This window comes from Leucopleurus acutus, assembly GCF_964270905.1.
Source record: "Leucopleurus acutus genome assembly, chromosome: 19".
Taxonomy (NCBI): Eukaryota; Metazoa; Chordata; class Mammalia; order Artiodactyla; family Delphinidae; genus Leucopleurus; species Leucopleurus acutus.
Genome location: NC_139161.1, coordinates 33047438 through 33119526, shown reverse-complemented (window position 1 = coordinate 33119526; position 72089 = coordinate 33047438). Strand labels below are relative to the sequence as shown.

The window sequence follows — 72089 nt, the reverse complement described above, 5'->3', positions numbered from 1 at the left end:
TCTTGGCCAAGACTATTTTATTCATGATGAAATTCATAAATAAAAGGTTTTATTTGATGCCTGTCATGTCATTGATGAATCATAGCTAACCTTTGATTAGAATCTTCTGAAGAATTTTAAAGTTCTTTGAAACTGTTTCCTAAGCTTCGGTCACTGTGATCAAACACAAGAGGCATATAGTTGAAAATGGCAAGTGGAAATTCATGCCTATCTTATATTTCTTGAACACTGCTGATTTTTGATCAAAACATAGCTCCAACTATGGGAATCTGCCCTTGGGTTTTCCCTTCTCCTTTGCCATTGTCTCTCTGTGCAACCTCACTCATGCTTAGGGCTTTAACTGCCAACTCTATTCTGAGGACTTCTAAATCTTTAATTACAGTTCAGTCTCTTTCCTGAGTTCCAACCCACTTATATCCAGTTACTCATCAGGTAGGTGTCTCCTCCTGGGTGTTCCTAAGGGACCTCAAACGCAATATATCCCAAACTGAACCCATAACATTTTGTCCCAAACAAGCATCACCTCTTCTAGTTTCCATCTACGCAGACAGCTGTGGCAGAAACCTGCAGTTCACAGAATTCTCCCACTCCCTCTCTCTCTCTTGCTGTTATCCTATTGGTGGCCAAGTCCTGTAGAGGGGAGATTCTCGGAGTGAGGTCTCCAGATCACCAGCGGCAACAGCATCTGGAAAGTAGTTAGAAATAAAGATGCTTAGGGGCTTCCCTAGGGACTTCCTTAGGGGCTTCCCTGGTGGCGCAGTGGTTGAGAGTCCGCCTACCGATGCAGGGGACACGGGTTCGTGCCCTGGTCCGGGAAGATCCCACAAGCCGCGGAGCGGCTGGGCCCATGAGCCATGGCCGCTGAGCCTGCACGTCCGGAGCCTATGCTCCGCGGCGGGAGGAGCCACGGCAGTGAGAGGCCCGCGTACCGCAAAAAAAAAAACCTAATAATAATAATAAAAATAAATAAATAAATGAATATGCTTGGACTCCATCCTCATTCAGAACCAGCATCTTTGGGGCTGGGACGCAGCAATCTGTGGTGTAACCAGCCCTCCAGGTGATTCTGATGATGCTCTAAATTGGCCTTCCTTATTATCTCTCTAATTTCTCCATTCCTAAAGCTCCTAAGTCAGGCCCTCCTCTTCTCACAGCTGAACTATTGCAATCATTTCCTAACCGTGTACCTTTCTCCAGCCTTAGATCTCTCCACGCTTCCTCTCCTTTCCTGCCAGAATGTTCCCTCCAAACGCAAATCTGATCATGTCTCTACCCTACATAAAATTCTTCAATGTTCCCCCAGTGCCTAAGTGGCACCGTCCCCAAGGAAATATAATGCAGGCTCATATGTAATCGTTTTATGTGGCTACTAGAAAATTTTTTAATTAAAAAAAAAGAAATTCCTTTCTCTCCTTTCTTCTTTTATTTTTTTGGCCATGCGGCATGAGGGATCTTAGTTCCCCGACAAGGGATCGAACCCGTGCTCCCTGCAGTGAAAGCATGGAGTCTTAACCACTGCACTGGATGGCCAGGGAAGTCTCCAAAAGAAATTAATTTAAATAATATATTATTAAATCAAATATATCAAAAATATTTCATCATCTAAACAATATGAGGGTCATTAATGAGGTACTTTACATTCTTTTTTTCATGCCAAATCATTGAAATCTGGTATATATTTTTATGCTTACAGGTGTATCTCAATTCAGATGTTAAATTTTCATTGAAAATACTCAATTTATATTTAGATTTCATAAAATGTACAGGTGAGTTGAAAGAGTAGTTGTACTTATCCAAGTTGCTCCAAACATACTTAAGCATTTTTCAATAATTGAATTAACACCTTTAAAATTTAAATGAATTAAAATTAAAAATTAACTTCTCAGTCATGCTACCACATTTCAAATGTTCTATAGTCACGTGTGGTTGTGCTACCGTGTCGGTCAGCATGGCTTAAAGGACAAAATCCTAACCCTCAGCCCTCCCTCCAGGACGTGGCTTCTTCCCCTGGTCTCCAGTCTCATCCCCGTCGCATCCCTGCTGCACAGAGTGATTCATTACAGGGAAGCACATTTCCTGAGATATTTCTTGTCATTTCCTGCCTCAGGACCTTCCCCCACAAAACCTCCTCTCCCTCCACTGCCCTGTCCCTCATCTCCTTCTTCACGTGGCAAAACCCACTCATTTTTTAGAGTCAGCCCAAGAGGCACCTCCTCTATTAAGCCTCCTACCTCTCCTCCCCAGGAATGACCAATCATTGAATTTTATTTGAATATAAAATTTATTTGAATTTTATTGAATTTTATTTATTTGTTCACGTGTCTCTTTTTTTGAGATTTTTAAAAAAATTATTTTATATTGGAGTAGAGTTGAGTAACAATATTGTGTTAGTTTCAGGTGCACAGCAAAGTGATTCAGTTATATACATACATGTGTATGTGTCCCTTGTTACTAGGGAGTGAACTCCTAAAATCTTGTTATTCATCTTTTTTATCCCTAGCACCTAGAACACCATCACTAATAGACATTAATAAATGTTGTTGAATGAACACATGATTAATACCCAAATTTGCACCCTTTTGTTATCACATACTCCCCTCCATGGACCTGAAGGGCAGCAGTTCACTGTCACTGAAGAAGTAGTGCTCTTGTAATTGTCACATCATGGCAATTTCCCCAAAGCTGAAGGAAAGAGATAGGCTTTTCACTTTTTTTTTTTTTAACATCTTTACTGGAGTATAATTGTTTTACAATGTTGTGTTATTTTCTGCTGTATAACAAAGTGAATCAGCTATACGTATACATATATCCCCATATCTCCTCCCTCTTGCGTCTCCCTCCCATGCCTCTAGGTGGTCACAAAGCACCAAGCTGATCAGTTGCTTCCCACTAGCTGTCTATTTTACATTTGGTAGTGTATATATGTCAATGCCACTCTCTCACTTCGTCCCAGCTTACCCTTCCCCCAGCCCGTGTCCTCAAGTCCATTCTCTACACCTGGCCTTTATCCTGTCCTGCCCCTAGGTTCTTCAGAATGTTTTTTTTTAGATTCCATTTACATGTGTTAGCATACGGTATTTGTTTTTCTCTTTCTGACTTACTTCACTCTGTATGACAGACTCTAGGTCCATCCACCTCACTACAAATAACTCAATTTCATTTCTTTTTATGGCTGAGTAATATTCCATTGTACATATGTGTCACATCTTTTCTATCCATTCATCTGTTGATGGACATTTAGGTTGCTTCCATGTCCTGGCTATTGTAAATAGAGCTGCAATGAACATTTTGGTAAATGACTCTTTTTGAATTATGGTTTTCTCAGGGTATATGCCCAGTAGTGGGATTGCTGGGTCGTATGGTAGTTCTACTTTTAGTTTTTTAAGGAACCTCCATGCTGTTCTCCGTAGTGGCTGTATCAATTTACATTCCCACCAACAGTGCAAGAGGGTTCCCTTTTCTCCACACCCTCTCTAGCATTTATTGTTTGTACATTTTTTGACGATGGCCATTCTGACTGGTGTGAGGTGACACCTCATTGTAGTTTTGATTTGCATTTCTCTAATGATTAGTGATGTTGAGCATCCTTCCATGTGTTTGTTGGCAACCTGTATGTCTTCTTTGGAGAAATGTCTATTTAGGTCTTCTGCCCATTTTTGGATTGAGTTGTTTGTTTTTTTGATATTGAGCTGCATGAGCTGCTTGTATATTTTGGAGATTAATCCTTTGTCAGTTTCCTCGTTTGCCAATATTTTCTCCCATTCTGAGGGTTGTCTCTTTGTCTTGTTTATGGTTTCCTTTGCTGTGCAAAACATTTTAAGTTTCATTAGGTCCCATTTGTTTATTTTTATTTCCATTTCTCTAGGAGGTGGGTCAAAAAGGATCTTGTTGTGATTTATGTCATAGAATGTTCTGCCTATGTTTTCCTCTAAGAGTTTTATAGTGTCTGGCCTTACATTTAGGTCTTAAAAATATGGAACGCTTCACGAATTCGGGTGTCTTCCCAGCGCAGGGGCCATGCTAATCTTCTCTGTATTGTTCCAATTTTAGTATATGTGCTGTCAAAGCAAGCACTGGGCTTTTCACTTTGCCATTTGTTCTTACTGCAAGGTGATGGGGCACTCCTATGAGTGCACCCTTCACAAAGGATTTAGAAACAGAAGACTGTAAGCCCTGATGATTGTTATCTTTCTCTGGTTTGCCCAGACCAAATCCCTTAACCTCTCTGAACCTTGGTGCCCTTTTCCGTAAAATGGGGATGTGATAACCTAATGAACTAAAGGTTGTAAAATGCTTGGTAGACTATGCCAAGTAAAGCACACCTATGGTTCTATTGTCATTTAACCTCAGAAGGTCACCAACACAAACAAGAAGAGAGGAAACACCTCCTTTATGCAGGAGTCTACACAGCCTGGGGAGGCAGGTGAGGAGTGAAGTGTGTGTATGAAGCGTGGATGAAGACATGGGCTGCCTCGTCCTGTTTCTTCATCACATTATGTTCCTAGAGGGAGAAGATGCCACTTTGCACTCTCATTGGTGTTGGGTGTTACCCAGCTGCTACATATGGCCTTTCCCCCTCCAAACCTTCTTTTACCATCTTGAGATCTTTCTGTACACAGGCCGCTACATAAAATGTCTCTGGAGTTCAAGGTGGGACTAAAAAGCAAGAACAACATTGTCAAATTATTGGGTGTTAAGATCACCGTCGTAATCCAGGTGTAAGCTGTAGTGATTTAGCTCAGAATACTTGCTGAGCTGGGTTCCACCTGCCCATCTCCATCTCCCAAGGGGAAGAACGTTAGAAGGTTGGAAGGAAAACAAGAAAGCAGATGGTGAGTGTACCTGAGAAGGGACCGCCCCCCCTCCCCAGAGTCAGCTTCAAGGGGGGTGAGATGAATGTCCCCAGGTGAGTGTGAATATCCAGGAGGAGGGGAGCCCTGCCCTGGGCCTGGGACCCAGCATGCAGGTGTTCCTTATACCCCTGTGGCGTGAGAGCAGTAGGTAGAGATTATTATGCCAGAGGCTGAGAGTAGAGAGAGTCCAAAGCAGCCACACACAGTTTCCTAGGCTCACAGGAGCATGGGAGAATTCTAAATTGCCCTGTGTGTCCAAGAAGGATTGTGAGAGACAGCCACCTGGTAGACCCTGATGGTGTCTGTGTCACAATGAAGCAGATGGTCAGGAAACCACACCTGGGGATCAGGTGGAGGCCAGCACAATAGTGACAAGTGCCACCCAGGCATCTGATGTCCCCCCAACCTCTAATGCCCACTCAGCACATGATGCTTAGAACTCAGACACAGTCCTAGGAAGTGCTAGGAAGGAAAAGTAGAAAACACGGGATTGACTGGGACAGCCTGGAATTGGCTTGACTAGGAATTCAGTCAGAAGTGAGTGAGGCGGGGGATGGAGACTTTTATAGAGATGAAGTCAAGTTACAGAAAATAACAAAGTAGGGATGTGTTTCTGGCATCCATGAGATATATCACATCCTCTGTGGACAGTTGTTTGTGTGCCTGGATCCCTGCTAGACTGTAAACTCCTTCATGGTATGTTTTGTGTCTCGTGCATCCCTGCTCTCCCCAAGCCCAGGGTCTGCACATCATAGGTCCAACTGATAAGTTTGCTCTGAAATGAGACGAGGTGGAGGTATGTTTGCCTGGCACACCTGGGCTGTGTCGTGTCTTTTCCATTTGCTCACCTGTTGTCACAGCTCAGGAAGTGTGTGTGCATTCTTTCATTTGCTCACTCATTCATTCACTCAGAAAATATTTATCGAGTTCTTGAACTGTGAAGCTTTACAGAGTGAGTTAGGAGGGGAAAGGAGATTTAAAATGTATTTGCATGGTTTGTTTTTAATTTTCTAGAGTCCTTTCCTACCTACTGTCTCACTTTTGCTTCACAGCCATAGTAGAGGTAAAGTGGAGAGGAGTGTGTTAACTTCACTGTACAGGTGAAGAAAAAAGAGAGACAAGTTGAGATTTGACCAAAACAACACAGAAACTTGTGGTAGAGATGGAGTGGGGATGGGGTGGGGGGAACATCTGTCCCCCCTTTGCTTCATTGTTCTTAGGTAAAAAGACATCAGAATGTATATTCGGCCAATGGAAAGAGTTCCGGACGGCCAAAGCCAGAACAATCCGAACAATTAAAATAAAGTAGTATTGGATTATATCCATGACTCTATAGTGATAGAAATAAAGGATTGAATAAATAAATGGGAAGAATAGCTAACTTTCCCTGCAGAATTCCAGATAATTGATGTAGATATTCTGTCCTCAAGGACAGGGAGCAAACTCCCTGCTCCTTAGTGTGGCTGTGCGTGGTGACTTCCTTCCCAAGAGCACAGTGTGGAAAGATAGGAAAAAGGGTAACTTGACAGTGGAGAAAGCTGACAGGCACTGCCTCAGCCAGGTGACCCAGGCCAGCATCAGCAGTTGTAGGTCGTGTGGATAGTAGGCACCCCAGGTATGACGTGATGAGAACAGCACTTCACCTCCGTCGATCTCCCTCTCAAAACCCATAACCCCTGGGCTTCCCTGGTGGCGCAGTGGTTGAGAGTCCGCCTGCCGATGCAGGGGACACGGGTTTGAGCCCCGGTCCGGGAAGATCCCACATGCCTCGGAGCGGCTAGGCCCGTAAGCCATGGCCACTGAGCCTGCGCGTCCGGAGCCTGTGCTCCGCAACGGGAGAGGCCACAGCGGTGAGAGGCCCGCGTACCACAAAAAAAAAAAAAAAAAAAAAAAAAAAAAAAAAAAAAGTTTATGGGAAATGAAATGAATTTTTTGTTGTTGTTAAAAATAAATGACTATAAATGACTTTAATCCCAATCTCCCAATTCATCCCACCACCACCACCCTCGCCACTTTCCCCCCTTGGTGTCCATACATTTGCTCTCTACATCTGTGTCTCTATTGTTGCCCTGCAAACCGGTTCATCTGTACCATTTTTCTAGGTTCCACATATATGCGTTAATATACGATATTTGTTTTTCTCTTTCTGACTTACTTCACTCTGTATGACAGTCTCTAGATCCATCCACGTCTCTACAGAAAAAAAAGAAAGAAAAAAAAAGGAACGAAATTGGGTCATTTGTAGAAATGAATTTTTTAAAAAGATTAATTGGGACTTCCCTGGCAGTCCAGTGGTTAAGACCCCATGCTTCCACCGCGGGGGGCATGGGTTCGATCCACATGTTGCACGGTATGGCCAAAAAAAAAAAAAGATGAATTGCACAATGAAAAAAAGTGCTGTAAACTTATTGCTGGCATTATTAGGGTGGTGGTGGGAGGCAGCTGCTGTATAAGCCTTTATCCTACTTTCCCATGAGTCAAGAGGGATTCAGTCAGCTTTGGTTGAAGTAACACAGAAAAGAGCTCTTGTGTTCCTATCACAAACATGTGGTCCCTTCCATGCCTGGCTGATTCTGGATAAACACATTTTCCACACCATCATCTCCAGAATCTTTGCTCTCCAAGGTCAATAAGGCTATGAACATCTCTTTGGTTGTTCCTGGAGCCTGAATATATACTTCATGAACCAGCTTATTTTCAGAATCCAGAAAAGAGTGGGAAACTGGGAGTCAGAGTACCTTTGAGTATCACCTGATTGCCATGCTCCTTGACTTGACCTTTCTCATTCCTTACTTCTTTATCCATAAACTGACGATAATGATGGCCCCTGGGGTAGTACAAGGTGAAAGGGTAGAAGGTATATGAAAGCTTTCTGTGACCTAGAAAGGGCTGCGACGTTTTATTTTGGAACGTCTTTGGCTTTGGGAGACTAGGGCTTCCTGTGTGTCATCCCTTTTTAAGCAGCGCTCCGGCTTATTCACTCCGTTCATCTCCACAGACATTTGTCAAGTATCATTACTATGTCAGGCACGTGAAGAAGTGCCTTACCTGGGTAATGGCATCCCTGGAAAAGTAAGAAGTGGAGAAACTCAGGTTTGTCAGAACCTTCATGGCTTTGAAGAGCTGCACATGGCTGGATGGATAAGCTGCTTGTATGGGGATTATAACCCACAAGAGGCATTCATTAGTCATGATGACTTTGGCTGTTGGACATTGAAAACCCAAATCAAAATGTCCTGGACAAGCTGTTGGCTCACCTAACTAGGATGTCCAGAGTTAGGTGGGCTTCAGGGTTCAGTGATACATTGGCTTAACCACAGCACCAAGGATACAATGTTTCCTTTTTCTGTTATCTATAGTGATGGTGTTATCCTATAACTAGCACCTTTTAGGGTATGGGATGGCTGCCAGCAGCTAGTGGAGCTCTTAGCTTCCTTGTTCATGATGAGGCAGGGTGGGGAGGGCACTTACAAAACTAAAGCCACAACTCATGACCTTGGCCATCCTATATTAATTAGCTGCCCCTACCTCCAGTCTCTTGCTCCAGTCTCTCTGCATTATCTCTTACACAGTTTGAACTATTATTTATCTTTTACTTTGCTTATTATTTATTTGTATGTTTACTCATTTATAGTCAGCTCCCTTTCTGGAATATGAGCTTCATGAGGTCATGGATTTCATCTTGTTCACCATTGGTCCCTAAACCACCTTCTAAGCAGATTGGGGTCCGTCCTCAACACACAGGAGAGAGGCTGAGTGTGCAAAAGGGATCTTCTTTCCCTGCCATCCTTTCCAAGCCCACGATGCTTGCTGCCTGGGTCGTGACTACTGGAAGGAGGTACTGCCAATCAGAATATTACTGGAATATGAGGATCACAGGTGCCACTTGGAAGAGATCTTTCTAATTTTTTCTTTTTTTTTTTTGGCCGTGCCACACAGCATGTGGGATCTTAGTTCCCTAACCGGGGATCAAACCCATGCCCCCTGTAGTGGAAGCACGGAGTCTTAACTACTGGACCACCAGGGAAGTCCCAGAAGAGGTCTTTCTAAACAAAGGCAATCTGAGTTGGTCTAGTCTGGGTGGAAAAACAGAATTGCGGACAAGAGAAACCTAGGTAAAGTTGGGAAGACAAGACTGATGGACAAATTATCCTTGAAGTGAGAAGGAAAAGTAGTAGTGGGCAGCAAGGCTGGTAGTCAAATGGGTGAAAAGCAAAATGGCACGAGATGACCAGTTCAGGACCAAGTCCAAACAGAGGGCGGGCATGACAGACAGAGCTCCTGTCCCACAAACCTCTGTCTACGTTCCTGAGCACATTAACTACACTTTTGCATACACCTTGGCAATGTTCCAAGGGCCCTGTGAAAGATACATAATAGCTCTTTGCAGTTTAAGATCATTTCGTAACTTACAAAACATATTCCCAGACATTATCTCATTTCATTGTCATAGCCATTCTGTGGGGTCGGCTTTATTACTCCTATTTTGCAAGTGAAGAAACCAAGCCTCAGAGTGACTTTCCAAAAGCCATGCAGTTCAGAAGAGGAAAAGCTGGGTGCAGACATTTTCCTTCAAACCTTGAGTTCATGCTGCCTCAGTGTAGTTGAAGAAAAATGGGCTAATGATTTCCTGAGATGAAAATACATACTTAGGCCTAGGTTTTTTATTTTGCATTATTTGTCTTTCTGTTTAGAGTTGAGTTGCTGTGTACTTTTGTATACATATGTAATTTTCCATAATGAAAAATTTAAAACATTGAAAGGATAGGGCTGAGTGGCTTGGGCAGCCCTCAGCAGAGAGAATCAAGGGAAGGTCAGGCCCCAAGAAAGTCAGGTGCTGAAGGGTTTGGGCTTCAGTGATTTAAGATTTCACTTATTAAAAAAAAAAAAAAAGAACATTTGGGAATAAGAAATAAGAAAAAATCATATGTGTGCTCAAGCAGCTAAAAAAAAAGGCACAGAGGAATGAGTTGCTCCCTCCGGGTTTTATATTCTCTTGCCAGATCCTTTAATTATGCTTCTATTCTTTTTTCCCAAATTTAATTTTCCCCCAGACTTAAATAAAGAGCAGCTGATGCTTCATAGAAGGCTTGGTGAAGCAGACTTTCAGAAGGTATTTTTGCCCAGGTGCAGGTCCTGGCTTGATGTCCGTTTCACCGTGTGATCTTGGGTTATTATTTCCCTCCTAAGAGGTTCACTTTCTTCAACTGTAGCACAGGAGTTACGTTATTTGCCACCAAATGGCCTCCCAAGAAAATTGAAAAAGAAAGCGGGGTGATAGCCATGAAGGCTCTTGGAAAATTTCCAAAGTAGAATGTCTTAAGCTGGGAGACGTTATTATTAGAACTTTGCTTGAAGTTGTGGGTTACTAGAGTCCAGGGCACTGGCAGCCTCTGCTGCCCTGGAATTAAATCTGAAAGGACCTTAGTGATTGACCTGCCTGGAATGGAACCTCAGAGCTTTGGAAGCTGGATGCCTCCTAGTTGATTTGGTTGATTGGACACAGCTTTCACCCCATAAGGTGTTATGAATTTGCACTGATGCTTCAGGAAGCAGTGTCCTGAGAAAGAGATGTGGTCTGTCCTTGATTATCCATGCTAAGGGGCAGATCAAAATCTCAAAGGGCAGATCTTCTCAAGGAATGGGATCATTTTAATTCAACATTGCAATACTACTATTTTTTTTTTATTTTTGTGGTACGCGGCCTCTCACTGTTGTGGCCTCTCCCGTTGCGGAGCACAGGCCCCGGACGCGCAGGCCCAGCCGCTTTGCGGCACGTGGGATCCTCCCGGACTGGGGCACGAAACCGCATTCCCTGCCTCGGCAGGCAGACTCTCAACCACTGCGCCACAAGGGAAGCCCCCCCCCCTTTTTTACCTCCTTAAATTTGTTTGCTCAGGCTTAGCTTTGCAAAACAGAAGAGAGAGGTGACCCAGATAGATACTGGGTGTGGGGAGGAAGGTCATCTGGGATTAAGCCTGGCTCAAGACTTGTCTCTCTTTGCTTTCACTTTCAAAGACATCAGTACACGTGCTGATGGCTCATCTGACAGCCTGGTCTCCCAGCTTCTTGTCTTCTCAGTGTTATGGATGTTCTCTCAACAAATGCTCTCTTCAGTGCCACTGACCATCAAGTCTTCATTTAATCGTTCATTCATTTGCTTATTCAATGTATGTTCCAAGTAGCTCCTATGTGTTGAGAACTTCTTAAGGATCAGGTGTACAAAGATTAGAAACCTTCCTTTACCTTGAGGTCTGTTGTGGGAGACAGGTGAGCACCATATGGTGGGATGAATAACTATCATAGGGGAATGCCTTTGGTGACTGTGAAGGAGGAGCACTTTCTAAGCCCAGTGGAGTCAGAAAAGACTTTCAGGAGGAGGTAACACTTGAACTTGAAGCCTAAGTAGGAATTTATCATGTGGATGGATGAAGGTGAAGGTGGGGGGAGGGAGGGCATTCTAAGAAGAGGGCACAGCATGTGCAAAGCCATGAAGGCATGATATAGCAGTGGCATAGTTGAGGAGCAGCAGGCATTCTGAGTGGCTGGAGGGTACCTGTGGAATGGCAGGAGAGATGAGTAAGTAGGTAACTAGGTGCCAGACCCAGCACTAACTAGGCTTATCCTGCAGGACATGGGGAACTACTCTGGGGAATTGAGTCAGATTCTCAGTTTAGAAAGAATGCTCTGGCAGAAATGTGGAGATTAGAATAGAGACGTGTGAGATTGAAGGAGTGGGGTGGGTGGCAGAGAAACCTGTTGGGAGCATTCACCATGAAGCAGCTGAAAGTGGATAAGGGCCTCCACTAAGCCAGTGCTGGTGGGGGAGGGGAGGGTTGGAGAGAGAGATCTGAGCGGAGGGTATGAGACTCGGGAACTGACAGAATGTGGCGGACAGATGTGAGGGAAGGAAAGTCTAGAGTGGCTCCCAGATTCCTGGTGACACCGAGCAGGGCCCTGTGGGGCTCCTGGGCACAAAGCCTTCCTGTGTCCCCACTTCTTTGATTACCTTCATTCAGCCTCCATGACCTTCCCTGTGTTCCAATGGGCAGATTCAAGCAGTTGTTCATTAGGGAAGGGAGGGGATGTGAGACCAGGGAGACACAAACAGTCAAGAGAAGCAATAGTGCAGCCTTGGGGCAAGGTACTGGTTCCCCATCAACAGATACACACAGCAATATCTTTGAGCTGTTTTGCAGATACGGAAAGCCTTTACAGGTGGGAGAAGTTAACGATTAACGATGGTATGCTGCCCACAAACATGTAGACCCCAGGCCAGCTGGAACCTGAAGGTTGATGATGCTGAGTGCTACTTAACTCCCCACCAACCCATCAGAAGAATGTCCACGAGTTGATCACACCCTCTTTGAACCATTACTATAAAACTTCTCACTATCCTCTCCAAGTTGGGACACATAGTTTTTTGAGGCAGGAGCCTGCTGTGTCCCCCCTTTGCTTGGCAAAGTAATAAAGCTATCCTTTCCTACTTCACCCAAAACTCTCTCCGAGATTTGATTCAGCACTGGTGTACAGAGATGCTGAGCTTTCAGTGTCACTGGCTTAGGTGACTGTAGATGATCAGACTGCTGGCACATAGGACACACAGGAGGAGAATCAGCTTTGGGAGAAAGATGATTTATTTAGCTTTGAAAAGATTGAGGTGAGTATGGGACATCTATGTGGAAATAGCCAGTATGCAAATAGGTTTGAGGATTTGGAACACAAGAGTGTTTGAGGCTAGAGACCCTCACCATGAGCATCAGTGAGATCACCGAGACTGAGTAGGGGAAGAGAGGAAGCAAGAGGGCCAAGGAGGACCCCAGGAAGCCAACATTTTAGGTCAAGTAGAGCAGGACAATCCAGGAAAGAAGACCGAGAAAGAGAGTACAAAAATGCAGGGGGGGAACCACGAGACAGCATGCCAGGGAGGACGGGGCAGATTTCAGAAGGGAGAGTGGACAGTGTTGTCAGGTTCCTAGGGAGGGCAAGTCTGGTGAAGGTGAAAAACGAGGGGCATGGTTGGTAGAGCATGGGCCCCGTAGCTGATGGGCTTGAGGAAGAGCCTTAGCTAGGAGGAGGGCCACCTTTCACTCACATGGGATGAGAGGAGCTGGGGAGCAGAGCCATCTGCCTTACCCTAGTTCCTAGCCAAGAGCTATTTCACATTCTCCAGAGCACCTCTGAGGAGGAAGAGCAGTTGGAAATGGAATTCGGCACCTAGTGATTGTCAGGTCCTGTGCTGGACATTTCATGCAAATAATCTCACCATAGCCCGGTGAGGTGACAGCATAATCTTCCCTTTCAAACTGAGGACATCAAGGCTGAGTCAAGTCACTTATCCATCTTTCCTCTGCCTAGGTCACAGCCCCCAAAACAGATCTCTGAAGAGCCAGCCTTTCATCTCTCACTGGCTCAAGTTCCTAAAGCTGATAAAGAATAAAGATAGGCTTGGGCCAGATGCAGAGTAGATTTCTACCACTGAGGCCTCCACGTGGACAAGTTAAATCAATGGGCAGAAGAGCGGTGGAGACCCTGCACAAAGCAGCTTTCTTTTTCAGGAGCAAAGATAAGCCAGGGAGGGGTGGAGGTGGCGGTACTTGTAGGGGAGGAAGTTCAGCTCCCTCCATGACTTAGCTGCAAATCTCCCTCCCAGACAATTAGATAGTTCAAGGCTGCTTGGGAGGGAATACACAGGACCACTTTTTATCTCTAAGATCGGTGCTTGTTTTAAAATGAATAATGTTACGTGTTTCACTATCCTCTGAGGTTGGTCTTATTACTAAAAGCTCCATTTTAAAGATAAACCAAAACTCAGGGATTTGCCCATGTCCTTTCTGATATTTAGGAGCCAGAACTCAATTCATTATGCAGAGCCCAGCATTGGGATCTGTCTAACCCTGAGAGGTGGATGATCCCACAAGGAATCCCATCACTAATAACAACCCCACACATGCACCCGGGGACCTTACAGTGGCTTCCAAGGCCCTTATGTATCCGTCATTCCGTTCCCCTATTAAAGAAAAAATTATCCATGACACTTGTTAAAGATGGGAAGTCAGACATCATTCAGGGGCTACTGCAGTGGGGTTTTGGAGTAAGGAAACTCAACTCAATACGACAAGTGCGGAGTTATAGCCCAAAGACCAGGGCCGGCGGGGGAGAGGGGGTGGCCAGAGGATGGAAAATTACTAAGATATCAGTGGTTGGGGGATGAGGAATTTCATTAGCTATCAAGGGTGGGGGATTTTCTACTGAACTGACCCAGCAGGATTCTTGCTAAAACTGGACTAAATGAGCCAAGGACAGAGCCCAAGGTCAGGGACTGTTCAGAAAGAGGACTCAGGAGGCTGACTCAAGTTTGGTCAAAGGAGATGGTCTTTATCAGCCTCTCTGACCTCATCTCCAGAGCTGCTCTTCCCTTGCTCAAAATGCTCCTCTCAGGCCTCCTTCGGTGCCTGGCACACTCCATCCTCAGGCCTTCCCAGGAATGCCTTTCCCAGCAGGAATCATGGCCCCCGCAGGTCTTTACTATCTCCCCTTCCCAGAGAAGCCTTCTCGGGCCCGTCTGTGAGCGCAAGTCCACCCCTGCCCTTGCACTCCCCCTGCCTCTTTCCTATTGATTTTGCTCCATAGCACTTAACACCATCTAACACGCTGAGTGTTTTACTTACACATTTTATTTATAGTCTGTTTCCCCCCCAGGAGAATGTCAGTCCCATGAGGCAGGAACTCGTGTCTGTTTTGTTCACTGTTGTATCCCCAGTACCTGGAACAGCATCTGGCACGTAGGAGGGGCTCATTCTTTGCTGAATGAATTGGATGCCTGGATGATGGTCTCCATAATGGCTCAAATCTTGATTATCTATGTCAACAGCAAAGGATAACAGTCCCCAGTGTTGGAAGACCCATCCAACCAACTCATAATGTACTAAACCATGTGTTATTTCAAGTTTTATACAGTAACCCAGGAGTTAGCTCAGATGAACTACGGAATATTTGCCTCCCATAAGAATTCTATGGTGTTATGTGCTTAGGAGAGGTTGAAAAAAGGAAGAGGGAGCCCAGAAATATTGGAAAAAAGAAACTCGTCTAGGATTCAGAGTTTGCAGCAGAAAAATCCACATGCGTATGGGATCATCTTCCTCGCTCTCCAAAAGAACAGATGAGTCAGTCTCCCTCTCTCTCTCTCTCTCTCCCCTCTCCAGAGAGATCATGTATAACAGGCCCTTAGTTGGCACTCAATCCATATAAGCTGTTACTACTATGTTATCATTATCTTCCCTCCAGACACCCTGTGTGGCGTTTCCCAAGTGCACCCCATGCTGTTCCTGAAACTTGCCCTGCTTTCAGCTGCCAGGAGCCCCTGCACTTGCTGTTCCTATGCCTGGAACGTTGTCTTCCCCGACCCTGTCTCTACCCACTGCCCCTTCACTTCTCGTCTCCCTAGTAATTCTTCACACACCCTTCAAGTCTCAGCTGAAATTGCCTCTATAGGGAGGACTTGGGACTCCCCTGGGTAGAGTTAATCACTCCTCCAGTAATAGCAGCCAATATAAACACTGTGGTTAGGTTGCATTATAATTGCTAGTTTGTTCCCTTGACCTCCCTAGGAGAATGTGGGAGCCTGGAGGGCACAGACTTACCTTATTTGGTACTGTCTCCCCAGCCACTGACACATGTCCGATACACCCCAGGACTGGCGTGAACAATGGGGGGCTACAGGCAGCCCAGGCACTGTCAACACCAAGAGAAACATCTCCCTGGTCGGGTGTTTCTCATTCCTCACCCATTGCCTGGGAGGCTGGGGAAAGCCTGCTTCAAAGGCACCCTGACACACTTGAACTTATGAGCTTCTGGGGTGCAGGGTGGCTCGCTCCCTCTCAGGGATCACACATCTGAGGGCAGAGTTCACACAGGGTTCCTCTAAAGCATAAGCTGCTTTCAGTGCTCTTCCAAAGCAAGAACTGATTTTCAGACAGGGAATTCGAACCCGGCCCAGCAGATGCAAACCTATTGAACCAAGCAAGGCACCCCTGTTGAAAAGCTAGTTAAACCAGCATCACTTTCTACTTGCCTGTTCACACTGTCGTGTTCACTGGCTACATTCATCTGGAAAGTGCCAGAAACAGGTCAGCAAAACCTCACCAAGGCCTCGGAACCAGAGGAGGGAGTGGAGCCAGGGGATCATCTGGCCTGAGTGACAGGCAGGGGTTTTGTCTTTTTATAGCATCCCCAGTGGTGGATCAGTCCCTAGCATAGGCTTGACACCCATTAAACATTTGATGAATGAATGTGCAACTTCACTGGGAAAGAAACAAGATGGAGGAGATATTGTACCACTGTAGTTAGGAGTAATTCTTTAACAAGCCAACAAAGGTGCACCTGGTAGGTGAGCCTACCAAGTGGCACGCTCAGGTAACAACAGACAGTGACCCAATTGCTGTCCAAGAGTGTGGGCCCAGTTAACTAGAGGCCTTTGTGTTGACTAAGTGGAGGAAGCATCCTCTCTGTGCACAGAAGTAGAACTACCCAGCCTTCCTTGCCCATCCTTTGTCCACATAGCGCTCAGCGTCTGTTTCAAGAAATATTGAATATTGAAAGAACATTTGTTACAGAGGGCACAAAATCATTAGAAAGCCAGGGGTGACCACATGCCTCCGTTTAGCTTTGGCCACACTTCCATATATTTTTAAGAGCTAAAAACTGCGCAAGACTTTTAAGAGTGTCACTAACTGTTCCTTCAGGTTGCTTCTGCATGTAAATCTCTGCAGGGGGGCTACCATCATTTTAAAAGCTCAGCCATATGGGAAGGAAGCTAACATTCGTCTAGTGCCAGTCACACGCCAGAATACATGAACTAGACACTTTGGGGGTATCATTTCATCCTAGGGCTGCACCACGAGGGACGTGCTGGACCCCTTCAGCAGGTAGGAACGGAGGCTCCAAGGTCACGAGGGACTTGCCTAAGTTCACCGGCCAATCTGTCCCAGGCTGGCTGATTCCACGCCGACTCAACACACAGCTCGCAGATGAGATCAGAAAACACTCGTGATTTTAAGAGAACCAGATCTTTTTGATGGATAAAGTTTCCTGACCCTTTCGGTGGCTGACACATTCGTTTGGGTGTACTAAGTTTGGCCTGGCACAGAACAGCAAGGGGACCTGTGACCTCTCCCAGGAGATAAGGTAAGGCTGAAAGCATGTTTCCCAAGCGCCCCTGAAGCCTAGCCAGTGTTTTGACTTAGTCTGAGAGACAGTGAACTGTGTAGGAGAATGAGAATGTGCTGTTGTGTTGAACAGGCCCCTGAAGGGAATAAACTCTCTTTGCAAATGGCTACACTGCACAGTGGTACTGTTTCTTGAAAAAAATCACCCATCACTGGGATGTAGGAAGATGCACAGAATGTACGAACAGGTTGGCACTGTCTGTTCCAACCAGCAAAAGCAGCAGAAACACATGAATGCAGTAATTCTAACCTTGTTAAACTAAAGACATTCCTTGTGTCCTCTTGGGCCACTTTATTTTGCTTCCCAAGGAGGGAGGTGAATCGGCTTCCTCGAGGTCAGTTTCATTTGGAGATTTTCTTCTTTCACTCTCCATTTAATTGGCACATGAGAGGAGCAGACATAACCTGAAGATGCCAAGTAAAAATCTGGAGGTTTGGAATGAGTTTTATGTGTAAAAGGTCTTCCTTTGGGTAAACCCATTAATAAAACTTTGACCCAGGGATTACACTCCTGAGAATGAAAACACTAAGACTCCAGGCTTCCTGGGTTTTTTCAGGCACTAACACTTACCTTGGACAAGGAAATTCATTCATCTGTGCTTGTCTCCTAATCTGTAAAATGGAGATAATAAAATTATCTACCCTTAAGGTTTTCTGTAAAGAGTGAGATAATCCAGGTAACTAGCACAGTACCAGTCCCCCAAACATAGGAAGCACTCAATTGTTTCTTATTATTAACTTAAAAATTGTTTCTTATTACCTTAAAGACCCAGTCACAAACATGGACAAAGCTTTATGCAAAGTTGTTCATGCAGCACTGTTTACAATAATGAAACATCTGAATCTAAAAACCCCAAATTAGGTGAATGACTAAGCAAAACTGGCTGCATGTCTGGTCTGGAAAGACGATGGAGCCATTAAAAATTCTGGCTATGAAAACTATATAATAGGGACTTCCCTGGTGGTGCAGTGGTTAAGAATCCACCTGCCAAGGCAGGGGACATGGGTTCGATCCCTGATCCAGGAAGATCCCACAGGCTGTGGAGCAACTAACCCTGTGCTCCACAACAGTAGCCCCCGCTCGCCGCAACTAGAGAAAGCCTGTGTGCAGCAATGAAGACCCAATGCAGCCAAAAATAAAAAAAATTTAGAAAACTGTATAATAATTTTTTAAAGTGTTTATAATGTAATAAGTGGGAAAAAGCAGTGTAATAATTGCAAATGTGGCATACTTACAACTGTATAAAACAAAAACCAAATCCCATAAATAGGGGGGAAAGAAGAATGGCAGGAAATACATGAACATGCATTAGGATGAGTGAACTCTATGTAATTTTTAGTTTTCTGAGATTAAAAATATACAAAATAATATGTAGAATTATGCTAAAGTTGTTGCTTTCTCAGTGCAGTCTGCACCGAGGTTCAAGGGTTGCAGAACTGAGTGCTATTTCAGTTTATTATTATGTTCAGAGAAGAGGACCAGAGGGATGCAGGGTAGGCAAAATCGTTTTTCAGACTTTTAAATGATGGATAGTTGGTCCTCTGGACTCTTCAGTAAACAAGCTTGGATTTTTCCTTATTTAGGACACACTATCTAATGTTTCCACGCCAATTTCTCATCAACTCTGCTGTGGTTGCTACAAATGTTCTAGCTGGCCCTTGGTCAGGGAAGCCAGTGAGGCCAAGGAACTGAAAGTCAGGCTTCAGCAGTCAGTGAGAGCCACCTTGACTTTCATGGACCAGATCAACAGGGTGAAAATCAAGTCCACCCTAAAAACACTTTATTTTCAGTCTCTCTCTTCCGTGACACCGTCCTCCAGCCCACCTCTCCCTCTCTTCTTTCATTCCCAAGCCCTCTTTCCACTCCTACTGTGAGCCCAGAGCTCTGCTGGGGACAGAGGTGGACGAGACTCAGCTCCTGCCGTGAAAGAGGGCAATCCCCAGCCAGAGAGGGAGCAGACAAGCATGCATCCCAGTGCAACATGACAGGGGCCACGAAGGAGCGTCAGTGCTGCAGCGTCAAAGAGGCCTGGGCCTGGCTGGCATCGGTGGAGGTTTGGACCCAGCAAATGTTTCAGGGCAGGGAAAGGGCTGGGGTAAAGGCATTCCAGGCCGAGGAACAGCAGGCACGAAAGCACGGTTACAAAAGCACCATGAGGGCAAGGTGTTGTCGTGGGACTGGTCTGTGGGGTTCAGCAGGGAAGAGGTTCAGGACAAGTTAGCATGTGAAGAGGCCACGAGAAAGAGACTGGCTTGAGTCATATAGACTCATAGTCAACGGCAGTTTTGAAGCAGGGGAGAGACATGCTCAGATTCTTTCAGGAAGATAATGCTGGTAAGTGTGGAGGAGGAGCCTGTCTGATAGGTGTGACCAGGGCAGGGGTACAAATGAGGTGGCTACAGCAGTCTGAAGACAGCTAACTAGGGCTTTTTAGGGCCCTGCAGTGGGAAGGGGGTGAGAAACCAGATCAGGGAGCTGGGCCTAAAGTGGAGGTGACAGTTCTGGCTGACTGGTTGGATGTGGGGGGTGAGAGAAATCAAGGATATCGATGGCGATGGCCATGCCATTAACCAGGATAGGACGCTTCAGATAAATGGGTTTGGTGGGGGAATAAAGAAAGATAATGCACTCAGTTTGGGACAGGGTGAGTAAAATGTTCCGGAGGTGGGGAAGGGGGGCATCTGGGAAGTTGATTAGAGAGGTCTGGCCTTCAGAAAAGTTTTAGGCTGGAGATGCTGATAAGGAAGATGATAGCACAGAAGTGAGGGCAGATGCTCTAGAGAGAGAGGAGGTTACCCTGGTGGACTAGAGGACAGAATTCTTGGGAATAATAGCGCTTCAAGACACTCAATCTTCAAAATTAGGCTCGATGGAGGTTTCCCCAAGGGTTTTTTTAGGCTCTAGACTGCATGACTATTTGTTTTCTTTTCCATGTGCATGCCTGATGAATTTTCAGTTCAATTTTTTTGATTCATTTGTTTTTGCTGACTTTGACGAATTTTCAGTTCAAATTTTTCGATTCACTTGTTTTTGCTGTGGTATAAAGTGAATAGGAGGCTTCAGAGCTGGAGAGACCTGGGTTCCTGTCTCAGCTACCTAAGCATGAAGCAGTCAGAGCAGCTCTGACTCTGTTTCCCACACTGTAGAAGAGGGAGAATGAAATCTAACAAACACAGAGTTGTTACGTTTGCAATATGTGTGTCTGCTTGGTAACAAAAAAGCGTGCAACCTCAGTCCTACGGCATATTATATAAACTAAACCAAAAGTCTTCTCTGGGATGAAGATACATCATTTATAAAATTTATAATCTTTAGGCCCAGACTAGTATATTTTAAACTGAAAATGTGGTTTGATTTTAATGTTTGCACTGGTTCTGGCAATTCAATTATTAAAAAGTGGACTAGAAAATTCTAGATGTCAGGGTACATTTGTTTTTCTTCCCATCCTGACTTTTCAAAAAAAAAGGCTACTATACGTATTACATATGTTAGATGAGCTCAGGCTTTCAAAAATGCATTATCATTTTCACAGTCATCTAATTTAGAGACAGTGGAACAAATCCAAGTAACAATTTTATTTTAGTCTACAGCACAATTTTTTAACATACATTTTAGTGGTTTTGACAGTGGTACTTTTGAGCAGACTTTAAATGGATCCACAAAAGTTAATACATTTAAAATAAAATATACACAATAAAACGAGAGGCATCCAGATGTTCAGAATCATGCAGAAGGGGTGGTCTGGTCGGTGTAATCACTGGATACCTTGCCTATTTAAGAATTCACCAGCAAGAGGCCATTCTTCTGTTCTTCATTCCCACATAATTTAACAAAGTCAAAGAGTTCTAAACATACACACACAATATAAACCCTCATTTAAAAGCTACGTCAGTACAAAATTTCAATGAATTGAATTCAATGTATTGTCAAACCAACAATTCAATGATCAAACCCATCACTAGAAAACAGGCAATAACAGCACCTGATCTAAAGGCAAGGTTATCTCATTTATTAAAACACCAACAGGAGATTAACCAACAAAGCAATTAATATGTTAATATAAGACATTGAAGGAAAACCAAAAACAATATATTAAATACCACTCCACTGAGCCAGGATATAACCCATGGACGACAGACACATGAGTTTATCTGTCAATCAGTGCTTTAAATACTTTTCCATGAAAAAGAGGAAAGTGTATCAGAAGATGCAAAGAAAAGGTAGAAATGTGAATTTATGCATCTAGTTCCATAATTTAAAATGACTATCAAACTGATAATATAAAGCTAAGTGACAATGACTTAACCATTGGGCACCAAACAGGCATGACCACTATTTGCTGTAATCCATAATGCTCTTCAGGAGTTTTCAGTGGATGGCCAACCCAATAATACTCCCTTAGTACAGACTCGATACTCATCTGCTGTTGAAAAAAACCCTGAAGAAGACATGGCAAAGGCATAGAGAAAAAGTTGAACCTTTTGAAAAAGTTAATGATATCAAAATACTTTTCCATTGCTGGGAAACCAAACTAGGTCAAGTATACAGCCCAAAGCAACATGGAATTCAGAGTCAGAGGCTGGCAGAAGAGTTTTGGAAAACTTGTAGTTTTTAAAAATTGGCAATTTCTCCATGCTTAATAAAACTATCAGAAGAGGTATAATGTTTGTTCATTTGTGGAATGTTGACAGCTTGCTGCAAAAATTCACATGAATGAGGAACTGCAGAAATGCGCTTCAATGAAGTATTTTTTAAAAATTTACAAAAAACTGAAGTTTCTATTTAAAAAATAACCATGTTATGCCAAGATGAAACATGGTAAAAAGTAGTGTAAATTCTGTCCACGATTCTTCACACAGCTAATGGGAAAGTGATAGAAACCATTTTCTCTTAAAAAGGAAGTTTTGTTATTGCACTGACTTTTACAGCCTGACCTAGTAATTTAGAAAAATTATGTAGTAAAATCTGTAAAATTAAAATACAAAATTCTGGTTTGTAAACATCAGTTGGCCAAGTCTATCCAGAGTACTTAGTGATAGCGGAATGGAATGAATAATTAATTCACTACCTTATTTATCTGCTGTGAGGGGGAAAATTCCAGAACACAGCTTTTATACTTTCACAGTAATTATATTCAAAAGTTATAAAGTCAGTACAGCTGTCTTCTTCTTCTTTTTTTTTTTTTTTCCCTCTGTGCAGTTTTCAGCTCTTACCCTGCTCCTAAGTGCCATAATTGAAATAATACTGGTTTGGAGACCTAGTAAAGATTGGTCATAAATGTCGCATAAAGTCTGTAGGACTTCGGTAAAGATATTTCCAAATGGCATAGTAATGCACTGCAGCTGCCGTGGCCACGAACAGGTGCCAGATGGCATGGGCAAATGGAATGATGCCATCGCTCTTGAAGAACACAACGCCCAGGCAATAAATTAAGCCCCCACAGGCAAGTTCCTGAAGTCCATCGGTGTTACTCTGTCAACAGAGGAAAAGAATTAAAGGGTTTTGATGTTATTCTGATATGACAAGCTAAAGAGATCACTGCAATTTCCCCTAAGTCTCCTGATTTTCTAGACAATGAAGTAGCTCTGAACAGATAGAATCCTCATCTGTAAACACGAATTACACTTAAATTGACCTGGGTTACCCTCTGAATCAGCCGTCTTGATTTGACCAAGCAGTCAGGTTACAGGTCCCATGGGAAAAAGAAGCACTTTCTGCTCCTTTATACCATGTTTAAGCAGACTGCAATCACATCTAATATGAACAACAGCTCATTTTAATAAAGTACAATCCTTGGCTTTCATCTTCCTCTTTAGGAGCTTTCTTCCCTACACCCATGCCACTCCATTTATAATCCACATCTCAGCCTGGTTTTCACTCCCTTTGTCCTCCTCAAACACTGTTCTACACTAATCGCTTTTCCCAGACTCTTCACCTGCTTCTGTGAGCTTATGGCTTCCTTATGGCTGACACGAGAAAATCATAGCTAGGAGTGACCTCTGAGATCTGAGACCATGTAGCACAATATATTTCCTAACATTCTAGATGTTGCCAGGCCTTTTTGTCTTTATGCCTGGGAGTTTCTTAGCTTAGGAGGAAATTAACAGTCAGGTGTGCTTTAGCACAAAAAGGAATATTTATAGGCTACTCTTGGTTTTCAAAGACCTCGACCCATCTACAAGATTAGACTGGGCTGTATGAATGAGAGGGGAAGAGAACAGAGGCAGAGCTTAAGAAGCTGACAGAGAAACAAGTCAGGATTTCTGGGGACCAGGAATAGAAAGGTCTCAGGTTCTGCAAGGTGAGTGGAAACCTAAGTCAAGTCGTGGCAAGACCTGAGAAGGGGACAGGTGTGTGGGTGTCCCAGAGGCCTGGGCACTGATGGCTGTAACCCTGTTAGCCTTGGAGCAGGTCCTGGTGGCCAAGTCCAACAAGGAACATGGGGAAGCTCCAGTGCAGCCACCTACTTGAATGGCCCCATTGGCCTCGGCCAGAGCAGTGGCAGCAACAGACACGAGCTAAGAACCAAGCGTGAGGATCCAGGGCCAGGGGTGAGGATTAGCCCTATTTTCAAAGTTCACATAAGCACCGTGGTTTTCGTAAGATCAAAAGATGAGGAAGGAGCCAATCCAAACTGACTGATACTGGACTTCTTAACCTTGGTAAGATGGCACATCAGTCAGATTTTGTTTTATTTAAAAAGTAAAACATAGCAAAACAAAACACCAGCTACATTTATTAGTTCCTAGAGGTTATAAAGCAATTAGTATCCATTAATTATACAAAATTCTCTGTGTATGTTATTAGAGGCATTTTCCTAGAGAGGATTGAGGTTTTCATGGGATTCTCACAGGGGCATCTGACTCCCTAGTGAAGACTCACTCATCCAACACAACCTCCTTAATTTAGAGATGAAGAGGCTAAGGCCAGAGAAATAAGTAGCCTGAACAAAGTCACACAGCTGGTTGCTGCCCCGAAAGACACCACTCCTTCTTCTTCCACTAAAACAATAAACAAGAGACCAAACCAAGCACACAGGTTGGTTTTGACATACATTCTGTTAATAGGTAGTTCCTCAAGATACCACATCTGCTTATCAACTTTCAAAGAACCAGAACATAGTTAATCCTAAAACAAACAAAACCAGGTATGTTTTCTTCATTATCAATGTCATTACTATGTTTCTATGTACCAGGACTTGTTTGAAGCACTCATTTAATCTTCACAACCCTAACTTAGGTACTATTTTTATCCAAACTTTACAGACGAGAAAACTAGAATACATAGAGGTTAAATAATCTACCAAGGTCACGTAACTTTTAAGTGTCAGAATCAGGATTTGAACCAAGAACTGAACTTATATTCCTTTTTTGGGGGGAGGGGGAGTTTTAAAAATTGATGATTAATTTACATAGTGTAATGCATAGATATTAAGTGAACAATAAGGTTTGCCCTTCCACTAAGGCAACCACTGTTCTTATTGCTATTACCACAGACTAAGCCTCTCTGTTCTAGAACCTCACATAAATGGAATTAAACTGTACGTACATTTTTGTGTCTGGCTTCCTTTTTGCTCAATATAATGTTTTTGAGATTCATGCATGTGCTACTGTATATCAGTTATTCATTCCTTTCTATTACTTAGCATTCCATTGAATTATTTAACATAATTTGTTTATCCTTTCCATTTTGGGGCTATCATGAATAAAATTAACATTTATATTGTTTTACAAGTCCTTTTGTAGATACATGTTTTCACTTTTGTTGTCATAAATTTATGCTTAATTTTATAATAAACTGCTAAACAAATTTCCAAAGTGGTTATACCATTTTATACTCTCCCCAACAATGAATTAGGGTTCTAGTTATTTCACATCCTTGCTGGATTTTGGTGGCATCAGTCTTTTTAACTTTAACTATTCTATAGGGTGTGTAGCGGTGGCATGTTGAGGTTTTAATTTTCATTTCCCTGATTTCTCTGATGACTAGTTACACTGAGCAGTTTTTCAAGGGCTTACTGGATACTTGTATCTCTTTCTCTCTGTAAAGTGTCTGTTCAAGTGTTTACCATTTTTATAGGATTGGCTTTTTATTATTGACTTAGAGTGCTACAATATTTGATATACATCCTTTGTCAGATACTTATAGAGAAAGCAAATATTTTCTCCCAGTCTGAGCCTATTTATTTTCAAGTTCATTGATCTTTTCTTCTGCAGTATCCCATCTGTTGTTAAACCCCTCCAAATAAAATTTTTTCTTAACATATAGTTTTCAGATCTAGAATTTCCATTTGGCCCTTCTTGCTTGTCTAGTAGTATTTGTTTGGATAATGGATGCTGAGTTGTTAAGGAGGATAGATTTTGTTGCCTTCCTCGAAGGAATGTGGAGTTTGTTCCAGTAGGCAGTTTATTTACCAAAGGATCAATTTTATCCTTTCGAGGTTTCTGGGCTTTGTTATGGCAGCGCCAGAGCCGCCCTCACTCTAGGGCCAGAGTAGCTCTTATCCTGAGGTGTGGTCTTGCTAGGGTCAATGGAATACCTAAGTTGTTCAGCATGGTATCCCCGCTCTGGCTGGCTGGAACTCTGGTATCTCCCAGTACTAGGCTCCTTCTGGAATCTCCACTGATCTCACAGCCTTCCAACAGCTATCCTCAGCCAGGGCACAAATGCAGCTTAGTATTCAGGCAAGGACTCAAGGAAACCCCTTGTAGATTTCTGGAGACTCTTCTCTGTGAAGTTCCCTCCTCTCCAGTACCCTGCCCCAAAACTGCAGCTGGCTCGGGAGGTGAAATGCTGATTTGTTTCCTCCACCCAGACTGCTGCTCTTGGATTCCATCTTCTTTCGCAGTTTGGAAAGCATTCCAGGGAGAAAACTGCAGTGCGTGTGAAGTTCATCTTTTGGTTTCTCTCCCCGCAAGGATCATAGTCCTATATGTCTGTGTCCAACACCAAAAAATAGTTGTTTCACATACTTTTCCCACTTTTATAAGTTCTTTATGGTAGAAGGGTAATTCCGATACCCATTATTCTGACCAGAACACCAAAGGTTTGAGTCTTCATCACTTGTACCGTTCCTTTGTTCCTTCAGATGGCCTGTGTGGTTCTTTTTGATCTGGTCTCTGTCTAGCTCACCAGCTTTATCACGAGACTTGTGCTACCTGCATAATTACACCCCCTCATGCATACATGCATATTCAGATGCTCGTGCTCTCCGCATCTCTGGGGCTTCCTTCATGCTGTATCCTTTTCCTGTACCACCTGCATCACTCCTTCCATCTCTTGGCTCCTATTTGTCTTTCTGAATCAGCTTAAATAGCATTTCCTCTGGTAAATCTATCATGTGCTCCCATAGCAAGCTGTACTTTCCCCAATCAAAGACACTGTAAAACTTTACGGTAATTTCTTATTTTATGTGAATTGTATTTTTCTGCTTGATTCTAAGTTCTATCTGGGCAAGTGTGGGGATTTTCCTGTTTGATTAACATAAACATTAGTCACTTGCTATTGTACTTGAAAATGTCAATGAAAGATTTAGGCTAGTAAAAATACTGGATAAACTTGCTCTTATGGATACCCAGAGGGAATTTACTTGAATTTACACTCTAATGATTAGTGACCCATCAACACAGACCTTGCTCTGGGTGTCTTCAATCGCCCTCTACCTATATGGCCTTCAAGGAAGATCTTCTCATTTCTGACTTTCACCTCCCTCCCCTCACTATTCCCTGTTGCCTTTACCAGCTAAAGTGTATGTATTTTTGCTACGAGGTAATTATTAAAGCCATTATAAATCTCATATCTCAAAGAACATATCTTGATACATTCTCATAAGACATACCCTCTAAAAAAACATAAGCAAACCTATAAATCCTAAACCTCTTACAGGTGTTTTTGTGACCAGGGCAAGAACTATACATGGCAAAATTACATTCTTATAACTTGCCTATGAGCTCAGGAGGAAATTATAGGTACAATTCTGACCCTTGTAGCCTGAGAAGAGAATTCAAACTAAACACACAGTGGCTGGTGCCCCAAAATGCAGAGTGTAGGATTGGGAAAACATAAGCTAAAGGCACAAGTGACCAGTAGATGGGATCGTGAGGTTGTTTTGTTATTGTTTTAAATTGACGGATAAACTGATGTCTCAACAGTAATCAGTCTGAATGGGAGTACAAAACACATAAGTGCAAATGCCTACTACAGGTAATGAACGCCACACTTTCACCCATCAAAGTCCCCAAAAGAAAATTTCAAGCAAAGTTTAAAAAAAAATCACTTTCCTGAGAAAGAGAAATAATAGGACTTAAAACCAAGTGAAAGGAAAAGTAAGAGTGAAGAAATTTGAGAAATATCCAATAAAATGTTGAGCCAAATGACCTTTTGAGGTCCTTCCAATTCTTAAGTTTTAAGAAGTCATGGGACTTCTCTGATGGCACAGTGGTTAAGAATACGCCTGCCAATGCAGGGGACATGGGTTCGAGCCCTGGTCTGGGAAGATCCCACATGCTGTGGAGCAACTAAGCCCGTGTGCCACAACTACTGAGCCTGCGTGCCACAACTACTGAAGCCCGCACGCCTAGAGCCAGTGCTCTACAACAAGAGAAGCCACCACAATGAGGAACCCACACACCACAATGAAGAGTAGCCCCCGCTCGCCGCAACTAGAGAAAGCCCGCTTGCAGCAACGAAGACCAACGCAGCCAGAAATAAATTAATTAATTAAGAAAAAAAAATTTCTGCTCTAAAAAAAAAGAAGTCACTAATTTATATTTTCTTCATTGTAAGAAACCTCAAAATTTACCCTCACCATGGATTTAGGGTTAAGACACTAAGTAATCCAAGTAGAAATTTCCACCTTCAAATAATCTCACAATTCTTTGGGAAAAGGGTGGGAGTGGAGGTGGGGTGAACAGAAGGGTTATCCCAAAGAACAAATGCAGCAGATTATCATATGGAAGGAGTCACACTTAGATGTATAGCTTTTCCAAACTACAGACAGTAGGTAGTACAAGTTGTGGCACTTTGTAATTTATATATTTTTTCTTTTGAATCTCTAGTTATTGTACATGTCATAACTTCAGAAAGAAAAGCTTCAGATCGTATCTATAGACATATTAAGAGTCACAGTGATTTAAAAGAAAATAAGGTGAAATAACTTAAATTATGAAGTAACTTCTTACCATTGATGTCACCACCAAGGCTGGAGAAAACCCCATTGTGAGATAGAAAAAGAGCTCAACCACCTTATACCTGCAGAATAGAAATGGGTTAATTTAATTTAAGTTAATTTAATATATCTATTCCTACAACACTCAGACTATTTCCTTACCAGTTTTTCCCTTTTTCTTTTGAAAAACAAATGTAAACTCTTGACTATTCAAATGAAATGTATTTTCCCTGTAGAAGACCATTAGGGCTCTAACTGAAATACTGTAGTTGAGTAACAATGAAATAACCTTTCTTTCAGGACTGATAAGGCATCAAATTCCACATACTACATGCAAAACGTTCTCTGCCAAAAGCTATCATTGAATCCAATTCACATGCATTTTCTGTTTCTAATCCCAGAGTGTTTGCCTTCATCACCATTCCAATCCATCGTTATAAGACACTGAAATTATGAAGCTGCACAGGGAATAGCTTGGAGCAGTTTATCAGTGGCAAAGAGATGGGAGCCCTAAGGAACTAAGGGCATGTGTTTTTTGTTGTTATTGTTTTTTGTTTTCTTTTTTTTACTTTTTTTTTGGTATTTTTTTATTTTTTGAGGGCATGTGTTTTTGATTGTCTCTTAATTTTGTATCTGTACAAACCCAGTTTGTAAGGCTCATCACCTTAGGTGCAGAAGTCTGAAAATGCTAAAAAACACACTGTACTGAAATTCAACTTATATTTATGCCTAATCAAACTAGACTCTAAGTTCCTCGAAGGCAGGGACCAAGTTCTGTTTATGTTTGGGTCTGCAGGGCCTAGAACAGTATAGTGGCACCATTTAGGTTCTCTGTAACACCTGCCAAACCAAATGGCCAAGTGTGACTCGCATCTCATTCTTAGTGTTTTATACTCAAAGTCCACCATGAAGTAATCATATCAGGGAACTGGGGATGAATGTGGGTTTGGTTTATATTAGAAAGTCTTGAATAGGAGAAAAGATAGTTGTCTTACTTTACTTCCTAATTTATCCAAGGATATAAATTAGGGGTTTGAGCCTGAGAAGCAAACTGTTCCTTTGGATATATATATAACACATAATACCACTCAGAATTGCTAATTATGGTCAAAAATGCATTTAAGTGAATTTCAAAGTCAGAGAGAAGTTAGCTAAAACTACCACTTTCTTCTGAAAAGAGAAAACAATTTATTACTTTGTGACAAACACAAGTTATGTTTAATTCTGAGGGCCATTCTGCCAAAAACAATAGATAAATAATTTAATAAAGTGTATCCAATGACAATTATATCATGGTTGTGAGTTTCTCAAGTTCAGGCATGTGAAATAATGAAAAGAGCCATGGAACAGGAACTAGGACACATGGGTCCTAATTCCAGATGAGTCACTAATTTGATGCATGTACTAAACATTCTCATTTTTTTTTTTTTTTTTTGTGGTACGTGGGCCTCTCACTATTGTGGCCTGTCCCGTTACGTAGCGCAAGCTCAGCGGCCATGGCTCATGGGGCCAGCCGCTCCACGGCATATGGGATCTTCCCGGACCGGGGCACGAACCCGTGTCCCCTGCATCGGCAGGCGGACTCTCAACCACTGCGCCACCAGGGAAGCCCAACATTCTCATTTTTTAAACATGAAGCACAAATAGGTAACCTTGAAGGTTTCCTCTAGAACTAAGCTGCTAAATTTCAATACGTTTTCTTTTTATATTGCTTCACACTTAAAACTAGGAGATATGAATAACGGGTTAAAAAAGGTGTGTCCCATGGTGAGGATACTAAGGGTTTAGATGCCCTTCCAAATGTCCCCTTTCTCAGGGAGTCCTAGGTTGGAACATCCTCTGGGTTTCTAACTAGGTGCTCTGTGGGGGCTTAATAGCTATTATCTTCAACCTTCAAAGAAACTTAGAAAAGCAGTTATTTTTCTCATGTGGTAACTGTAAGTCATAGAGGATAAGGCTAGTTTGCTAAGACTAGCCTGCCTGAGGATGTGAAATGAGGTCTGACTGACTCCAAAACTGTAGTTTTAGATGAGGGACAAGTGCACCTTGTCCTTCAACTATATATCACACAGCCACCATTCATTTCTGTCTGCAGTAATCTGTAGACCAATGATGAATATCAAATGGTTTTAAAGATTTGTTAAAACAATACATATTCTATTTATGTATTTCTACTATTTTGAACTGCAAATATAAATTATACTGTAATGTAGATAAAATTTAGGAAGTTAATTTTAAAGCTATCAAATGTAAATTATTTTCTCTTACTTTTCATGGTAGAGAAATACATAAATGGTTCCTCCAGCTGCCATGAGCCAGATAAACCAACGCATATGAGATGCCAGGGGTCCAAGTTCACGGAGATTTAACCTAAAAATGTAAACAGACAAAAAAGAACAGAAGTGATAAATGAAGGGAATTCATACAACCTGTGTTTTCCTCTGCTCTTGAAAACCGGGAGAGAAGGTACCAGGACAAGACCAGAAAGAAAAAGCAGTCAACATGCGGTTGGAAGTATTTGGGCAATTGGGATAAAATTAATAACTCAAGGATAAAATTGTCATTCAAGCTTTAAGACTCAGAATTAGTTCCAATGTGGTTTAAAAATAGAACCAGCTAAAAGGAGACATGTAGAAGTAAGTCCCAGCACATCTGTGATGCCCGACTTTCCTTATTAGGCAGACTGCTGTAAAGGCTACTTGCCTTATTGTTCCTGACTACGTATTTGGGAGCAGATTGTTTACAAAGCTTACTGAGAATGCAACAAAACCCTGAACCAGGTCACATACACACAGTGGATACCTAATACACAGACCAAGTGTCTCCATTATCAATTTCTCCACCAAGAGAGAACATGAGAAGGTCTAGCCTAATACATGTTATGGAAGATACTCTGTAGATTAGAATTTAACCATGGACTCTTGTGAGGCCTGAATTTAAAATGCTGCAAATTCATCTGTACTAAATTCAGATTAAGAATAGATATGAAAATAAAATGTTCTGAATGGCTATTACTACAAGATTAATATTTCCAAATGGAAAAGGTTCCACCTGCATATCGAAGACTACATGCGAACAAACTGCCTACTGTAATATTTGATTCCTCAGTCTACATTTAAAATTTTTATTTACTTATTTTAAATTGAGGTATACTTCACAAAAGCCTTTAAGTATTCTCGTTCCAGTATGATTCAGACCTATAATTTAGTAAGAGTTACTGGGGAGAGACAGCACTTACTTTTTACTCCAACAGATAATTAGGTTTCTTTTGAATGATGGATGCTGCATTAGTCAGAATCTAGAGGCCTCCTGTTTCTAATGATATATAGTCGATGGCATAATATGAATTTCTGAGTGGTTAAAACTGGACCATATCTTGATAGAGGAAAATCAATGTTTCTTTAATTATGGGTTACAGAGCAGCAAAAGACTCTATCTGATCTATACCAAAAAGGCAGGAAGAACAAGGACACTGAACTGAATAGTAGGTATTTTAAATAGCTAACTAATTAGGCTACTTCTCTTATTCATATAGCTAAAGAAATGAGAAATGCACTCCATACATAGTAGCTACTGTGCTGTGAAGACCAACAGTATAAATTTCAAAAGTGACCTTGTTTTCTTTGTACATATTTACAGTATTTCTACTTAAACAATTAGGTGTCCAGGTATTCTGAGCAGCAGCAGAAGCATATAGAAAGAATATGGAAGGCAAAGGTAATATATTTCAAAGGTGAGCGTGCTGCCTACATACAACTTAGCAGCACTTCTCTCAAACAATCCAGTGCCAGATATGTATTCTGAATGGCAGTAACATTCTCCCCTTAAAATCTGCAATCTGACCCAAGTAAATCAAAATGGGAAAGAAAAAAAAGCATGTATGTGTGTTGGGATGGGGGAACCGGGGAGCAGGGATAGGAAGAAGGAAGGGAAGGAGGACCGAGAATTCTCTCATAAAAACACTATCTTCAAAAATATAAAGACTGTATCTTACCATGGGGCGTAAGATGCAGCAATGAAGAAATAGATAACCATCCTATCACACATGTGAAAGCAATGCTCCACTGTCCTGTGGGGGGGGGGAACAAGTTAGAGTTTTCAGAAAATTTTACAACTGAAAGTAGGGGTTATCACTCCACTATGTCACAACTGCCACTCTTGTTCTTGGTTCTCATGGCATTTATAACTTGGCCTTCAAAGTTGCACAGCTATTTTTAATAATATGGAGCCACAAGTAAAAGCTCTATATTATTTTTAAGATTGCATATACCATAGATCCTCTCCATGTAAGAACCCCACAATAATCAGGAACTCAAAATCTGTCTTTTCTGATATTTTCTATTTTTTTTAGATCCTATCTAATAGGAAAATGAAATTCCTTGAGGGTAGACCACCTCTCAACCCCTATCATAGTGCAGGGCACAAAATCATGAAGGCTCAGTAAATACTCCCCAAAGCCACATTCTTTTTAGAATGTCTTAGAAGCAGCTTTTACTCCAAATCTTAGTGTAGACAGTAAGCTGCAATAAAGCAAATTTAGAAACTAATTTAGGAACAGCAATAACACAAACCAGAAAAAAAAAAACAAAACGCTCATTTGCTGTCAAGAGGGTAGTCACCTGGGCTGCTGCTTCTTTTTTTGTTTTAACAAACTTATTTATTTTTGGCTGCATTGGGCTTTTGTTGCTGCACGCAGACTTTCTCTAGTTGCAGTGAGCGGGGGCTACTCTTCGCTGCGGTGCACAGGTTTCTCACTGCAGTGGCTTTTCGTTGTGGAGCACGGGCTCTAGGTGCACAAGCCTTAGTAGCTGTGGCTCACGGGCTCTAGAGCCCAGGCTCAGTAGTTGTGGCACACGGGCTTAGTTGCTCCGTGGCATGTGGGATCTTCCCGGACCAGGGATCGAACCCATGTCCCCTGCATTGGCAGGCGGATTCTTATCCACTGTGCCAATGGGGAAGCCCCGCGACCTGGGCTTCTAACCAAGTTTTTCCTTCTAAAACTGAAGAGTCAGGAAATGTACAAAGATTTGGCTCATTGAGGTCTATTCACAAAACGGATTAGACAGAATCCGCCCTTTACTGAGGTTATTTATTTATTTATAAATTTTTGGCCACACCGTACAGCGTGCGGGATCTTAGCTCCCTGACCAGGGATCAAACCTGCGCCCCCTGCAGTGGAAGCGCAGAGTGTTAACCACTGGACTGCTAGGGAAGTTCCTGAGGTAATTTAAAAGTACAAATGCATTGCATTGTCTTGAATCCATTTTCAGTCCAAGGGGTAGTAGCTGTGGTTTGGTGGCGCACAAGTATTAGATTTTGCTTCATCACACACTCTGTGTTGACCAAAGCAGGCTGAGGATGTTTTAGTCACTGTTAGTGCTAGTCACATGTTAGTGAAGAAGTGAAAATAATTTAGGTGTAAAAAAGCAAACACTAGATTAATGCTTCTCAAACTTGACTGCCTTGCAGAATCACCTGGGGAGCTTATAAAATACAGGCACAAACTCCGGTCCAGAAGATCCTGATTTAAAAGGGCTAGAAGATGTGGTAGAAGATGCAGGGAAGAGAAGAATAACTCCTTGGATGACTGTGATTCCAAGCCAGGTCTGGGGTCTTTCTAATTCTGCTTTCTAGACTGTTATGCACTGTTGCAGCAGGTAAAGTCAAGCGTGCAGTTTTATTCAAGACCCACCACCCATCTCTGACCCTCACTCTCCTCAAGGGTGAAGCAGAAGTAATATCATCTCTATCACAGAGTGCGTGTGAACATTAAATGAGACGATGTAGCCATGCATTTAGCACAGCACCTAGCACATAGTAGGTACTCAATAAATGCTTGTTCCCTTCCCTCTTTTACTTAAATTAAGGCTATACTTAGGATATTTTAAAGAATTAATGCAGAGCAAAAATCCACATGTGGCTTATGATTCTAGCAGTGCTATTTCAAGGTTCAAGAGAGACTGATTTCTATTACATCTTCTCAGGCCCTGGCAGGGAGGCCCTGAATAACGAAGCAGGCACCTACAACTCTTTGATTCAGATATCTAGACAGCAAAGCCAAGTCAGCCAAGGGAACCACAAGCACTGGATCGTGCCAAGAAGATAATGAAGTGCTCCTGCCTCTGCAGGAGGCTCTGCCTCTCCAGGAGGCTCCTGGCTCTGCAACAGTGCACCCTGAAGAGCCAGGACAAGTACTTCTGAGGCTTGCTTTTGAGTGTGTACCAGAGCTCCCTCATGATTCAATGCTGTGGTTTTATGTTAAGCCCTGGGAACTGTCAGCTTATAGGCAAAGGTAGCAGACTGCCAACTAGAAGCAATATTGTAAAGGGTGCAGTGGAAATAAACCTCGGGACTGGGAGTCAGAGATCCTGGGATGATGATCAGATTCTGCTGGAATCACTGAGTCTCAGTTTCCCCAGGAGAAAATTATGGGGTTTGGATCAGATGTTCCCTAAGGATCCTTCTAGCTCTAAAAGTCTGATTTTACATATGAGGAAACCAGTAATCATCATATGAATCCCAAATCCTGCTCTTAAATAAAGCGTATCTTTTTAATATTAGATTGTTTGAATAACGAGATTTTTTTGAACATTCTATCTATAAAACCAAAAGTTACCTTGTTTTTTAATTTTATTTATTTATTTTTTGTCTGTGTTGGGTCTTCGTTGCTGCGCACAGGCTTTTCTCTAGTTGTGGTGAGCGGGGGCTACTCTTTGTTGTGGTGCGTGGGCTTCTCATTGCGGTGGCTTCTCTTGTTGCGCAGCACGGGCTCTAGGCGCGTGGGCTTCAGTAGTTGTGGCTCATGGGCTCTAGAGCACAGGCTCAGTAGTTGTGGTGCACGGGCTTAGTTGCTCTGCGGCATGTGGGATCTTCCTGGACCAGGGCTCGAACCTGTGTCCCCTGCATTGGCAGGCAGGATTCTTAACCACTGCACCACCAGGGCAGCCCCCAAAAGTTATCTTCTAATATTACATTAAATCACTCTAAGTCTGTTCTGAGTCCTCCTTTTTGAGAAGAAACTTTGTCCTTTTGGGTTGTGCAGAATCCGTTTCATAAGCAACTAGATGGTGTGCTGCTACCTTTGTATCACCCAAATTAACCCTTCACTCAAAGGATGAATGCTTTTATGTCCTCACTGGGAGGCTAGGGATCACAATATTGTTTGGAAAGTGCTTGACAGCTAACTGTAGCAACATATGTGAATTTTGTTTGAGTAGATGCACGGGACCTAATTCTGAAAGCTGAACTTTGCAAAACAGTAAACCCGAGCTGTAATATACCTGTAGTACAGCTGTAGCGATTTGTAATTTTCAAATCATTCTCACATGCATCATCTCATTCACCTATCACAACAGCCCGCCAGTCGGGCATTACCATTCTCATTTTAGTGATGAAGAAACTGAGGCTACACGAGACTAAGTGGCAGGGCTTGGACTCAAAGCCCAACTGGTGACTGCAAGTCCAGAGTACTGGTCATCACCCTGCAGCTGCCATGCTCATCCTTAGTGTGCTGACACGCTGGAAAACAGGTGTCAGGACTGTACATTGTAAGTCCTGGGGAAGCAATGTGGTTTTGTTCGGTTTCCGAGTAAAGACCTGCTTTCTTAAGACACAGATAGGGGTGCTCAAATTCTGTCCAATCCATAGGAAATTTCCTGAGTGTTGGGACAGCATTAGACTCTACCAGGCAGGAAAATGTGCACTCTGCCTCACCTGACCAAAGCATGCCAGCGTGAGAGGCTAACCCGAACCAACTATTGTGAGTGACCTGTTGAAACAGCGTACCATCCACTGTACCTTAAGTGGCTCTTTTTCCATGATACGATGTGAAATACTGTGGAAACAATGAAGAGGGCACAGAGGCCCATTCCATAAATCCATGCTGTTATCTTTTCCCAGCAGTCATCAGACAGCCGGTGGAGGAGGGCACTGCCCACAATGGCTGGAACAATGAGGAACTGAGAGAAAGGGAAAGAAAAGTAAATATTCAGCAAAACACTGAATTGAGAACTTTATTAAATATACATAGGTTTACCAGGGGCAATTTTAGGAAGATCATTTTAAAAACAAACATTTGCCTTTCCTGGATAATCATAACGAGAGCCAGATGAAGTTGTCCGTTTATGGCACTGAAAACAAGTACTGCTGTTTAGGGCCCAGGACCTGTGTCCACCAATGGGTACACAGTCAAGCAGTAAGAATGAAACATTACTCAATTGTTGCAAAACAAATGTCCTCTATCCTAATTTCGTTAGTTAAGAACATGTTTCATCCTATTCTCTAATGTGATTTAAGGTAGGCACTTAAAATATTCAAATGGCAAGCATGTACCCAGATTTCCCAGGGAGGTCTTGATCTTTAAATATTCTTTCCTGTTTCCCCCATGTGCTACTGAAATCCCAATATTTCAGCAAAGGGTAACTAAATGAATCAAGTCAGTAACTATTATGTACATACCACACTCAAATCATTTGTTCAAATCATATGTCCTGATTTCTAGTTTGGATGTCTACATTCCACCAATTTCTGAGCTACTGCAGAGTGAAAGGGTTATTTCATTTTTAATAGCACCTTTCATGTAGGCAAGAGTAATACACTCCTACTTATTCAAATAATTTTTTTTTTTTTTTTTTTTGCGGTACGCGGGCCTCTCGCTGTTGTGGCCTCTCCCGTTGCGGAACACAGGCTCCGGACGCGCAGGCTCAGCGCCCATGGCTCACGGGCCCAGCCGCTCCGCGGCATGTGGGATCCTCCTGGACCGGGGCACGAACCCGTGTCCCCTGCATCGGCAGGCAGACTCTCAACCACTACGCCACCAGGGGACCCTCAAATAATTTTAAGAGACTAGAATCTTAGAGAGAACTTTGCTTTCTGCACCACATTTTACACTACATATTGACACAAATTTCAATGTCTAGTCATATCAGTGTGACTAGTAAATATTTAATAATAACAGAAATCATCAGAAGAAATAAACTACTTTATTAGATAGTGGAATAAACATACCTGGCAAAGAACGCAAACTTTAGCAATCTTATCTTTTTTTATCTCCAACACCTTCTATTTCCCTCTTGAAACAGAATATTAAATCTCCCAGATGAGATCAGCACTGAATTTCAAATGCTGAAGTATTCAATGGCCCAGAACAGAAAGAAAATTAAGGACAACAAAGTTTTTCATAAAACAATTTAATTTTGAGATTATGTCCTTTCTACTTTTTTCATGTTAAAGTATCTTCTCTTTAATGAAATGATGACATTAGATGGAAGTTTCTTGTTTTGTCAGTTTTAGAAATTTTACTGCTCTCTGAAATCCAAAAATCAGGGATACAGTTTAGTAAGTTTAATAAGATGACATTTTTTGTTCTGAAAAATTAATGTGGATGTTTTGTCGGTTTTTCCTTAACTTTGGTTTCTACAAGTGTTCCTTGTGACAATCCAGAAGAGATAAACTAAGGGATTATTCAGGTCTATCTCAAGCAAATATTCTTCTTAAAGGTGAGCTGTGCATCTCAACAGCCAAACCATTATATTTAAATGCTCAACATTATGCTAAGTAATAAGCATTTCATTGGTTGCTTTATTTATTTATTTTTATTTTAAATTTATTACTTATTTATTTATTTTGGCTGCGCTGGGTCTTCACTGCAGCGCGAAGACTTTAGTTGTGGTATATGGGATCTTAGTTCCCCGACCAGGGATTGAACCTGGGCTCCCTGCATTGGAAGTGTGGAGTCTTAACCAATGGACCACCAGGGAAGTCCCTCATTGGTTGCTTTTATTGGTCAGTATTATAAAAACTATCAGAGCACTATTTTTATAACTTTTATCAGTGTTTTGCAGTTGGTAAAGGCATATCCATAAAATGGTGGATGTACATTGGAACAATAAGTGAAGGAACAGGACATATAAACTGTTATTCAAACTTTTATATTCTTTATATCCTAATGCTGACCTAGATTTAAATACACACACCCCTACATTTTCTTAGGGGCCTGTGGACAATTAACTTCAGAAGTAACTTTAATCTCTGTTAAATTCATCAGACATTTAGTTAAGAATAAAAGATGGAAACAAACCAAATGCCCATCGACAGATGAATGGATATATATATTATACACACACACACACACACACACACACACACACACACACACATACACACACAATGGACTATTACTCAGCCTAAAAAAGCATGAAATATTGACAATTTGCAGCAACGTGGATAGACCTAGAGATTATCATACTAAGTGAAGTAAGTCAGAGAAAGACAAATACATGATATCACTTCTATGTGAAATCTAAAAAATAATATAAATGAATCTATATACAAAACAGAAACAGACACAGATATAGAAACTTATGGTTCCCAAAGGGGAAAGGGAGTGGGGGATAAATGAGCAGTATGGGATTAACAAATACACACTACTATATATAAAATAGATAAGCAGCAAGCACTCACTGTATAGCACAGGGAACTATATTCAATATTTTGTAATAACCTATAATGGAAAACAATCTGAAAAATATGTGTGTGTGTGTGTGTGTGTGTATATATATATATATATATAATATTGTAAATATTATTGTAATATTATTGTAAATAATATTATTTACATAATATTGTAAATATTGTAAATATTTACATAATATTGTAAATATTACATAATATTGTAAATATTACATTTATACTTCAATTAAAAAAAAAGAATAAAAGATGGATATCCAGGCAAGTATAGCTGACAATCAAATTAGGCTGTGCATTCTTTAAAACCAAGTTTGGACTCTAAACATTTTGACCCTCTGGTGTTGTGAAGCTCACTTCACAAAGCGTTCACTAATGCAAAGACAGGGGTCAGCTCAAGGCTAGAGAATTCCACTAAATCCTTCCTGCCCTGAGAATCCAAACCATGGGTCCAGGGAGACTGTCCACTAGTGAGGTTACTCCAAATTTCATTATTGAAGCCCTTTTATGGAATCCAGGGCAGGCATGTCAGGTACAAACTTTCTTCTAAAGAAAAAACATTTAGTAAGATTTCAGCATATTAATTATTTAAATAAAAATCTTTTGAGCACCTAAAGAAAAAGGACAGTGATGAGAATAACGTTTCAGTATTACCAAGTAGTATTTGAATTCCACTATTACAATACATAAAACTGATACTTTATAAAGTTTGATTTCTGCTAAGTAATGACTAAACAACATTGTTCTATTAGAGTACAGAGAAATCCACAAAAAACTAGCTTATTTCAGGTTTATTTGGTATCATGACCTCTTTATAGAAATACTGACTATTCTTTGAAGAAGGGTTCAAGAAATGAAAAGGCACAACTTCAAGCAAGTTTTATTCTAATAACATATGTATATAACCTACACATTGTACTAACACTGTCTAAAATAATTAATTAGCCTGTTCTAACACTTCACTAAAGGAATAAATTGGTCTCCTCCTCTATTTCTTGTCTTCAGACTATATACCAGCCACCACTTTCCCCTCAAAAGTCTCACTAAATACAACTTTCAAAGGGAATAATGAAATCATAGATAAAAGGAAATTTATATGACACAAGAAAATGCCAATAAAATGAAATTAATAGGAAAACTATGAAAATACACACATATTTACAAACACCACAGACAAAAAGAAGAAATGCATCCAAGTGTTAGCAATTTATTTCTAGGTAGTTCTGTTTTTCTCATATATTATTCAGTATTTTCTATGTTTCTTATAATGAATATGTTTTGTTTTTATAAGGAAGAAAAAAATTAGGAATTTAGGGATTAAATCAGCTTTTTCTTCTACTATTAAAAAAATTAAGAATTTAGGGATTAAATCGAACTTTTCTTCTACAATATGGACTAACATCTGCTCTGAGAAGCAATGACCACAGTGGAGATGGAGAGGATGTGGCTACCTGTTTTAGGGGATCACTCAGGGAAAAAAACCACCTTTTTCAACAAATGGTGAATTCTTCTTGCCAATAAACACGCTGACTGTCTTGAAAAGGTGATTCATTTCATTCCAGGGGCGACAGTCTTCATAGTTTTCTTTGTCTTTTTTTTTATAACTAAGGTACTTACTATTATTATTCTTTCAAAGACAATCTTGTCTGAGAAAGCAAGTCCAGGATAGACAGAGCTGACTGCAGTCGGAGCACTCAAAGTGTCTGACATGCTCACAGTTTCTGGTGACATGACCTAGCACTGACACTTTGGCAGGTAAGGTCACAGAGGTGGTACACCCGACTAACGGGGCTGAGGTTAACAGAGATGATTGCCCCTTCCTCCCACCAAAGCCCTTTGGGAAGGATGGAAAAGGCAGAAAACTCATACTCACTGCATGTGTGTAACAGTTAGCAGCATGTTCATAACAAGTTGGTTTGTAGCGGCCATTGGCTGGGGCCCGGTGGTTCATGAACCTGTAGAGACAAAGACATCATGTGAGAAAAGCTCAGAGCGTGTAAAGAACAATGGTGAAGCTTGTCAGTGGTTGTTTGGTCTATTCTAACTGAAGAGGTGACTGCTGGAAATACCTAGTTACGGGATCAAAACCAAAGCCACTAAACAGGTGTAAACTGAGCCAACAGCCATAATCCTAAAGCGAATGCCCTAGCTTACTGGATTAAGTATTCTTTCAGTTCATTTAGAAGAAAAACTTTCTACCTACCCAAAACAAACAAAAACCATATCCACAACTGGTACCCCCACAGTAAAATAAATTAAAAATAAAAAAATGGTACAACCAAATCTTAAATCTTAACAGAAAAAAAAAAAACAAGGTCATTTTTCTAAAGTTAACAAATACCAGAAACAACCATTTAATGCAAATTCAGTGTATTTGAAAGGTTTCTATTTCTTCTCTCAAAATGTATAAAGCTTATATATGTAGATCTTTAAAGCCTCCATCCCATGATTGGCAGGCCTGTTGAACTAGTTTCCGTCTATTGCATTACTTGTTCTGGCACCAGACAGCTTAAATAAATGATACCTGGCTGCCTCCTGGCACCTGAAACAAGAGGTACGTTTTCACCTGCATTCTTCCTGAATTAAAAGTTTCCTTCAAAATCTAAATATGTGACTAGCACCAGATACACTGGCTATAAAATTCATAAACACATGTGTATGTATCTAAATATCAAAATCTGTTACACATATAGACATACACCCATATTCCATATCCCCTCTGGGCTAATTTTGTGGCAGCCAGCAAAGCAGTGAAAAGCACAAATACCATCGGACATGAAGAGATAAACAGCCTTCTTCTATTTCAGTGTGTGGGTGAGGATCCCCCCAGCCCCAATTCATACCCATGCCATGTTTCATGAGGGATTCTGGTTTAGTCTGTGTGTTCTTTAGAAGGAGGGAGATGTAAACTCAGGAAGATAAAAAAGGCAGCTGCCTGAAAGAAGCAGATGCAGAGAAATAATGGAGGTAAGACAGCCATGATGGCATTCAGGTCTCAGCATTCAAGCAGCATTCCTGTGCTTGGGGCATGCAAGATGTCAACAGGCTTTGCACAATAAAGTAGCTTTTTGCTTGAGCTAGGTTAAGGGGGTAGGGGGAGGAGATTCCGTCACTAGTCAGTAGTCACACCTTATTAATTAACATGATGAAAAAATGGTACCAGGCTAAACCAAATGGCACAGCCAGGTTGCCAAAAACTGACTAAAACACATGGTCAAGCGATTCCAAACAGTGCTCACTTTAAGAAAAGACTAGCCAACACTTTCTCTCTGAATTAAGAAAGGCCTGTTATCCCTAGAGCAAATAAATAAAGTGGCAGTCCCTGCTAACCCAACATAGAGAGTTCAAGTGGCAGATCCACTAGGAAATGGATTTGGGACCTTTAAGATACCTTACTTGGACCACCAATGGGTAGCTATCTAACTAGCGTGCAAAATATACACATATGGAATGGAATTCACCAGATGGCTTGGAAACTGTTTAAGAGAAATGTGCAGTTAACAGCTTCAGAATTATTCCAAGCTATTCTCACACATAGATAAATAAATCTTTCCTCCCCTGACAATCCTTTAAATAATTTTACTAAATTTCCTAAGGAACGAGAGTGTTGCTATATGGCAGTTATTAGTAAAAAGGAAAATAATTACACTCTTGGGAAGGATGTTTTAAAAGTGTCCCTAGCATTCAAGGATCTACCAAATCATTAGCCTGAGACATAGCGACAGGGCAATAAGTAGCATATCCTATTAGGAATTGTAAAGGGTAAAGAGCAAGCCTCCGGGATGGTTGAAGGTAGATTAAACTGTGAGCACTCTGTGCAGGGTACAGTAGGTAGGGTTTGACTACCCACCACAGGCTGCAAACTAAAATAGCAATTTATATCTCTGGCAGCCCAATCTAAAAATAGTCAGGCTATTACACAGTGACAGGGATAGACTTTCAAATTTTCTCCTAAAAGCAGAGAAACTCGGTGGCCATGTTTGTGACAGCTTAGTTCCTGCCCACCTGGAATCACTCAGGTTAAAAATAAACTCAGAAGTTGCAGAGAAAAATATCCCACCCATGTGACTTAGGGTAGTCTCTCCTTAAGGGCAGGGCCAAGATTCCTGCAATACAGAAAGGGAAGAGCAAGTATTCCAGGCACAGATCACTGCCTGGGGCCCCATGGGACAGCACATGGTTCTGCCGGGAAATTTACAATGCATTTTTCCATTTCTCTTTGATCTGCCAGGGTACAATCAAGCCTCCAACAAGGCCTCCTGCAGAAATCACTATGAAGAAATTAGTCGCCCAAGACCTAAATGGAAAAGCAGATGTAAAATGCAAATAAACTCCCACACACTGAGCCTATTCTCTTCCCCCCAAAAAGAATGAGGAAGGTTATCAAGAGTTATGGGAAATAGCACCCACTTATGGAAGACACCTCTACTTAAAGCAAAGCCACCCTAATGGTTATCCAGTGCTAGAAGACAGCATCCAGCCAGCTTCAGAGGGTTTGAGGGAAGGCGATTAAAGTTTTTAGTTGATGAGGGTTTGTTCATTCATCCCCTCACTTTCTCTTTCAACACTCTCTCCACTTCCCCTGGCCCAGTGTCCTCATGCTCTCCCCGTGATAGAATTTCAAACCTATGGAGAGAGGGACCTGGGGACACTCCTTAGCACACTTTTAATTTAGCCCAAAGCAGTGGCCTTCCGAAGGTAAATCTGCAACCCACCAGCAGATCTCAGAGGCCTAAGATCAAATCTCAGAAGTTGTCCTTGATTCCTCTGTGTTCCCCATACTCCACATGCAAGTGCCATCAATGTTACCTTCAAAATATATTCCAAATCAGTTCCGCTCTCTACAGTTCCAAAGACCCTACCTTAAATCAAGACACCGACACCTCTGGTCTGTAAACATACAAAGTCTCTGGTCTCCCTGCCTGCCCACACATGGGCTCTCTTCTTTACTCAGCAGCCACAAGTCTATCAGCACCAGATCACATCAAACACTAAGCAGAGCTTAAAATCTGTCTGGCTTCCCAAAGTGCTTGGGATAACACTGCATCCTCCGCAGGCCACAAGCCCTCACCCACTTCTCCAGCCTGGTGCTACCTTCCTCTCACTCTCTGCCTCCAACCAACCGCATCCTTTCTGCTCCTCAAACCACCCAGGTCTTATCTGCCTCAGGGTGTCTGTGTTTGCTGTTTACTTCTAACTAGAACATTCTTCTCCAGAATGCCCAGCTCTCCTCTCATCGGTCAAACTCATCTCAAATGTAACCTCCTTAGAGAGGATTCCCTGACCATCCTACCTAAAGTATCACTTCAGCCCTCCTCACTCCACCAGAGCCCTTATCATAATTAGTAAGAATTGGACTTTTTGAACTTGTTTATTTTTTATTTCATTTTCTCCCACTGTAATGTGAATTCCATGAAGGCCATCTTGTCCACCATTTCATTTCCAGTTCCAAACACAAGGCCCAGCTTATTGCTGGAGCTTAATAAATAAGTGCTGAATGAATGAATAGAAAGACAGACATTCTGCCTGCTGCTGAAGTATTTTATCCTACCCGAGAAAGACCCACTCGTCAATTAGTTTCACTGGGGATTCTGTATGCAACAAAGAAAAACAGGCAGTCTTAGGGCAAAGAGAATCCTCAATCTCGTGAAAATAAAATTCTCAAAGGCCAATACCATGGACATTCCAAGGGCTCCTTCAACATCACTTGATGGGGCAACATAAGCTGACCCCTGTGCACAACCTTACTAATTAGCTTCCCTATATGAATAAGCATGATGTTTAGGAAAAGTGTCTGCTGCCAGAGGTAGTGATAGTGGTGGGATACATTTAACTTAAATAAGGGAAATGGCACATATAAGGAGACTACCCCATGCCTATGATTCAATGCTCTGAGAACACGCCAAAAAACAAACAAACAAACAAAAAAAGGCAATAGGCAGTCCTGGAAGACTTCTAATGCTTTAGAATTATATGCTTTGCCACATATTCAATTTGAAGCTAACCAGTGGTCATGAGGCTGGGGTTAAGGAAAGGAGCATCCTTTTCCTTGGATTTTTGGTTGCCAGGCTGGAGAAATGAGCATGCACCAGTAAGATACCAATAAGATACATTAGAAGCTCTGGGTCCTAGGCCTCTGCGCTGTCACACAGATGTTGTGATGTGGGCGGGGAGACAGAGGTGAATGGCTGCATGGGTGGTAGAGAGGGACATGATATTGAACCCTTCAGTGTGCCCCTTCCTTGCTGTGTGATGATGGCAAGCTCACTTTTATTCTCTAACCCTATTTGTTCTTCTATTAAATGGGTATAAAATTTGCCTCCTAGGGTTACAGTTGAGGATGAGATGAGTAATCTACAAATACCCAGCTACTGCCTGGCACCAGTAGGTACTTAATAAATGCCAGCAGGTATTCTAATCAGTCAGAGATGCTGTGAAAGGGAGAGAATGACTCTGTGTGGAGGGGTGGTAGAATCAAGTGTGGAAGGGTTAAAGCACAAAAGATAAAAGGTATCTCACTGGGGTTTTTCACATCCTAAGCTTTTTGAGAAGCCATGCCTGCATAAAGCCCTCCACTTATTACACTGGGCTAGGCATCCCTACAGCCCTCCTCCACAGATACGTCAGAACTCTGGAAGTTGATCCAAAGCCACAGTGACCGCCAAGTTTCCATTATGAACAAACCAGCAAGGTGTTCAGGTTTTCTTATAATTTAGACATAGCCACAAACTATGGCCTAATGAAATGTTTTTATTGCAGTCAAATGCTCGTCAATGGAGTCCTGGTAAATCTACCAGAAGGAACACATGGGTTCAAAGATAGTGTATTCCTCTTTCTAGTTCCTCTGTCATTTACCTACTTGTATCTCTCCTGAATGCTCAAAAGATGTATAATAAACACAGTTTTCAAGAGATGCAGAACAGTACTCTCAACATGTCAATGTATGAACCACAAAAACCATGATTTTTTTTGTTATATTACTTTTTATTGGCAGGCTTTATTTCTAAGTTCAAATTGACTCTTAGAAATATCTTTCCATTTTAGCCTATAATACAGAAAAACAAGAAATTATGGGATCATTCATTGTTCAAAGAAAATCGGGGTAGTTCTAGATGTCATCAAGAAAATAACTGTTAAATACCCATTGATATTGTGCAGCCGCTGAGAAAATTACAATGTCTATGCTGCACTAAAAGAAAACGCCTGTAGTTTTTCATTTTTAAATGAATGAAGTAGAGCGCAAAATCACCTTACAACTGTGATAATAAGGACTGGATAGATTAGCGTCCAGCAAAAATAAAAGTTCAGTGCTTCCCTGGTGGCACAGTGGTTAAGAATCCACTTGCCAATGCAGGGGACACGGGCTGTAGCCCTGGTCCAGGAAGATCCCACATGCCACAGAGCAACAAAGCCCATGTGCCACAACTACTGAGCCTGTGCTCTAGAGCCCGTGAGCCACAACTACTGAGCTCACGTGCCACAACTACTGAAGCCCGCATGCCTAGAGCCCATGCTCTCCAACAAGAGAAGCCACCACAACGAGAAGCCCGTGCACCACAATGAAGAGTAGCCCCCGCTCGCTGCAACTAGAGAAAGCCCACGCGCATCAACGAAGACCCTACGCAGCCAAAAATAAATAAATAAATAAATTTATTTAAAAAAAAAGTTCCATCAGCTGAAATGGTAGTGTCCTAAATAAGGTTTGTTTGTTTTTCATTTCTCTTAACACTTTTAATGTTTGTGCGACAACCAATAAAACGGGTTCCTTTTCTTTTTCTTCTTTCTAGAGAAGAACTGAAAGGATAGAAAAGAAATACAACTCTTAATCTAACAAAAACCAGTAATTTCACAGACTATTGCCACTGTTCTCTGAAAACAGGAAGAGCAGAGATGTGCAGAGAAGTAAGACCAAATCAAACAAACCACATGCACAGAGCTTTGCCAACCATTACTGAACCTGTGTTACATCCTCCCTTAAAGCCCCTCCAGTCCTCATGGCTGACTTCATGTTCTCAAGCCAGAACACCATGGTTTCGTTTTGCCTTTAGAAGTACTGATATGATATCCCACTAGGGGAATACTGCCAGGCATTCAACACCCTGAGTGATGAGCAATATTCGGAAGTTAATCCAAGTCTTCAAACTGATCACCCTCTGATGGCACAATCCACCACAACCCTCCCTGTGAATATTTCACTCCTTACCCTGTGGGACTGGAGGAGGAATAAGATCAGAATGGGAGAGGGGGCGTCAAGGGATTAGGAAGTTGGAAAGAAAAAAAAAGTGCACTTTAAAATCTTGAAATAAAAAGCAGTGCCTAAAAACTCAACAATAACCTCCTTGGAAGACTTCATGCATTCTTTGTCTTTTTTCAAATTCCCCCTGTCACTGCACACTAAGCTAGCCTGCTCAGGGTGAAGGTCTGGGAATGGGGACGGCTGCCTGATTCAGACAAAGGGATGGAGAGTTACCACAACACAGGAGAGGTGAACTTTCACCCGCTTAAACGAAGGCTATTAGAAAAAAAAGCCCAGAGCTTCCTCTCGGAACTATGGCCAGCCTCCATCCATTGCTAGATGGCAGACACCCGGGGTCGGGATTAAGGCCACGGTACCTCCCCAGGCCGGCGTTACCATCGGCTCTCCAGCGAAAGGGCAGCCGGCCAGCCTTCCGGTGGTGCCTCCTCGGTTCCTCCTCCTCGTTTCCTAACACCGGCTCCTCAACAGCAGGTCTCACCACCCGGACGCTAACTTGCCCCTTCGCGGCGCCCCCAAATAGCACGCCCAGGGACTCTAAGCCTGAGTACCCTCAGGGCCCGGACTTGGCCAGGCAAGACTAAACCAGCAGAGCCTGCCTCAGTTTCCCCGTTGCTACGGCCGTTCAAAGACAAAGCACCTAAAACGGCCAGCACCCCCGCTTTACCACAACTCTCGCTGCAGGGCGCAGCAACGAATGGGCCCCGGTTCCGCCCGCACCGGGAGCCCTCCAAGCTCCCGGTAAGGGATGGAGGGCAAAGCTGGGGTCGGAAGACTCGGGGGCAGCGCCTGCGGCTGGGGTTCGGGTCCTCAGATCAAGCAAGAGCCCCGCCTGGATGGGGTGAAGCCGGGTGAGCAATGGGATACCGCGGGAGAAGGGCAGGCTCGTGGTCCGAGGTCTGGGAATCCGAGGTTCGCAGATCGCGAGGGGGACCCGGGACAGGCACGAGATCCTGGTCTTTGGAGGAAGGGGATCACCCAGGGACAGCAGGGAGGGGAATCCCCCGGGAGCCGGTCCCCGGCCGAGGCGCGGGATCCACAGGGGATGGACCCAAGTGAGGAGCCGGGACCCACGCGGGAGGAGGCGGGATCCAGGACCCGGTCCCGGCACGGGCGGCGGGGCGGGGGCGCCATCCCTCTCACCGCTGGAATCGGTTCTGGAACCGCATTGATCCTCTGCTCCTCCTCGTGGGCCAGGAGCTCGGTATCGTCAGCGCCGGCGGCCGGGCGCGCGGCCCTCATGGGCTTGGGCTGCTCCGGAGGCCGCCGCGTGCCCGGCGGACCACTCGGCCAGGCAGGGTCGGAGTGGGCCAGGCCGGGGGTCGGGACAGGGCCGGAGCCAGACCTGGCGGCTGGGGGCGGGAGGGAAGCCGCTTAAACGGCCCCGGTGCCTCCCGCCTCCAGCCTCCCGGCTCCTCCACCCACTGTCGCCCGCGCCCCGCCCCGCAGCGGAGCCCGGCTCCGCCCCCGTCCGCCCCGCCCGCCTGCGTGCTCCCGCGGCCGTCGGCGCGTCACCGCGCCGGGCGGCCAATCAGCGCCCAGAGCGGAGCAGCGGCAACTCTGCCATTCATCCCGCAGCGCCCGGGCGGAGGGGAGGGGCCTCGCGGCGGAGGGGCGGAGCGCGGGGAGGGGCGGAGAGCTAGAAGGGCGGCTCACTTGTAGAAGGGGTGGAGTTGGAGCGAGAAAATAGAAGAACCAGAGGACAGAGGAAGAAATATTGTAAAGGAGGAGGTGAGACACGAATCTTGAAAGAAATTGTAATGAAAATAGCAGCAAACAAGGACCTCTGTCTGCGTTCTAGTCCTGGCTCTGTGTCATTTATTCCTTCCTCATCATTTCTCCATCCCTCCGTTCATTTATTCCTTCGTCATTTTCAAGGACAGCTACACCTGGGCTGTTGTGCGAGGTTCTGGGGAAGTTTTTAAAAACCTTTCCTTGTCTGTCATATGACATGCATTGTCTAACTCAGATTCTATGAGAAACTCAAAGGAGGGAGTCCTCCGCAGGGATGCTTGTGTTATACTTTTATTTATTTATTTAATCCAAATCTACTTTACTTAAAGTAGATTTGAATCAGGGTCCTGTGGGAAAAACCTAAACCCAGAGGGCTTGCTGTAAGAGAGGTTCAAAGGATAGTGAATGAATCGCTGATTTTTTTTGGGGGGTGGGGGGTTAGGGTTCTTGGGATGAACTAAGCTATGTACAACTTTTAATCATCTTCAAAGTCGTAAATGATAATGTTTGTTTTTATTTTTGTTTTTTTAATTTTTTATGGTGGTGTCACATCACGTGGCATGTGGGATCCTAGTTCCCTGACCAGGGATCGAACCTGTGCCCCCTGCAGTGTAAGCATGGAGTCTTAACCCCTAGATGGCCAGGGAAGTCCCAAATGGCTGATTTCTTTTTTAAAATAATTAATTAATTAATTTTTTGTTCTGTTGGATCTTCGTTGCTGTGCGCAGGCTTCCTCTAGTTGCGGTGAGCGGGGGCTGCTATTCGTTGTGGTGCATGGGCTTCTCATTGTCGTGGCTTCTCGTTGCAAAGCGCAGGCTCTAGGCGCGCAGGCTTCAGTAGTTGTGGCACATAGGCTCAGCAGTTGTGGCGCACGGGCTTAGTTGGTCTGCGGCATGTGGGATCTTCCCGGGCCAGTGCTCGAACCCGTGTCCCTTGCATTGGCAGGTAGATTCTTAACCACTGTGCCACCAGGGGAGCCCTAGGGGAGCCCTATGGCTGATTTCTTGATCCTTTCCCTTATGCCCCCTAGAATGTAGATGTGGCCCCCTCCAGGTAGTCTGTCCACACCATCCCCCACACCCTAAACTTCAGACTCTCAAGGGGACATTAGGCCAGCCTGTTAGGAGTGTTTACTTTTCATGCAGTGAGAGCTTTGGAAAGCTGGGAATTCTTTCCCCCATAATTCTAGTTTCCTTTCCTTTAACACCTGCCAAGTTGGTGAGCTCTAGAAGGGTGCTTTCCGAGGTTATTTCATTAATTTCCCCAAGAACTCCAGGAGATAAATATTATCTTACTCACTTCACAGATAAGGAGGCTAAGAGGTTTAGAAACTTGCCAAAAGCAAAACTAGGATTTGTACCTAGCTTTGTCTAACATTAAAGACTCAGATACTTTCAGTGGGCCAGACTGCCTCTCGCTAAGTTTTTATTTATTTATTTATTTTCCTAAGTTTTAAAGTAGTATATTTCTTTAATTTTTTTTTTTCTAAAAGTCAGAAAAATGAGCATGGATTGAAGGTTTACTGAACTGCTCTGTCCAGCCCCTGGGCTCAGTGAATTGGTGGGAGAGGGAAAGGTCACAAAGGAAATAACTAATAAAAATAGGTAAAAAATAATGATATGAAATAACATAGGAAGGATTAAGAAAACAATGAACCAGCAGATGTCAGGTCACATCCTAGCAATGACTTAGGAACATGCAGAAGACTGCAAGGAACTAGCAAATTGTGGTGAGGCTAATTAGGTAATGGGATGCAGGAGAGAAGGAAGTCTGGATATGGATTTTGAAAGAGATGATGGGCATGACGACACACAGCCTTTCATACAGTACAACAGCTTGGACAAAGAGGGGATGTGGTCAATATGGGGAAAATTTGTGAATGGCCACCTAGGTTTAGAAACATCAATGTGAATGGCATTTACCCAAGGGGAAAAAAATGAGTGAGAGAAAAATTAGATCAAATCAGAATAAAATACCTTGACCTACAGTGGTATCTTCCATAGAAATATTGAAGGAATATAATATGCAGGAGTATTAACTGAAAGTGGCTTGTTTAAACAATATGATCACAAATTTAAATCAACCTCATTTTTGGTGACTCTCCCCCAGAAGTGAAAGCAATTCTCAAAAGATAAAAATAAAAACTATGAAGCAGCTTAAGATTATTTACATAAACACCTGCCACATTTTTTTTTTTTTTTTTTTTTTTGGTGAGGTGTCCATTTGAATCTTTTTTAGGAGAAATCCTGAGTATGTTTGCAGAAAAAAGGTACTAGATTCGACTTAGAGATTAGCATTTTGGAGTGGAAGAAAATGGAAAGTTTTTCACATTAGTAGGATGTGACATTTTTGTTTAGCTCAAAAATATACAAGTTCTTCTTTCTGCAGAACTGCAGAAAGTTATTTGCGTAGCCTCTGCCTAGAATAAAGGATTTGTGAAGGAGCAGATACCAGCTGCAGAGGAATCTCTTGGGAGAACACCTGCCCTGCTTGTTGAGGGACACAGAGTTCCTGGACTGGATGCTGACCATACTAGGAAGCACCTGGAACCTAGTCCTTCGGCTGCCATCATCCAATCAGAAAGTAGCAGCTCTGCCCCAGACTGTGACTCCAGATGCCCAGGAAGGTTGCCTGAACCTCTGATTGCAAGTCTTGCTCTGTGACTGGCTTTCAATATGTCTCTTTACGAATATGACAAAGTAAAGCAATTATTAAAATGTAAATGCTCCCATCCTTTCCCCTTTTCTGAAGAGAGGAACGCTATCTTAGTCTTAGTGTTTTGCCTACATTCCCTGATTGTCTATGCCCTCATCCCAAAATGCATATGTTGAAATACTAATGCTCAATGCAATGGTATTGGTGGGGGGGATGTTGAGAGGTGATTAGGTCAACCACCACCCTCATGAATGAGTTTAATGCCCTCATAAAAAAGGCATGAGAGAGCTCGCTGGCCTCTTTCACCATGTGGGGACACAAGAAGTCAGTCTGCAACCCAGAAGAGGGCCTTCATCAGAACCTGATCATGCTGGCACTCTGAACTTGGACTTCCAGCCTCCAGAACTGTGAAAAATAAATTTCTGTGTTTGATAAGCCACCCAGCCTTTTTTTTTTGTTTTTCAATAGTGGCTCAAGTAGATTAAGACACCTGACCTTCGAGGAGTACCTCTCTCTTTCATGCCCAGTTCCTAGACTTTCATGATGAAAACAATTGGGGAAACCAATGGGAAGAGAGATCCAGGGAGAAAAACAGAGGCCTTGGCAGATAGGCTGTTTTGGTTTACATGATGAAGATGAGTGAGAAAAAAACATTCCATAATCTGGGGCATATTGACCTTTTTTGGCCCTCGTACCTTCAGTCAACTAAAGCTTGGACTCTGTTGACCTAAGCTCCAATTCTATTCTGGATTCCCCTCTGCTTAAGCCATGAATATGAATGTATATGCATGTACCCTTAGCTTAAAACTTCCCCAATTTTGCTGTTTGGGGAGACATTGCTTTGGGAGAGATCCCTGGTGTTTTCCTTACTTGCTGCAAGTAATAAATCCTTCCTTCTCCTGCTCTGTGTCTTGATTGTGTCTTTTGGCTTGACACCCACCAAGAGGTGAACCCAGTTTTCCAGTAACAAATTTTGGCCCAGATGGGATATCTCGCCTAACCCCTTTGGATTCCTCCAGCTCCCAATAGGCTATACAGTGGGCTGTGGCAGCTCACCCAGGTGAATTTATCTATGTTGCTGGGGGACCTGTGGGGAAGGGCATAGGAGAATCCCTCTTGGCACCTGACTTGTTAGTCTGTGCACCTCAACTCACTGAACAGGCTCAATGGCCACTCTGGACATCTTGATTTAAGGAGTCCCTTTGGAGAGGTGAGTGACATTTATCCCACAAATTGGATTCAGGGCTCTGTCCCCATCTCAAGGGGGGAGAAGGATGCCTGATTGTGAAAGCCTTCAGTGAGACAATCTGTGTCTCTCCTGGTACTGGCCCTTGCTAGGGGGTCCTGGTAACTTGAATCATTTCTAGAGGGCTGCCAGTTTGGTATACCTGAACAACCTGCATATATACTTTTAAACTATTGATTAGAAGAAATTATTACTAACTCTCTAGAGAAGAAAATTTTCAGTGTGCTAAGAATGGCTGAATCTGTGTCTCCATCAGCCCTTATTATAGACCTCTTGGTAGTTGAACACAAATCCTCAACCAAGATCTGAGGATATGGGGAAACAGATATTTGTTCCCTCAGACAGCCAATTAGCGTGCATTCTGAATCATCAGAAACTCTGTAGCTATACCCCAATGACAAAAAACAACTTATTTTCTTTTGTAATACTGTTTGGCCACAACATCAACTAGGCAACTAGGAGAAATGGCCAGAGAGTGGTTCATTAAATTATAACACCATCTTTCAACTTGAACTGTTTTATAAAAGGAAAGGATAAAAACCCCTCCACCTTTTTGGAGAAGATTAGAGAATGACTTAGGCAACACCCCACCCTGGACTCTGAGGATCCAAGAAGTGCAGTAGCAATAAACACCTAGTTCATATCTTAGAGTGTTCCAGATATTTGCTGCAAAGTTCAAAATATTGCAGTGGGACCTAACACCCCCACCTCCCAACTAGTTGAAGTGGCCTTTAGAGTTTTCAGTAACTGGAACATGGTGAAAGAAGAAAATGAAGACAAAAGGTGGACCACCCCAGTATGGATGAATGGCCCCTGCCCCCAACGTGAGACATGCAGGCAGGCCTCCAGCAAAACTGGGACCCAGTCAATGCACTTACTGCAAGATAGAGGGACGCTGGAAGAGGGAATGCTCTGACTCTCCCCAGAGAGGGAAGGCCTGAGCTCACCACCCTTCCTTTCAGCTCCCAGTAGCCAAAGAAAAGGACTGACGGGGCCTGGGGGCTCCCCAACTGGATCTTCAAAACACCATCCCAATCTCCCCTGAGGAGCCCTGGATTACCTTAGAAGTAAGGGAAGAGCCAGTTTAATTTTTGTTTGATACCAGAGCCACACTTTTGGTGTTGACAACCTGAGGGTGTTCCCCTCTCCAAGAGGGAATACATCATCAAAGTGTCATCAAGAAAGAAAGATACTAGGAAATCTCACCCTGGAAATGGCCAAAATGGGGCTCCTCTGACATTCTAAAACTGGTTTTGCTATGCAGTTAATAACAGCTGGCTTTCTAAAAGTAACCTGAATTTCTCTCCCTGTGCCTTTGAGATGTAAATGTTCTACCCAGGCTCTCAGGAGCTTTTATCTAGACCATTCTTAATTCCTGAGACTGAAAGAAGAAAAAAAAAAGAGGACTTTTTAAACTCAAGCAGGAAAACTATGAGATCTCTGTGTCTGTGTGGATGTAAGTATGTCTTTGTTCATTACAGATATGAAATGTCTTTACCTCTGGATGGTATTATCAAAATTAATTTGTTTTTTATTTTTTGGCCTCACCGCACGGCATGTGGGATCCTAGTTCCCCTTCCAGGGATCAAACCCATGCCCCCTGCAGTGGAAGCATGGAGTCTTAACCACTAGACCACCAGAGAAGCCCAAAATTTGTGAATGAGCTCTATTTAGTTGTCTTAAAGCAAATTAAGTGCTTATATAAATTCTCAGAGACATAAAAAGAAACTGACTAGGATGAATTCTGGGTTCATGTGATCTGGAAAATATTTAATATTAAACTGATATCTGGTTTTGAGACTAGCTTAAACTTGTTGGTTTAATTAATATAGACATGTCTTTAGAGTCATCAACATTAAGTATAATACTTTTATTGTACCTATGTTTTCTAGAAGTTAAATAAGATTGTATTATATCTGTTGCAAATTTGTCAGCAAGGAAAATAACCTTATACAATTAAACTTTTAAGTAAATTAGATGTGAGATAAGAGTTGTTTTTTTTTTTTTTTTAAGGTGAGCTTGTTAGGAGCAATCATGTTTTATGAATTTCTACTTTAAAAATACTCTTTCCAGATTTTGGTAGCTTGAAACTAAATTAAGTTAAATGAATTCATTGACTAGGTCATTTCAAATGAAAATAAATACTGGAACATTAATTGCTAAATAGGTCTAAGCTTACCTACTTTTGTCTTCTTATGAGAGGGAAACTAAAGATGTTTGGGTTTATTAAATGCATGTCTTATACCGCATTAAAGAAAGATATTCTGCTATGAGAAAATGTATGTTTCTAGAGGTTATAGAATATGTTCATAAGTTTGCCAATTGGGAAGTGCTGGTGTGACAAACAGTTTACCATTTCTTGCTTCTTGGTTTTTGTTAGAGATTAAGGTTTTTAAGGGTTAAAATTATGTGTAATTAAAGTTACTAAAATCATAGGGGAAATATTTCAGTATGTGAGGAAAATAGGAAGCATGTTTTGAGTAAAAGAAGGTATGAGGAATAGAAATTCATTTGCTAAAGGAACAAAAAGGTATTTTGTTCTAGAACTAGTTGTTTCTGAATGGAAAAGAAAATAAGGGGCAAAATATATGGATACAAAAAGTTATAGAAGGTTTGTGAAAAAGGAACACCGAGAAAAGAGTTTTGTAAATGGTTAGGATTGGCTAAGATTAGATTGAATTTAGTTAAGTAAATAAACTTCGTTATTAAGAGTAGGCTGATGCAAGACTGGAGTTTGGTTTTCTCTCTCTGCTGGGAAAACAGTTTTCTTAGAGTGTTGAGCTGCTTTTGATAATAGGTTATAAGTTTCTTTGCCTTTTGAGAGATCTGATTGGAACTTTCTGTATTTGCCTATGAGATCTTTTATTATCACTTTGGTTAAGTGAATGGGTATTTCACAGTGACCTCTGATCCTATTTGACCAGGTGTTTTGAAACTTTTTGATATTTTTTACAATCTTCCCAAATATCAAATACTAATTGAAGTTCTTTTGACCAGCTAACTTTGGGATGCTTTGGAGGAACCCTGAGGCATCTCACAGAGAGACTAAATTAACTAGGATTATTTGGTATGTTAAATTATGTGGGAAGTATTGTAAAATGACTGGTGTTAAGCCTTCTTAGGTTATCCTGTATGGGTAAATTTTATTAATATAGGTATTCTAAAAATCATATAAATTTCTAAAAATCTGTATACGTGTATGGGTAAATTTTATTAATACAGGTATTCTAAAAATCATATAAATTCCTAAAACTCTGGTATGTCCTGATAAAATATTATCAGTCATAATTCTAGTTACTATAACCAAGTTTCTTTGTCAACTGCATTGTGATCAGGTGTTTCATTATGCATTTAGAGTCTTCCATCATTCGTAGGCAGCTTTTGCTTTACTCCAATGTTTTTGCAAAAAACATTGCTTTATCTTCAAGAAGATTCACAGGAAGGAATTTTTGACAATTACAGGTTTCTGATAAATTTCAGATCATACTGCTGAACTGGGTAAGAAATTAAAGAATCTTAATGAAAACCCTGATGGCTTCATAAAACTGTTAACAGAAAGGATTAATTACATTATGAAAAGTTTCAGCACAGCCAATTTAAAAGAACCTATGTGGTGCATTAGCCAGACTTATTTTGCAAGCAAATTAGTCTTAATCTGGCTATATTTGGTGGAAATGAGGGGAATTTTAGAAAGAAAAAAATTATGTTTCTGTGGATATTAAATTCTAGTTTGTTAACTGAGGTCTGTGTTTACTGCCTAAGACTCACTTCCCAGATAGCTCCTTGCCGCTATGTTATATTATTATAAAGTTTAATTGAATTATTAAAATGACTTTTGTCAGAAGGGACTTTGAATTGGACTGGTCTATACAAAGGACTGCTGACCCCAGAGGACACCCACACCAGAAAGGGAAAAAGACAACAGCAGTGGTAGGCAGCTGACCCGAAAATCTGGACCAGGCCTGTAAGACCCGTCCTACTAATTTAATTGAGTTGTTTACAAAACATTTGTCTCCTTATCAACATTGAAAGTTCCCCCAATGCTTAGGATGGGAAGGAAATTCTGTAGTGAAATTGTCACAGCTACTCATGGCATGTATCATGGCTTGCTTTAAGTCTACTGCTAAAAGCACGTGTACAATGTTAGTGTGACAATTCAGTATAATAACATGTATAGCCTATGAAATGTTTCCCCATTAGCATAACTCTGAGCTTGTTCACTATATCTGATTAGTTTTCCCAAAATGTGGGTAACTAGGCAAATATATGAACAAGAAGAAGGCTTAGCATTGATGGACATGATGGACCCATGGCAGGCAGCAACCACCCTGTCATGTAGGGACAGATATTTTGATCTATCAAAAGATTTGCAATCAAAAGGGGAAATGATAAAAGAAATTTTCCAATTGAGGAAGTCATTCTGATGAATACATAATTTAACTCAAACTTTATACTGACCAGAGTGGCCTGTTTTGTGGCCTATAAACATTCATTGTACATCTGCTTTGGCTGTTGAGGAGGGGAATGCATTTAGAAATAAAAAATAGAGGATATTATCACTCACATAGAGGCCTTAATGAATTTTACCCAGCAAGCCTTAAAATGATAGTAATCAGGTTGTCAATCTGCTGAACTCAAATGTTTCTATGATAAAAAAAAAAAAAAAGTGGTCCTACAAAAACGCATGCCCCTTGATATTTTAACAGTCTCTCTAGGAGGAACTTATGCTATAATGTATACCAAATACTGTTTTTTATACCTGATTAGTCTTCTAATGTGATTCAACTTATGATGCATATGAAAAATCAAATCTCCTCTCTGAATGATCCCCTTCCTAGTTTAGGGAAAACATTAGAAAAACGGTTTGATTTAAGGGGGCTCTTGCCTCATATCTCTGCTAATAATGATTGCAAAGTTGCTGTTCATTGTCCCTCTTGCTGTGCCTCTCCTACAACTGCTAGAATAATGCTCTTTAAGCGAGGTTCAGACTCTGCTTCAGTGGACTCCAAAATTTATCTAGCTCTAGCAGCAAGAGAGTTTCACTCCTCTAACTAGGGAGACTACATCACCCATTCTCAGCAGGAAGCAATTACAGAAGACTGACCTTTGGCCCTGTAGCACTCGAGATTGAGGAGTGAAGTATCTCAAGGGGAGATTTTGTAAGCAGTTAAGGTAGGGGGTCTTTTGGCTTGACACCCACCAAGAGGTGAACTCAGTTTTGGGGTAACAGAGCACAGCATATGCAAAAGCATGATGTGATTCAAGACCTGCAATTCCACATGCTATAAGTAAAAGGCATTTGTGGAGAATTGTAGTAGATGAAGATGGAGTCATAAGAAGGGTTCAGATTAAACAAAAGACTGATGTGGTAAACTAAGGAGATTTGGAGTTTATACTGAAAGCAGTAGAGACCTGTTGAAAAACTTTAAACACACAAGTGAGGTGATCAGTTATATATGCTGAAATTTATATGAAGAATTGGAGGGGTGTGGACAAGATTGTTAGTTGTCTATATCAGCTCTATCCAGTGGAACTTTCAATGATGATAGAAATGTTCTATATCTGTGCTGTCCAGTATCATGGTATGTAGCCACTTACACTACTGAGCACTTGAAACATGGCTAATGCATCTGAAAAACTGAATTTATGCTGTTACTTAATTTTAATAAATTTAAATGTAAATAGCCACCTGTGGCTAGTGGCTACCATATTGGACATCACTATTATATATCCTTCTCCTTTTTATCTGTCCTAATAGAGGCCCAATTTTTTAGCTGGGCACATGGCTGTCCAAAATAAAGACTGCATTTTCTAACTTGCCTTATAGCTAAGTGTGGGCCATATGACTAAGTTCTGGGCAATGGGATATGTGAACTGAAGTGCAATTCCTGGGTTATGCCTTTAAAGGTAATGCCCCCTCATCCATGTCCCTTCCTCCACAGACTGAACTGCAACATGGGAAGTATGTGGTAGAACAGAGCAGAGCAGCAAGATAGGAGTCAGGCCCCCATGGTCCAGAGCTGCCACGCCAGCCAGACTTTTGAGCACCAGAGAAGTTCTATCTCATTTATACCACTCTTAGTCTGTGCTTCGCTCACATGCAAGTTATTCTAACAGATACTGTGACTGAAACTGGAAGTAGAGTGACCAGGTGAAACATGATTAGAATAATCCAGCCAAGAAGTGATGAAGGTCAGAACTAGGGTAATGCCATTGGAGTGGAGAGAAAGGAGCTCATCTGAGAAGGATAAAAGGGCTATTTATACAAAGCCTGAATCTGTGAAAACTCAGGGAGGAATACAGTTCCATCCATGACTGCTTCTGTGAGCATTAAGTGAAACTCACAATTCAGTACCATTTAAAAATAGAAATCTAATGAGTAAAGGGAAACAAAAATAGGACATATGCTCTTCCCCAGACCCAGCTCAGATTGCCAGCAATATAGATATTATTAAATCAATGTAGTACCCTGACCTATTCAGAAACTGAGAAATCTTTGTATTTGGACTAAGGGAGGGCAAGCTGAGAACTAACGTACAGTACAAATTCTAGAATAATTTAAGTATCTGTATTTTGTGCCTGTAAATCACCAATTCCATGTCAACAAAAACATTGGTGGCAAGTCTTAAGAGATGTCTTAATGGAAAATAAGATTCACTTTAAACTGCAGCATGTCCATTACTTGCCAACAATTTCTTAAGACAATGATATTTTAAGCAAGTTAAGCAAATTTTCTATTCCCCTTTTTACACTAAAACTTTGCACCAAGCTCTTTCTTCACACTGTAAAAAATTCTGGTTGGATACAGTTTGATTAGGAAAGATCTTACAGTGTTTTGAATGAATAAAGGAATTGTCACCCTTGCTATGCAGGCCAAGCCCCAGGCCCCAAAACTGTTTTTAACCATACAGGCTAGTTGTTTTTTTTTGTTTTTTTTTTTTTTTTACAGTACGCGGACCTCTCACTGTTGTGGCCTCTCCCGTTGTGGAGCACAGGCTCCGGACGCGCAGACTCAGTGGCCATGGCTCACGAGCCCAGCCGCTCTGCGTCATGTGGGATCCTCCTGGACCAGGGCACGAACCCGCGTCCTCTGCATCGGCAGGCGGACTCTGCGCCACCAGGGAAGCCCTAGTTGTGTTTTATCAACAGGATGCCACAAAGACCCCCCCACAAAACCAGACTTAACCAGCTAGATCCAAGATAGTGGGCAAAATAGGCTAAAAGTCACCACTTTCATTGCCTCGATTTATCTCTGTGTTTGTTTCAAAAGCTCCTGGTGTTTGGCAGAGATGCTTTGCAGCTGTACTTTGAGAGATATATGCTTTGAGAGATTTACAGTGGTCAACTACCTCAAACTGGCTCTGATTTGACCACAGGAATGTACCTGTGCAGGTGAAATCTGGAGGTGTTTGAAAGTTACCTTAGCTTCATTACCATACTAAGATCTCCACCCAAAGGGGAGATCTGTACTCTGCTAGGCACAATTTGTGCCAGGTGCAAGGGAGCCTGAGGGACTGCATGTGCCATCTGTTTCTGGAAGTCTCTGTCCTTCTCCCCAGTTTCTGATGATGCACCTTCCTCTTACCCCTTGAAAGTTCCCCACTTTCCTCCCTTCGGGAACATGAGCTCCTCTGCTACATTCTCTGGCCATTGAATAAAAGCCTGTCTTGCTTGTACCAAACTCAGTTTTCTTATTGACAGCGTGAATGTGAGCAGGAAAGGTATTCCCTGACCAAGGCAGGGGACTTCAGTTCGGATAGGGCCCCAGGAGGGAGGTCTCACATCTAATGTGATAACAGGAGTGTTATTTGTTAAGCACAAGTTCCTGTGCCAGGCACTTTTGAAGCTGAGAAGTGCAAAGAGATCTGGGCACAAGAGGACTCCATTCAAACCCCTGTATTAGAGACCAATGGTCTGTGGCTTCCAGCGCCTAAGGCCATGTTCCTGGGATGACCCAGCCCCCTTTTGAGCTCCTGCTAGAAAAGCTCAGGGCTTGTCAAAATAACTTACTCCCAGTTCTAGCCAATCCTTGACAATAGGCCCCTGATCTCCCTTTCTTAGAGCATTTACTAAAAAAAACCCTTACAACTGTAAATTCTTCCTCTGTCACTTTGAGATGTATATGTTATCTCCTACAACTCAGGAGTGTTTTTCTCAAGGACCTAAAAGCTATTACTTTTTTTGGCTGTGCCAAAAGGCTTGTAGGGTCTGAGTTTCCTGACCAGGGAAACCGGTCAGGAACCAGGGAACTCGGGCCCTCCTCAGTGAGAGCACAGAGTCCTAACCACTGGAACACAAGGGAATTCCCCTAAAAGTTATTCGTTTGAAATGGAATCCAGAGCCTCAGTCTCCCAGTCTTGGTGGGAGGATAGATTCCTTGTTTCAGTAATTGCCAACTAGCTGACACAGCTGGCTAGTCAATTTACACTAACCGTTTGTAATTTTTCACTTCCTCTATTTGAGCCCCCAGTTGCCCCCTCAACCTCCCCTAGCTCATCCTCCCTTTAAATGCCCGGTCAGCTCTGCACAGATCAGAGTGGAATTCAGCTCTTTCCCTTACTGTCAGTACTTATTGAATAAAATGTTTTCACCACGTTAAAGTCTGGCTTTGTCTCTCTTTGACAAAGGTCCACTCATCTAACAATTCTGTGATGTTGGCTTTATCATCCTTACTTTGAAGATGGGAACACTGATCCTTCCATAGATTAAATCACTCACCCAATACCACATTTGTTGTTCACTAGTATTTGAGTCACAGAATTATGTAATTATGGAGCTGTAGGAAACTTTAGGGTTCATCTTGTTCAGACTTCTCATTTTATAGAGGATTCTGAGGAATGCAGAATTTAAATGTTATCTGTTAATAAGAGTCAGAATGGGATAGTGTTGCCACATTTAGCAAATAAAAATATAGGACGCCCAGTTAAATTAGAATTTCAGTTAACAACAAATAATTTCTTAGTATAAGTTCATCCCATGGAGAATTGGTTGTGTCGGCTGAAAAAAAAATGCACAGCCTAAAAGTTGAGAATTATGTTTTTAAAAAAATTAATTTATTTTATTTTTGGCTGCATTGGGTCTTTGTTGCTGCGTGCAGGCTTTTCTAGTTGTGGTGAGCAGGGGCTACTCTTCGTTGAGGTGTGCAGGCTTCTCATTGCGGGGACTTTTCTTGTTGCAGAGCACGGGCTCTAGGCGCACGGGCTTCAGTAGTTGTGGCTCGCGGGCTCAGTAGCTGTGGCTCGCGGGCTCTAGAGCACGGGCTCTAGAGCACAGGCTTAGTAGTTGTGGCACACGGGCTTAGTTGCTCTGTGGCATGTGGGATCTTCCAGGACCAGGGCTCGAACCCGTGTCCCCTGCATTGGCCACCAGGGAAGCCCGAGAATTATATTTTATTTGGTGCACATATTGAGGGCTTAAGCCCGGGAGACAGCCTCTCAGGTATTTCTTAGGCACTTTTCTGAAAAGGTAAGGGGAAAAAAAAAGAAAAAAGGTAAGGGAGGAGCCAGGATATATAGGAGTTTTTGCAAAACAAACAAGCAAACAAAACCAAAAACACAAACAAAGGGGGGTTTCCCTGGTGGCTCAGTGGTTGAGAGTCCGCCTGCCGATGCAGGGGACGCGGGTTTGTGCCCCGGTCCGGGAGGATCCCACATGCCACGGAGTGGCTGGGCCCGTGAGCCATGGCCACTGGGCCTGCGCGTCCGGAGTCTGTGCTTCGCAATGGGAGAGGCCACAACAGTGAGAGGCCCGTGTACTGCAAAAAGAACCCCAAAAAACCAAAGAAAAACACAAAGAAAAGATAGTTAAAACAAAAGATTACTGCTAATTAAAGAAAAAACAGACACCTCAAGTTAATGAATTTAGCGCTTTTCTATGTATGGGAAGATGCAAGAGTCTGGGCTCATTGAAATCATTTCTTTGATATTCACCTTAACGATCTAGGGCCAGTATCCTGTTTTTCTCTGTCCTGAATCCTCTCAGGGTGCACAGTGTACCTCTCAGGTGGGTGGCTGCAATGACTGATGGCTTAATGGCTGCCACATCCTTTGTCTACTGATATGGCAGGAGACATTTTCCATCTGCAGTTGTTTATTCATTATTTATCTCAAATTCAAATTTAACTTGAGGGTCCTGTGTTTTATCTGCCAGCCTACCTCAGGGCTCCTATGTCTCAGGATCCTCCCTACTCCCTAACTTAATAAAGCAAGCATAAACTATCTCATCATTTATTTATAGGAAATTTGGGTTATGTCTGCATGAGTTACAAAATAGGAAGACTATGATTTAGTGACTTTTGTAGTTTTGCTGAGATGATAAACATTTCTGAAGTTGGGAAAAACCCACAAAATAATATTTATAAGGAAGGTTCATTTACTAACAAACCCACCAAAGAAATTAAACTAGATTTAAAACCCCTCTGTCTTGTATCACAAGATACAATTGATCTTAATTATATCAGAGAATCACACAATTGGCCTGACTCTCAAGCTACTATCTGTCTCCGCCATCTCTTTGTCGTCAAGTAACTTTCTTCCCAGTCAGTTAAGCGTTCCCTGGACAGCAATCACAACTCTTTTTGGGGGTGAGGAGGGGGCCATATAGGCCCAATTTGGCAGAGTAGGTAAGGTCTGCTGAAGCAGAGAAACGGGAACACTCAGAACCAAGACTAGGGAGAACCAGCCCAGGAGTGTGTTTCCACTCATGAATACACAGAGCAGAGGAAAAACAGATGTCTTACTGATAGAAACTGGTGCTTCCAGAGTTGACTCATTAGTGAGAAGAAAGGAATGTGAGTATTTTCTGGCAATACCTGTGACCTTGTAAACAGAGACAGGAGTAAGGGAATGCGGTGGTGATAACATTACCTTTTTCTTTACTGACTGTCCCAGCACCACTGATAAAAGCCGCCGTTTACAAACAATCCCTAAGGAATGCTATGCTTAAAAGAGTGCTCCATATTTTGCACAGCCTCTTCACCTACTCTGTTAACTTAGTTAAACTGCAACCACAGCTTTTGGCTGGAGGCAGGAGGCAGGAGGCAGGACAAATGTTTTGTTATTGGCCATCCCCTCCCCGACACCCACTTTATAAATGAAGCGGTTAAGGTTTAGACACGTCGAGGACCAGTTCAAGGTCACACAGTTAATAAGATGGCTGAGCTAGAACTACAAGGTCCTGTGACTCTGAGTAAGGAATTTTTCCCTGAGCTAGAGGGTCTGCAGAGTTGGAGCAGGGCTGAGTTGGGGACCATGCAATGAGTGGGGCCTCTGAGTCCACAGGCTGAACATGCAATATGGAAACACAGGCTTTGAACAAGTGCACACGGGTTCTTTCCATTGCAAAGAAGCCCCACTCAATTTAACTCATACAAAAGTCAGTTTGTCATAAGCAGTTGGGTTACAAAATTCTATGGCAGGAAACACAATACTGCCAAGCCCCTGGGAATTTTACAGCTGACGGGAAATGAGGTCTTTCTGCCACTGTGTAATCTTTCATTTACTTTTCTCTCTTCGACCCTCCTTTTGTTGTTGTTTTGTTTTCCTACAAAGACTGGCTTCCTCCACTTACTCCTTGGCTTGTCCGTGACCTTCAAAAGGTCGTCTCATCTCTCAGTCTTCAGACATTTCACCCTGCCCTGCCCTGTCCTGGGGAAACAAACATTTCCGCCCAGAGGTTAAGGGCATAGACTCTAGAGACAGATTGCTTGAGTTTGACTCCTGATTTATCACTTAACTTCTCTGTGTTCCAGTTTCCTCATCTATAAAATGGAGCTAATAACAGCCTCAATCTCACAGAATATTGTGAGGAGTAATTAAGATAATGTCCTTAAATACTCAACATAGTCATGACACATAGTACATGCTCAATAAACACAGCTGTGTTGTTGTTATTATTACAGAAGCTCTGGTGTTTATAGCTCTTGGTTGAATACTCCAAGTCCCAATTTGACATTCTCAGTGGGAGAGCCATTGGCTGAGCTCATCTTGTCTTGCGAGGCTATGGGTAACCAGGCTTTCTGTGAATTGGCTGCCCTGATCCAATCATCGCAGGCTGGAGGGTGAACTATGGTAGAACAACAAAGTTGACTCATCCACCACTTCATCAGGATCTCTGAGTAGGGGGGACAGTCCTTTTATAAGGGGGTGTGAGTGTGGCTAGCACCTAAAAATTGCCTAATACTACATGTGTACAAGAATTTGTTCTCAGATGTTGAGTATCAAATTTTAATAAGTGGTTAAGCCCCTGGGTTATAGTCATATGGTTTCTCTTTTCTTACTTGGGCTACATAGGAAATTCTCCCCCATCTCCACACTTATGTTCTCCTATATCCCAGAGATTCACAGACCCAGCCTATATTTGTCAAATGCCTACAGTGTATAAGGCACCATGGCCTGCATTGTGAAGGTGGTGATGGTGGGGTCAGGTCAGAGGATGGGATGTAAAGATGAATAAGGGGCAATTTCTGTCTTTCAAGGTATTTCAAACCTAGTGGGCTTCACAAAATAACTCTAAACCAAGGGAGTATATGATAAATATGGTAACGGTGGCATAAAGTGTTGACGTCACAGAGAAGGATAAATACGTTCTGTCTGCTGGGGTTATAAAGAAAGTCTTCATGGAGAAAGTCATTTGGCCTAGATAGTGAAGGGTGGGGAGATACTGACCAGTAAAGGTGAGTAAAAAGTATATTACACACAGGTTTAAGTTTTTAGAGATAAGAAGGTATAGAGCCCATTAGATCACAGTTAATGGTCCAGTTAGGTTCTAGTATAGGTTATTTACTTAATGGGGAAGAATGTGTCATGTGTGTAGAAATGTTGGCATCAGATCATAATGGACTTTGATGCCAAGCTGAAGAGTTGGTGCTTAATTTTAAAAACAAGTAGAATCTATAAGAGAAAAGTAATAAAATACCCACTGTCTAATTTTGTTTTTGTTTTATGCTCTTATTTTGTTGGCTGCATGTGCTGTAGAAGTGTGTCCTTTAAGTGTATCTTTCTCTCAGCTCCTACAAGGCAGGAATTATATAATAACTAATGTAGCCTGAATACTTACCTTTGTACCTGCCAGTTGCTAATCTAAGCGCTGAACCTGTGTTATGTCCTCATACTAACCCTCTGACATAGGTACCATTATCCTCATTTTACTGATGATGAGGCTGGCATTGAGCAGAAAGCAACCTACCTAAGGTAACTGCCCGGAAAGTGGCAAAGCTGATACATGAATGCAGGCACACTGCTGTGTCACACTGCATCTTGCTAGCAGTGAAATCCCTTTGCAGCAACACCTAATCTAGGCCAAACAACAATTCTGGGCTTTAAGGAAAATAATTTATTGCAAGTTATGCACAAGGTGATGCTTTTGATAATCATAAAGATATGAGGTCAAGGAGGCCTAGTTACCTATGGCCTAACTATCTATGTGTGGCCTTTCTCTGCATCTGAAAAATAAATGCAGGCCTGACCCAGACTTGGGCTGTAAGAGAAGATCCCTGCCTCAAAGACCAGAGAGCAATTCTCTAAAGGACTTCAAGCCCTGAATAATTTATGTAGTGATTCATTCTCCCTCTTAATAGGAAGCTTTTACTTTCAAACCAAAAGGACAAACAGAAGCACAGGTGTTTTCTTAGAATCACCAAGTGTCAGAGTTGGAAGGAATTTTAACTGCTGCTGGTTCGACATCTCCTCTCCAAATTCAATTCTTGGATCCGCCTCTACCACAGTACCATCTGTCTCAGCAGTTCAGAGTCCTTTTGTTCCACTACTCCACACGTGATGGATGATGCTACCTGTGAGATACAACACCTCTGCTGATGAGATTAAGAGAGTTAGTGGGTTGTGTGCAACTCCTGGCATTAACTTTGTGCCACGCTTTTTTTTTTCCACTCAAAGTGAATCAATAATGCAAATAGTTAAGAGGGATACTGTTACAGAAACAGGCTTGACTGTATTCTAAAGTATATTTTTAAAGTCATTCATTTGCAAAGGTTGGCAGTTTAACTCCTAATAGCCAAAATTACTAGTAACACCCTGCTAGGCTGTTCTTGATACCTAGGTTTTGTGCATGAAAAGTGCCGATTTCACCAGTGGTTGAAATCATCCAGTGACAGAGGTTCACCATTTCCGATGGGAGCCCATGACAACTTTGGACAGTTTTACTGTCAGCAAATTCTTCCTTTTATTCAGTTGAAACTGTCTCTAATTGTAACGGGCCCTTTACAGCACTGGGAAATCCCTTTGTCCGCTGCTCTGAATCTTCTCCTAGTGTTCTGAGTACCTGTTCTGAATTTTCACCATTTTCTTCAAGTCCTTCACTCCACCTGCATTTCCCGCACTCAATAGATGACCTTCCCTCGGACATGCTAATTGCTCAGGAAGTGTTTGTTGGGGGAATATCCCTTCCTCTACCAAACAGTTGACATGAATGCCCCAACTTCCAGATTCTATCCTGACAATGATTTTTAATTTCAGCTGCGTATCAGAATTACCTGCAGAGCTTTAAACAAAGCTAAAAAAAAAAAAAAAACCCAAAGCTGATATTCAGGTCACAACCAGACCAGTGAAATAAGAACTTCAGAGGGTAAGGGTAGGAACCAGGCATTGTTGTCATTCCTCTTGGGTAATGGTATTTTTAAAGCTCTCCAGGTGATTCCAGGGTGCATCCAAGGTTGAGAACTTCTGGTCTAAACTCAATCCTTGCTGCTCAAAACATGTTTCTAGACCACCACCATCATCACCATATGGGAGCTGGTTAAAAATGTAGAATCTCGTGCTTCCCTGGTGGCACAGTGGTTAAGAATCCGCCTGCCAATGCAGGGGACACGGGTTCGAGCCCTGGTCCGCGAAGATCCTACATGCCACAGAGCAACTAAGTCCGTGCGCCACAACTACTGAGCCTGTGCTCTAGAGCCCGTGAGCCACAACTACTGAAGCCCACGTGCCTAAAGCCCGTGCTCCGCAACAAGAGCAGCCACCGCAATGAGAAGCCTGCGCACCTCAACGAAGAGTAGCCCCCACTCTCAGCACCTAGAGAAAACCCACATGCAGCAGCGAAGACCCAATGCAGCCAAAAATTAAATAAATGGATAAAAAAAAATGTAGAATCTCAGGCCTCACCTACTGAATAAGAATCTGCATTTTAATAAGACACTCTGCTGATTTCTATGCACATTACAGTTTGAGAAGCAGTGGTTTAAACCACACTAGAGCAGGAGCCAGCAGACTAAAATCCATAGGTCAAATCCAGCTCACTGCCTGCTTTTGTAAATGAAGTTTTATTAAACAAGTCCTCCTCATTCCTTTACTCACTGTCTATGGCTGCTTTTGTACTACAGTGTAGAGCTGAGTGGTTGTAACAGAGACCTTATAGCTGACAAAGCCTAAAATATTTACTCTCTGGCCCTTTACAGAAAAAGTTTGCCAATCATTGCTTTAGAAGATGGAGTGCTTAAGTCCAACCAAGAAAGCATCTCTGGGCTTTTGTCAGGGCATGAGTGGAGGGTGGGACAAGATGTATCTGCCCTTATGCCGGTGATGCCCATGCCCCTTGTGAGGACAGTTCTAGCATATAGGCCTTTTATACACACTTACCAGGGTCATCCTGTCAAAATGAGCCTGTTTTTTTCTAATATAATTAATTCTGGATCTATTCTCCAGAGAAACAGATGGGCTGGCACAATTCTTCCCTCAGAATCATGCTCAGACACAAGCAGACATTTTATGTCATTTAAATGATGTTGCAGAATCACTTGACTAATGCAATATTGCAAATATTCTCTGCCAGAAAAACAGGATTGAATGAGTCAGGAAGATGAGCTCTTGTGCCTGGCAATCCAGATGGTCTCTTCCACTCTACTTCCCCACAAGATTAAAAGGTTTCTTTGACTCCCACCTGGCTCCCGTATCAGCTTGATTATATCCTTTTACAAATGTGTGTCTTTCGCATTAATTAACCACTGGCCTCCAGTTAGAAAGTCAGAATTTACTTGGTTTGCCCAGGAAAGGGGCACTTGAGCTGACCTGCTCTACGTGGCACACTTTTGCGAGATACCTAGCACAGGTTGGGAAAGTTCCAATCTTTCCTCTGTAATCATGGAACAGAGAGAAGCTTAACTAGGTCATGGCGATACAAATCTATGACCTTGCTCCAATGGACACTATATAGCATTGCTTCTCAAACTCAAACATAGTAGAAATCACCTGATCAGCCTGTTAAATTACAGATTCTGATTCAGTACTTCCGGGCCTGGGCCTGAGTACCAGCCTTTTATAGCAGGGTCCAAGGTGAAGTTGATGATTCTAGGATCATGCCTTGAAAAATAAAAGTCTAAGGTGGGGGTTGCCACAGCATGGCCTACGGACTCATGTGGCCTGCGGTCTGTTTCTGTAAATGAAGTTTTATTGGACTCCAGCCATCTGTTTCATCTCACATTTTGTCTGTGGCTGCTTTCATGCTACAACGAATGCAGAGTGGAGCAGTTATGGCACAGGCTATCTGACCTGCCACACCTAAAAACGAAAAAGTTTGCAGCACTGATTCTCTAACAGTGGTCCAAGAGTAGCCCACACCAGCATCATTTGGAGGGTTTGTTACAAATATTGATTCTCAGTGTCATCCCAAAGTGCCTCATAAGACAGTCTGGGATGGGCCTGACAGGCCCCATGTTTTTCAGGCTGCTCAGGTGATACCATAGCCTACTCCTGAGAGAACCTGTCAGAGACATGGTTGGGGAGGACATTTGCCTAGCATAAGATGCATTTCTTTAAGGAACTCCTACTTCATTAGATGCATAAATCTGGGTCTTGCTGAGGCTGTTTGAGCCCTATGCCTTTCCTTCCTGCCATCAAAGTCCTGATGGAAGATGGACTATTAGAATCACTGTGGTGCTGGCTGGGTCCTCAGGAAGCTGACTCTGAAGTGGAAACTGATGTGCTGGAGGATTTTAGGGAGTGCTCTTGGATTGACACCTGTAGAAGGGAGGGAAGGGCAGAAGGAAGTGGGGAGGGGAGCAGAGGGAAGTGGGATTGGGGGAGGAGGACAGCCTTAGCCGACCCCACGGGAAGCTCTGAAGCTGAGATGACCCTTCAGACAGGCCCCCATATTGGGTGAGAGGGTCAGACCTTTGTAACCCCAGCCCCTCCACAGCTGCTGGAAGGATGGGGTATGTCATTGACATGCGGTCTCCAGCCAAGACAATTCCTGAAGAGGGCTGAGAGTTGAGCCCTGCCGGGCAGCATTCTCAGCATCTGGGGAAATAATTCCTTCCTTTATTCTGGAAGGGGGAATCTGGAAAGTGCCTCACAACCGCCATTCCACAAGGTGTCATTTTTATAAATGGCAATTACCATTCATTGGACTCCCATCAGGTGTCAAGCGATACCTTCACTTATTTCATTCTCACAGTACCCTCATGAGGTTGGAATTATTGGCTTACTTTTAAAGATGGCAGGATGGAGACTCAGAGAGATTAAGTAAATTTCCCAGGGCCCCACAGCAAGTAAACGATACAATGGTGATTCCAATCTAGATTTATTAACACCAAAGGTCACGATTTTCCATTAAACCTGCATTTCCCAGTTTGTGTTCTTCAGAAGAGATGTTTATAAGTGTTGAATAAAAGAGAAAAAAAAAGGCAGTATGGTCAAATAGCTTTTGGAAATCTTGCACTAAACTTAAACAGCTTTCTGGACTTCCCTGGTGGCACAATTGTTAAGAATCTGCCCGCCAATGCAGGGGACATGGGTTCGAGCCCTGATCCGGGAAGATCCCACATGCTGCAGAGCAACTAAGCCCGTGTGCCACAACTACTGAGCCTGCATCTACAGCCCGCGAGCCACAGTTACTGAGCCCACACACCACAACTACTGAACCCGCATGCCTAGAGCCCGTGCTCTGCAACAAGAGAAACCCCTGTAATGAGAAGCCCACGCACCACAACGAAGAGTAGCCCCTGCTCGCTGCAACTAGAGAGAGCCCGCGTGCAGTAACAAAGACCCAATGCAGCCAAAAATAAATAAATAAATAATTTAAAAAATAAATTATAAAAGCAAACAAACAGCTTTTTTTCTTTCTCAGAACCTTTAACATGTCAGTGTGAATCTCTGAGAGTCAGTAACATGCATTATTCCGCAGCCTTATTTTAAAATGGAATTGTTTGGTAGCAGAATGTACATGGACCACCTTTGGGGCATGATGCATCACCCTAACCAGTCTCCTCCTTTCAAAGTCTCCTTCTATGGGGAGATGGAAGGATTTACCCTGAAAGCAGGCAGCCAGTGGTAGCTCCCCCCATCCCCACCCCCTTTTCAAGAAGAGAACTTTAACAGGACTCTCTTACAGAAGGAATGGAATGTAGAGTTTACACTTTGCTGTGTTAGGTCCTGATTTAGAAATACTGGTGCTGTGTCCTGGGCAGAGGGAGGGAGGTCAGCCTCTGAGCAAGGATGGCAGAGTCAAAGTGGGGCAAGGCCTTTCCACGTTCCCACCCAAGTCTGGCAACCAGAAAGCTCTCGTTCCCACAGCTGCTGGGGGAGTGGTAAAGGGACTCCCCCCGACTCTGCGGGGCTCTGGGTTTAGGGCTACATCTTGAAGTTGACAATATACATAACTTTAAAACTAACAATGGCAACAAACAGTAGGGGCAACCTTAAATCCCTTCCAAAAGAAGTTTGAAATGCCTCCATTTCATATATATATATTTTTAGTGTTTGTGTGAAATAAAGGTGAAAAATCAATCACAATGCAAAGTTACTTTTGCTAAAAACCTTTCCTTAAGTAAGAAAATGCTGAGGAAGCACTCCAGGAGGGAGTTGGAGCTGGGGCGGGGCTGGTGGCAGCAAGATGGATGGAAGGGGCTTCCCTGATGGCTCAGTGGTTGAGAGTCTGCCTGCTGATGCTGGGGACACAGGTTCATGTCCCGGTCCGGGAAGATCCCACATGCCGTGGAATGGCTGGGCCTGTGAGCCATGGCCGCTGAGCCTGCGCGTCCGGAGCCTGTGCTCCGCAACAGGAGAGGCCACAACAGTGAGAGGCCCGCTTACCGAAAAAAAAAAAAAAAGATGGATGGAAGGTTGGCAGGTGGGTGGAGTTTGAGAGCAGTCATCTGCATGGCAGTTTGCTTCTAGAGTTCCAGCTGAAATATGGGGGTAACTGCAGACCTGCCTGCAACTTGTAGAAATCAAACCCGTTTGATGATTCAGTAAGAGGATTAGAATCCATAGCGCCTCTAACCACTTAGAGAAGTTGGCCTTGGCCACACTCACTGACCTTAAGATGGAACGGCTCTTTGGCTGGACAATTTTGGAGACTATACAGATTTGAGCAGAATTCTTGTGCTATTTCTTCATCTGATGGTTCCTGGCCTGTGGGTAGTTTAAGGTGTACGTAGTGCATTTCCTACTATTAGGGACATGAAATTGAGGTGAGGAAGTTTGGGACTGAGCTTAGCATTTCAGATGATTTCTGTTCCGAGATGCAGGCTTGCAATTT

General features: G+C 42.6%; 1 protein-coding gene across 2 annotated transcripts; it reads right to left on the bottom strand.

Annotated features, from left to right (window-relative positions):
* Positions 1-20636: 20636 nt before the first annotated feature.
* Positions 20637-48414, bottom strand: MMD (monocyte to macrophage differentiation associated). 2 transcript variants are annotated; one of them, XM_082861504.1, is made up of 7 exons: positions 48110-48414; positions 40586-40667; positions 36046-36206; positions 32243-32317; positions 30517-30618; positions 28262-28331; positions 20637-22553 (listed from the first exon to the last, which is right to left on the bottom strand). In XM_082861504.1, exons 1-7 carry the CDS (start codon positions 48133-48135, stop codon positions 22353-22355), a joined length of 717 nt encoding a protein of 238 aa, XP_082717630.1. In that variant the 5' UTR covers positions 48136-48414; the 3' UTR covers positions 20637-22352. The 2 variants fall into 2 exon arrangements, with proteins under 2 accessions (XP_082717630.1, XP_082717631.1); XM_082861505.1 differs by lacking the exon at positions 32243-32317.
* Between the last annotated feature and the right edge of the window lie 23675 nt (positions 48415-72089).

Coding starts and splice junctions, on each gene's coding strand:
- MMD (XM_082861504.1), bottom strand. CDS start 48,135: ATGCGGTTCCAGAACCGATTCCAGCG. Junction 40,668..48,109: donor TTCCAGAACCGATTCCAGCG/GTGAGAGGGATG, acceptor TTGTCTCTACAG/GTTCATGAACCACCGGGCCC. Junction 30,619..32,242: donor GCTGCATCTTACGCCCCATG/GTAAGATACAGT, acceptor TTACATTTTTAG/GTTAAATCTCCGTGAACTTG.